The following is a 72089-nucleotide window of genomic DNA, read 5'->3' as shown; positions in this document are numbered from 1 at the left end:
TACTCGGTCTAAGTTTATTTTATTTTCTATCTTGTAAGTTATGGATCACGTAATCTTTTATAAACATTTGACTGACTGTTTTAAGATAAACAACCCATTCATCTTTATGACTGATTTTAAAAGGTTTAACGTATTCACCTGTGATTGTCTGTTCTGAATGATGTGGTGATCTTGTTTGAAACCTTTGTGAATGAATGATGATTAGCCTATAATAAAATAGGTTTATATAAATATCTGGATTGTCTCTTGATCCGGCTACAGACCTTTAGTCTAGTTTTGATAGCTTTAAACATTTATTGGTCATTTGTATGAATAAAATATTTATATCTGAAGTCTTTCTCTTGATTTGCCAATCATGTAATGAGTTTCTTCTTCATGAAGAAACATCTATGATAAGTTTCGTCTTCAATAATAAACATTATTTTTCTATAACCTTTGTATATAAAATCATATGTTTCTTAATCATGAAGAAACACTATTTTAACTATATCCTCATGTATATAAAATTCTAAGCTTCTTAATCATAAAGAAACATTATTTTATCTATAATCTTTGTATTTATTAATCTGATCAAGGTCTAGAATATACCCCGAACTATGGTCCAAGCCATGATACAATGATAAAATAATAACTTCGGCAGAACCCCTACCTTACACGGGTATTCGAAGTTTATATGCTTAAGCTTGTAGGAGCAGCAATTCTACTTTATATCGCGCACTAAAGTCTATACCCTTAGAACTTCGGGGCTTGACACGCACTACGATGCTCGGCACGCAAAACGATGCAAAGTGTGTATGAGAGAATGTGTTTTAGGGTCAGATGGAAAGTGCAGTGCACCTTTCTATTTATAGAAAGTTTTGTGCTCCTTCACGCCGCGCGAATGATTACTGATCAAGCCATTCGCGTCGTGCGAACCGCCTCAATATCGTTGAGTCATCGCCAGGTTTGCCACGTGTCCACACGTGTCACGCATGCACGATGGCTGTTTCGCGTAGCACGAAGTAGTCATGTGGTGGTTCTTCGCGTAGCGCGAAGGACCAATATTTCAAATTTTTTCACTTTTAGTCCCTTGTCTTTGGTAACTTGTCTTGGTCTTACTTCCATTTTCCAAATATACTAAGGCGGCTCTCAAGCGGCTCCAAGCGATGCGAGCGTGCGAAGTGCGCCATCAAAGCACCCATCACCCGTGCCCGTGCGTGTCGGGTGCTTTGCACCTCCGCTAGGATCACTGGGTGGATGCTAGGCATAAAAGAATATTACTATGGAAACTCATCTCCTTATAAAAAGCTTTCAAATTTTTCTTACTTCCCATGTGGGATGGACTTTATCTTTCTTATTTATACCCATGTGGAATGCTTCCACTTTCTTCCATCCTTCCATGTGGGATGGATTCTCTTTTCCATTTCCTTAATATGGGATGAACTTCCTTATGGAATATTTTTATTTCCTTATTTTCTTAACATGAATTGATTTTATTTCCTTATCAAAAATTTCCCATTACTTATCTTGAGAATATTTTTGATCCTTCGACTTTTCTAAGTTGACAAACTTGGATCAAAATTTTGGGGATGTTACATCCTCCCCCTGGAATGAATATCGTTCCCGAGATTCTTTGTGAGTGATTTCTTACTTATCGATTTACTATCAGATTCTCTCTAATCTTTTTCTCGAGTTTAACTTTGATTATTGAATGATTGAAATTCCAGAATCATAGTTAACTTACATCTTTAAATGATGAATTCTGTCAATAGTTCAGAATGTCATAAGTAATTATAAATTGCTAAGCACAGTGGCCAGTTGTGTTTAACTATTTATTTTACATTTTGTATTCTAAACATTTACTAATGCTAACTAGAATGCATCTTGGATTCAGTTTATCGAATCCTTTTTAATTTTTTCATCTTGATAACTTTCAAATTATCTATACTTGAGTCATGTAATCCTTTGCTTCATGATCTTGGCGGATTCCTTCCGTTTATGTTCATCAATTATTTCTAAGTTCGGATAACTGATTTTCTTTGAAAAGATATGCTCTTATGTCTAGTTTAATTCATCTTTTTATATTCACCTTTCCATATATGATGGATTGTATTTAAACATACAATCTCTTGTATTTCAAATAATTTTCGAACTTGAACTATCTCTTTTCTTTTGAATATAAGCATTCTTGTGTAATACACGATCTGTATGCTAATATCTTTCTTTATATACATTAGGGATTAAACTACCATTTTTCTATTACAAAACTTCTCGTTTAAAACGAGTTTACAAGCAGTTTACAAGACTTAACTAATACTCCCCCCGTCCTAATATAAGTGTCCATGTTTAAATAACATAAAGTTTAAGGTGGATTGAATGATTACTTTTTTTACCAACTGACAATAATGCCCTTGAAAAGTAGGCCCATCAATATTTTTTATTAATGTTAGTTGTGTGAGTTTAAGGATAAACTTGGAAATTGGCTAATAAATTTTGAAAGTAGACACTTGTAATGGGACAAATAAAAAAGGAAATATGGACACTTATAATGGGACGGAGGGAGTACTATCAGTTATTTCAAATGCCCTCGGATTTTAACATTCATTCGGCATACTCTTGTCTGCTTCTATTCTTGATTATCGGATACATCTTGTATGATTAACATGTTTATTCTAGCATTCCCTTTCTTAGCACCGCTTCCACTTACTTTTCTTGTATTTTTCGAAAATTCTGTGCTGAAGTGTCTGCTTTCTCCACAACTAAAACATACAACTGTTTTCCTCCTGCAGTCGTCTTGTGAATGACCGAGTTTCTTGCAGAAGGTACATGTTACCAATAGTTTGCCTTTGGGAATGTTAGTTGGTCTTAAACACTGCCCATGATTTCTTTTGCCACAGCTCTGGCAGATTGGTCTTGTGAATTTAAACGACCCTTCCTCTTTTTCTTTGTTTTCTTTTCCTTGGGTTCTTCTTTATTTCCATTACCATTCTTATATTCTTCTTGGTTTCTGATAACACCATTCATGAGATAACCGGCTAATTCCATAGCTTAATCAACGATTTGTGGTAAATGATACCTCACCATGTCTCTAATTTCCCAAGGTAAACCCCAAATGTAGCAGGTCACTTTGTTGGATTCGGGTGTTACCAAGTGTGGTACCAATCTACAATACTCATGAAGCTTAGTATTGTAATTCTTGAGACTAGTGCCTTCCACCTTGTGATTTAAGACTTGGTTTGAATAAGATCGGTTTCATGCATGGGATAGAACTTATGTAACACAATTTCTTTGAATGCTTCCCATTTTAATTGATACATGGTTTCTCTACCATTTGACATGATTAGGGTATTCCAACATTTGAAAGCTTCGCCTCTAAAATGTTGCAATGTGTACTGAATCTTTTGAATCTCAGTACATTGGTTGATGATGAAAATGGACTCGATCTCTTCAAGCCATCGTAAAGCTGATATGGCACCTTTATTGCCATAAAATTCTTTTTGTCCATAGGCTTTGAAGTTCTTAAACCTACAGACTTGGATTGATAATCATTTCTCGAAATCACGATTGAACTTGCTATCAACATTGGAACTATGAATCTTTCATCTTGATGTAGAGAATGTTGGTATGCGTGAGTTCTAACGGTCTTGTTTGAATGCTGAGATTTCCTTTTACGTGACTCTCCTTTCATTGCATCGATGAGAGGAGTCATTGCATTATGAATCATTTCTTTCATTTTAACCAGATACTGCTTAGGAATCTCCTGTACAGGTTCTGATATATTCATGTTGCTTCTTTGATTTGAAGCTTCATCATTGTTTGCTTGATTGTTTAAGTTCGACATTCTGAAAGTAGAACTGATTTAGTATGCAAGAATTTTTTTAATTTATATACTAATGATAGAATGTTTGCAATAACTGCATGATACTGATACAAATGATACAAATACAAAAGATTGATTTGTATATGAAACGTTTAACAATTCTGCTGTAATTTGAGAGGATTTATTTCTTATCTTTCTTTTTCTTTTCTCGGACCTCAACTAATTTTTCTTGAGGTTGTTTGTCTCGTGCAAGGCACTCTTTGTTTTGAGAAATGACGTTTAGGATAAAAGTATAAAATGATAATTCCTCGTACCTCATCATTTTCCAAACATCTTAGTGATTATGTCGATGAAGTTCTTGAGAGACATCAATATTTTCGTTTTGTTGTATAATAGTACATATCTTATGTATAAGTAGACCATGAAAATTTCACTAATTCTCTTTCTTAGGTCTATTTTATCTGGCGTTGACTTGAAGTTCATCGTCTTTTAGATTTTGTCCATCTAGACCTTTCCTTAATCTCCTAGCTAGTATTCTCTCACTTCCAAACTTATTAAAAGAATTACTTTCTAAGTTCGTGCGATCTTTTCTTGACATAATTCTTTAAAAGATACATCAATTATTTCGAGGAAATTTAAAATATATCTTGTATTTGTGTCGTTGTTACAAGAGTGCACAACAATTATTACAGCTCCATTGTTTACAACTATTAAAATTCTTATTTCTTCCATCGAACAATCAATTTATTGATCTTGTTATCCTTATGATTTCGTCTTTCTCCCTTTCTTTTTGCTTTTCCGTCGTATCCAATTCTTTTTTAAGCATTGCTTCAGCTAGTTTAGTGACATTGAATTCATAATGAGTAGAATCATCTTCAATGTCATACATTTCTTTATAATCCGCATTGTGACGTTCACCTTAAGTGTGAGCAAAGTAAGGATCTTGGATTGTGGGATAATTATAAAATTACTGTCCTTGAGGATTTTCTTTTGGAGAAGTCATTATTTCTTTTCCTTTGGACATCATTGGTTTCTTGGATCTACTTGATCCTACTCCACACACATTTATAATTATATGAGCTAATGGAATATTATTGTCAAATGAATTTAAATCTTCTTTCGTTGTTGTCTGATATGAATCTTCATCAATAGATACAGGAATCGAGAGTAAAGTTGTTCCCATAAATCCTTTTCCTTTACCAGACAAAGATTGAAATGATCCTTGGCTAGATTGATGATCGGACATTTGTACGAGGTTATATAAGGGATAGAAGTGTATTCTTCTTATCTTATCTATAATTGTTATATCTTATCCTTGACAATTTTAATCATTCAATGATTATTTCTTTGATATCCTCACTTGGATACTAATGATTATCATAAACTTGTTTTGATCAAAGCCAGGGTATGATTAAATACCTAATTTGCTAAGATCAATGGCTCTGATACCAACCTGTCACACCCCAACTTAAGGCCTAGAAATGTGACCAATAATTGGTACATGTTTTGTAAATATATTAGAGTTGCGAGTTATTTAGTGGAAGTCTTGGTTTATAATAAAATAATAATTTATTTGAAAAGCTTCTCGAATAATAAATAACCGAGTGTTTGATTTTTAAACCTTGTTTGATTTTACAAATCATGTTTAACTATTGTTTACAATATTTTAATAACAAAAAAAATTGAGCCATCTTTACCTTGCGAGCATCTAACTCCATGGCTGGTTCTAATTCCTTGCTACATGTGCTAATATTTTTTCCATGAAATGTGGCGGAAAAATACGTCAGCGATATGCTGGTGAATCGTTGACTCTAAAAATATTTATTAAATCTTTGACTGACTGACAAGATAGTTTTCGTGAACAATCTCAGCAGAAACGTCTCTTATCTCTTATTTCTAGGGTCCAAGCCATGATATACTGATAAAATAATAACTTAGACAGAACCCCTACCTTACACGGGTATTCAGAGTGTATATGTTTAAGTGTGTACAAGCAGCACTTCTACTTTATATCGTGTACTAAAGTCAACACCATCAGAACTTCGGGCCTTGACATGGACTACGATGCTCGGGCATGTAAAACGATGCAAATTGTGAGTGAGAGAATGTGTTTTAGGGTCAAATGGGAAGTGCAGTGCACCTTTATGTTTATACAAAGTTTTGTGCTCCTTTACGTTGCGCGGAAGATTACTGATCAAGCGGTTCACGTCGTGCGAACCGCCTCAATATCGCTGAGTCATCACCAGGTTTGCCATGTGGCGCCACGTGTCACGTTTGCATGATGGTTGCTTCGCGTAGCGCGAAGTAGTCATGTGGTAGTTTTTCTCGCGTAGCGCGAAAGACCAATATTTAAGATGTTTCACTTATAGTCCCTTGTCGTTTGTAACTTGTCATGTCTTAGTCTTACTTCCATTTTCCAAAAATATTAAGGCAGCTCTCAAGCGCCCATCAAAGTGCCACATTGCGCCCATTGCCGGTGTAGTGCCCATGCACGTGTGCGTCGGGTGCTTCGCACCCTCCGCTAAGACCACTGGGTGCATGCTAGGCATAAAAGAATATTAGTATAGAAACTCATCTCCTTATAAAGAGTTTCCAATTTTTTTTTACTTCCCATTTGGGATGGACTTTATCTTTCGTATTTATACCCATGTGGAATGCTTCCACTTTCTTCCATCATTTCATGTGGGGTGGATTCTTTTTTCCATTTCCTTAATATGGGATGAACTTACTTATGGAATACTTTTATTTCCTTATTTTCATAACATAAATTAATTTTATTTCCTTATATAAATTTTTCCATTACTTATCTTGAGAATATTTTTGATCCTTCAACTTTTCTAAGTTGTCAAACGTGAATCGAAATTTTGGGGATGTTACATTAACGTTTAATTATCGTGTTGATATCAGCCTCTAGAGTCGTAGCACGTCACGAATACGTATCGCGCCATGCGTTTAGATGCCACCACTAACGCCCAAATCTGAAGCTTAGATCAGGGAATGTTAGTGATCCAGTGTCAAATGACATAGATGATTAAAAGGGAGGCCGCCCCACAACATGGTGAGGAGTACAGATTAGCACCATCACGTTTTGACCACAAGGCGAGCACGTCGAGCGCCAGCGTGACAACGATGACGACCTCACTATTTGATGCTGCCGTTTAGATAGAATTTTCAGTTTTGTTTTATTTGTGCGAACTCGTTGTATGTATTATTTATATATATATATATATATATATATATATATGGGGAATTAGACAGTGATGTGGCCCATCGAGCTCAGGTAGGATGGTGTAGATGGAGAGCAGCCACATGTATATTGTGCGACAAGAGATTCCCAACAAAACTAAAGGGAAATTTTTATAGGGTCGTAGTTAGACCTGCAATGTTATGTGAAACAGGTTGTTGGGCCATCAAGAAGGCACAAGTGCAGAAGATGGAGGCAGCATAGATGAGAATGTTATGCTGGATGTGTGGGCACACAAGGTTATAACGAATAAGAAACTGTGTGTTTCGGGAGAGATTAGGGGTAGCTAACATATCTGACAAGATAAGAGAGTGGAGATTGAGATGGTTTGGACATGTGAAGAGAAGATAGATAACGGATTATGTTAGATCTGTAGAAACATTGCTATAGAGGAGATGAGGGGTAGTGGCCGACCTTAATTGACTTTGGATGAGAGGATTAGACATGATTTGCTCAACCTAAACCTCTCCAAAGACATGGTTGAGGATAAATTCTTGAAGACGTAGAATTAAAGTTAAGGATTTTTAGCGAGAAAGGAATGCCTTAGGGGCTTCTCTTTAACTTATTTTTGGTCACACTCCATTATGTTATTTTCTTTTCATATATTATATATTTTTATCTATTTATGTATTAGTATTATTATTTTTATGACGTGCTATTATTAATTATATTACTGTTAAACTTTGATTTCCTCTTGTATTCTCTCATACATATGTTTTTTAGAGGTTAGTGTCTCTATGTAAGCCACCTCTCTATCCCATTGGATAGAGGTACGGTGTGCCTACTTGCTATTGGTGGGATTCCACTGTGTATGATATATATATATATATATATATATTTATATATATATTGTTTTATTTATATTTGTTTCATTGGAGTGTTTGAATCAAGCCAATGGCTGATAACAACGTTTTTAAAGAATTGGGTAAATAATGTTTTTTTCTAAAAAAAACTAATTAATAATGAAAAAAATACAAAGAAAATGAAACCCCCTTAGGCCGTATGTAGTGGGCGGCATTTCTTGGAGATTTTCGGTGACAAAGGGCGTAAACACCCCCCCTCCCCAGTCGATTTGAGGGGCGATAAGGGAGGGGGGACGGGTTATTGTCGCCGTGTAATATTATTATAGTATTAATAACAAACCGTTGGGCCCAAACGGTCAAATTAAAAAAAAAAATTAATTTAAACAATCCATATGTATACATATACCCCTTCTCTCCAAACTCATATCCATTTCATACGCTGCACATAACCAAATTCTTCAAAAAAAACAACAAAAATGAATCTAGAACAACCCGAATCACCCATTCCAACCTTTCGGTCAATTCAGTTGTTCGCAAAATCAACCGAACGTAAACATGCAATGGAACCCGAACACCCGAAACCAATCAAACCAAAACTATCAGTTTCTTTTTGCCGACCCGAACCTAAACATGTATGCCAACTACCTCATGCCCCAAAACCTCATGTCGGCGTTCGGGTCTACCCAACAGGAGTCAGAACTGGTGCCGGAGACTCAAACGATATGGGCCTCCAGTTTAAGCCTAAAGTCGGCCCGTAGACACAAAAAAAAACAACAACCGGGGGAGCCGATGGGGCAACATGATCCATACAAGAAATTGATCGAGGAGGAGGAAGCAGCCCTCGCAAGGGCTTGGATCGTCGTTTCAGAGGATCCCGACGTTAGTAAGTTTTTTAATATTAACTATTTATATAACTATATTTAGTGTTTACTAAAAATGTATATATATATTGTGACAAATAATTTTAATTTGTATCTAACTTTCAAGCCGTCGGGATATTTTGGATGAAAGTAATTGAAGCTTGGCATGCGCTAACGGGTAAACCCGAAGACTACCTGGGTAAAGAAGCGGTTCAAGCCCAATGGAAGGGCCTTAATTCCGATTGCCAAAAAATTGTCGAGATATACAACCGATTGCGTGGGACCGGTTGGCGTAGCGGGCAAAACGACACCGATATCCAATCTAAAGCGTTAAGAGACTTTCGAACTCAAGGGCAGACCGCAGAGCGGATGTAACATCCCGGAATTTCCAAAAATAATATTATATATTATTATTATTATTATTATTTATGATGGAAAAGTTTACTTGAAGTAGTAGAGAATTAATAAAATAATAAATATGGAAGGTTAAATAGGCTAATTAAATGGAATAAATATGGGCCTTAGGTCCATGGGTTTAAGGGAGTATAAATACCCCTTAAACCCTAATCATTTCCATTTTTATTCATCTCTACACCATAGCCTACACCATCAAAAACACACACAAACCCTCATTCTTATCTTCTAGCCTCCTTACACACTCAAAAACACACACAGACACTCTCTAATATCACGGCTCAAGATCCAAATCCAAGACCGAGCCTAGTTTGTGATAGATCTTGGTTATACAAGCAAGACACGAGTCCATAGTTGCACATCGAAGCTAACCGTAGCCTAAGAACGTAAAAAGGTACGTTCTTTTCGCCTAAAGATTATGTTTTTAAGGACGGTTTGCCCTATAACTTAGCCCTAAGGCAAAATCAATAGTATTATACCATAAAATTATAAACTTGATGTTAAAAGTGGACTTATTGAACCTGTGAGTAAGAACGGTTCATATGAAAAAACCCTAGATCTAGCTTAAACGGGTTCGAAATCAATAAAGTTGTAAACTTTATTGATAAGTAAGCTAGATCTTGGTCTAGAATAGAAAGGAGCAAGTTTAAAATATAAAGAGCACAAAAATATGGATGTGGGTGTTAGATTATAAAGTGAAAATGATAAACATGATATTTAATACCCTATAGTGGGTATAATCGAATAGAATGATCCAGACATAGAAAATAATTCCATTCAAATGGAATACCCATTCGAATAGAATGTCCATTAGAATAGAATACTCCATTCAAATGGAATACCCATTCGAATAGATTGCCCATTCGAATAGAATACTCCATTAGAATAGAATGCTCCATTCAAATGGAATTCCCCATTCGAATAGAGTACTCCAGACTTAGAAATTAATTCCATTCAAATGGAATACCCATTCGAATTGAATGTCCATTAGAATAGAATACTCCATTCAAATGGAATACCCATTCGAATAGAATGCCCATTCGAATAGAATACTCCATTCAAATGGAATTCCCCATTCGAATAGAATACTCCAGACTTAAAAATTAATTCAATTCAAATGGAATACCCATTCGAATAGAGTGTCCAAAAGAATAGAATACTCCATTCAATGGAATACCCATTAGAATAGAATGCCCATTCGAATAGAATACTCCATTAGAATAGAATACTCCATTCAAATGGAATACCCCATTCGAATAGAATACTCCAGACTTAGAAGTTTTAGGAGGAAACTTAAATGATGTGTAAAAGGTTAGTGATTGCTATATGTAATTATCATACAGTTAGCCGTGCTCAATTAAAGAAGGGGATTACTATAAACTCGGAAAGAAGCAGGAGACAGGTGAGTTTCTAGCCCCATTTCTCTGTTATGTTTTCGGGGTTGTGTGCATACTCAATGTGAATGTTATACACTTAACTTAAGTGGTAAGTGTATACTACATATATGATATATGTGATAGAATGTATGAATGTAATGAACGAATGCATGTCGGGACATGAATGATCTTCGGATATTGCACGTATCGTCAAGGAGTATGATTGTTAGATGAATGATGTGAAGAACGATTAGAGTGTTCGTATGCTACGATGTAATTATTTTATATGTGAGGTATGTGTAAGCAGGTACAGGAATGGTATGTGAGATCTACACCCGGTATAGTAAGTTATGAAGGCAAATCCCTCTAAACTACTATTGGACCTAGACTCGATATGTTATAGCGTAAATAAGGATTGTGAACCTTATTAGCGTTCCTTATACGTATATTATGTAATTGAGTATGCGTTCCTTCTATGGAGTACCTTCTATGGACAATATATATGGTTCCTTCTATGGATCAGAGTGGTCCTTCTATGGAAAGTATATAGGGTCCCTTTTATGGGTAATGTTTAAGGATCCTTCTATGGATAGTTTATATAGATCCTTCTATGGATAACACAAGTTGTTAATTCTATGGATAATAGTAATTGTTCTTCTAATAGATATTATTCAATGGTCCTATTACGGATAATTATAAAGTGTCAGGAACGAAGTTCAGTTAAGTATGAATATGTATCTTCGGATACATATATGTGAATGTATGAGGATGTATTGTACGTTTCCTGATTAACTAGAACTCACTCAGCGTAGCTAACTTTTAGTATGCACGCAGGTAAATATGTTTAATGAGCTAGCATGGGGATGGCACATGACATGGATTGAACAGCTGGCATCTAAAGATGGAAGAAATGATGTTTAAAATATGAAGTTTCATGTTATGTTTTAAAGACAAGTTTGAATGTTTTTGTAACGAATGATTTAAGTTTACGTTTCCGCGAAAGGTTTTAATTAACTTTGATTTGTAGAACTGTGTTTATGAGTAAATCCGACGTAAAATGTAGGGCACCGGGATCGGGGCCTTACAAGTTGGTATCAGAGCATAAGTTCGAGAGAATTAAGCATCCTGCATGCTTAGACTCAAACAGAGAATGAGACATGAGTAAGAAAAGAAAGAAGATGACAATTCAAGATAGCCATGTGTCACTCAAGCAAGCTGAGTAAAGGTAAAGTACATGATTATTTTCATGTGTAATGTAAGAATGTGTAAGTAAGATGGCTTAATTACTAGAGATAGGAGTATATGATTATATGAATTGTTTGATTGTCTAACAGTGTAAAAGTAGAACTAGTACAAATGGATTCACGAAGGGAAATGTATAGGACACGGAAAGTAACGTGATCAGCTAATCCCGGCTGGCCACTGTTATTACCTGTTAGCCTTACTATCCTTGTACTAAACGGTTCCTTGACTGATGAAGTTTGTGTTTCCTTATAGAATACGAATGGCTGGAGCAAGGAAAGTTTTTGGCCAGAAAGGTCGCACTGGACATCGTGGTATGCCACGCATTACCCGGGAATCTTCTGTAGAATCAGCTACTAACACAAGGGAAGAAGGAAGTGCAGCTGGACGGAATCTGAGCAACAATGAGGGGTATCAACTTGATTTTGCGGTTCAAGCTGCCATTGCTCAAGATATAGTTACTGCAGTAAAGAACCTGCAACCTGAAAAGTCTGCTGGAAGCCATGTGAGGACCGTTGAGAGGGAAGGAGATGATGGTAAGAGAGCTGATGATGAGGAATGCGATTCAAGTGAAGTCCGATCTGTGAAGGCTGATGAGAGAAAGCAAGGACGTGGTGGTGTAACTATAAGTCATTCAAAGGTTGCGACCCACAAAAGTTAACTGGCTTGGAGGACGCGACAGCTACTCTTCAGTGGATAACCGCAATGGACAAGGTTATTCGAATTAGTGAGTGCCGACCCGATCAAGCGATGGGTTATGCCACCCAGTCATTTGGCAATGAGGCTATGTTCTGGTGGGAAACTGTGGAACAGAGAAAGACCCGAGGAGAGATCAAGGCCATGAAGTGGGATGACTTGAAGGAGATGGTCCTGAAACACTTTTGTTCCGATATTGAAGTTAAGAGGGCTGAGATGAGGTTTTTGAATCTGAAGGGGGGAAAAATGACACACCGTAAATACACCACTGAATTCAACCGCATGTCTAGGTTGGTTACCGACATGGTTAATACTGAAGCGAAGAGGATCAAGTGCTACATCAGAGGACTACCACAAAGTGTCCGAAAACTGGTTAGGGCTAATAAACCCACAACATTTGACTTAGCTATGAAATTGGCCGAGATGGTTTATGATGACCTTTCCATCAGTGAAGAGGAGATAATTGAAATGAAGAGAAAGAACCCAGCCCCAAAACCCGACGAAGTTAATGAAGAAGATTCCCTTAAGAATAAGGCAAGGAAGGATGAGTTCCCGATCTGTGGAAATTGTGGGAAGAAACACTCGGGAGAGTGCAGAATGGGTTTAGGCGTGTGCTTCAGGTGTGGAAAAGAAGGGCATTCCTCCTGGGAGTGTAAGGATTACCATAGGTGTGACAACTATGGAGGACGTAGACATCTAGCAAGGGACTGCAAGAAGCCGAAAGAAGGACGTGAAGCAGAGAAGAATGTTTGAAGTTTAACAGTTTCCTCTGTATGCTTAGAAAAAACCGTTCAAGAAGGCTAGTTACTAGCCATAAGTTGTATTCTAATGACTTGACACGTGTTATTTTATATTAAAGTTTAGACTGGTGACTGTTTAAATTAATTATGATATGAATTATCTTGAATGCATGTTGGTTATGATGAATATTTGTGTTGTGATAAAGCGTCGTCTTAGGCGTTAGCATTAATATAATATAAAACAAAGTCCCTTGGGAATACGAGACGAGACTTGGTACAGAGAGGGCCTCATGGACAAGCTACCTTAATAGCTAAAACACATGAACACCACTCGGTGACTGCAAAGTCAGGAGTAAGAAGGATGACCCAGAAAGCAATAAACTACCCGAAACCTCTTTTAAGGGGGGGATAGACTTGTAACATCCTAGAATTTCCAAGAATAATATTTTATATATTATTATTTATGATGGAAAAGTTTAATTGAAGTAGTAGAGAATTAATAAAATAATAAAGATGAACGGTTAAGTAGGCTAATTAAATGGAATAAATATGGACCAAAAAGGAAATATGAGACATAGGTTCATGGGCTTAAAGGAGTATAAATACCCCTTAAACCCTAATCATTTCCAATTTTATTCATCTCTACACCATAGCCTACACCATCAAAAACACACACAAACCATCATTCTTATCTTCTAGCCTCCCTACACACTCAAAAACACACACAGACACTCTCTAATATCACAGCTCAAGATCCAAAGCCAAAACTGAGCCTAGTTCGTGATAGATCTTGATTATACAAGCAAGACACGAGTCCATAGTTGCACATAGAAGCTAACCGTAGCCTAATGATGTGAGAATATATATATATAAATAAAACACGAATCGCAACTAAGCTTTAAAAACCAAACAATCTATCCTAGTTCACACAAACGGCAAGTGTACTGGTCGCGTATAGCAAAGATCAGGAAAGTCTGGATATCGAACTCGAAGACACGTGAGAACGGCTCAGATTATAAACCCTAATCCAAGTCCTACCTTAAAATATTTCTATTTGATTTTATTATTTTTTTTATTTCTTTTATACTTATTTAACTAAGTTACTTAACTTAACGAAACTAACAAGAAAACTTAACGGCACTAACGGAGCTCTCGAATATGATAAAGGGGAAACACCTAGGTAAGGTATCTTAACGACTATCAACGACGCTCGGGTGACAACGAACACATAAAACCGGATTCTAAAGATGATCTCACTAGACAATAGTTAGGGAAAATAGGCCCCCACGGTCAGTTTTACTAAAGACCCCTAAAATGTCTAGAAAAGAGGATAAAGCACGGTTGATTTTCTAAGTACCCAATAGATTTATTACTTGGTCTGTATCAAAATCACAAATTCCACTAAGGATCGTAATCCTAACAAACCTAGGGAAAAAAAGGTAATTCAATATTAAAGATTAAATAACTTGACTTGCAAATTAACCTAATCAACGGCTAGGAAACCACATGTGGTCTGGCAACGGCTAACTAAATCGACTAGACCAAAAAGATAAACCAACTCCTAATGTCTTGGTCCAACTAAAAGGAGATGAACTAAAGAGTTTTGCGAGGACAAAAAACACTCGAAAGAGGAACTCAAGATAATACACGAAGAAAGAAAAACGATGCATGCGGAATACAAAGCCATGCACGAAGAAAGTAAGAAGGCTAAATCGGAGCGGCAACGAGAGAAGGACTTCAAGCTCCTCGCAAAGGATCTCTCGCATCTAGATCCGGCCACGCGGGCGTTTTTGGAGAAAAAAAGCAAGGATAATGGCAAAATACGCAAACGACGACTCGGACGCCGAATAGTAGTTTAATTAAGTTTCAAATTTTATTTTATTTGTATGTTTTTTTTTATGTTTCCAATTTTATTTTTTTCTATCTGTATGTTTTTTATGTTTTTTAGTTAATTAAGTTTGTATTTTATTATTAAAATTTGTTAGTTTATTAAATTAAAAAAAAATTAAGGGGCTTCGAAGCCCCCGCACCATAGAGGGGCGCATCTTTGGGGTGGGGCTTTGAAGCCCCCAGTGCCCACGTGGCGCTGACGTGACACTGGGAAGGGCTTTGAAGCCCCTCACCATAAAGGATGACCTTACACCCCAAAAACAAATTAATATCCTTTGCTGACTGGGCGCCACGTGTCGCAATTTGCCCAATTTGTAACCCCTTTTATCCATAAAAATGCGTGAATTAAAAAATTTATTAAAATATAATAGAGTTTTTTTACCAAAATGGGGTGGATGAAAAAACTATTTACCAAAATAGGTGATTTGAAAAGTATTTATCAAAATAGGTATTTTTAAAAAACTTATTTCTCTCTTACCAAATCTCATTGGACAAAATACAATTAAAAACAAGATAAAAAAGGTACAAATGTATATCCATACAAAATCTATCGAAATTGATAAAATGGAACTGCATAGACCATTTCTTTATATTTTCACTTTTTTGTTTGAAATTAAAACTTCTTTATGTTCCTTTATTTTAATTACTAAAACCTATATATAACATATTCTTAAACCTTATTTCCTAACCAAACATCATTGTAATAAATACAATAAAAAGGAATTGTGAATTCAACATAAGAACACAAGAACTGTATAAACATATTGGTTAGGTCAAACTCGAACCCTTCAAGTCGATTCATTACCGATCTCAATATCAAAATGATGACTTTATACGTAGTATTCATGAATATTTTGTTGCGATGATAACAAATGATTGACTTTATTAGTTAAATAAATACGGATTTTCGAGACCTAAAAATTCTTATTTTTTACTCCTTTTTATATTTTCCTTACGGAAGCCAATAGTCCATGAAGCTAATAAATTGATAATTTTTTTATAAAAAATAGTAATTAGTTTATAAATTCTCATTTGTCTCGTGTGCGTAGGAGATTTTAAAATTTTATTTAACATATAAATTTGTTTGTCTTATAAAATTAAGATTTATTGTAAATCATCATAATAGTGCTGTTTATTTTTTTATATTAAATAGAAAAAATAATAAAATTATAATAAAAAAGATTGTTTAAAAAAATAAATAAAAGGTATATCTTAAACAAAAGATTAACAAACTAAAATTTAGCTTCTAAAATTGAAAACTCTATAAACCTGACATCTTAGTTTAATAAGATAGACAATAATTAATTAGTTATTAAAAAAATAACAGATAATAACAATGGCTTAATTAAATAAAAATAATAAAAAGAAAGAATTATAATAAATTAGTTAAATAAGGATGTAATGGAGAAAATACCTATTTTAGTAAATACTTTTTAAATCACCTATTTTGGTAAATAGTTTTTCCACCCACCCCATTTTGGTAAAAAACCCGGCTTAATTAAATAAAAATAATAAAAAGAAAGAATTATAATAAATTAGTTAAATAAGGATGTAAAGGAGAAAAAACCTATTTTAGTAAATACTTTTCAAATCACCTATTTTGGTAAATAGTTTTTCCACCCACCCCATTTTGGTAAAAAACTCTAAAATGTGTTTGGATCTGTGATGAGATCGGGGCTCTTTGGCCTGAGGAATAGCACCGGTGTTATCACAGAACACCTCGATTGGTTTGCGAATACTGGAACCACATCGAGATCAGCTATGAACTTCTTCATCAAAGCAGCTTCCTTAGCGGGATCTGATGCAGCTATGTATTCATACTCAGTGGTGGAATCCGCCACCCCACTTTGCTTGGAGTTTTTCCAGTAAATGGCTCCTCCATTGAGAGTGAATAAAAATACTGATTGTGAGTGAGAATCATCTCGGTCAGTCTGGAAGCTAGCATTAGTGTAACCCCTTACAGTGTGCTCTTCTTCCACTCATCCAAACACTAAGAACATATCCTTGGTCCTTTTCAAGTACCTTAGAATGTCCTTCACTGCAGTCTAATGGGCAACGCCAGGACTTTGCTGAAAACGGTTATTCATTCTTAAAGCATACGAGACGTCAGGTCTAGTTCACAATATAGCTTACATGATAGAGCCAATCGCTGAAGCATATGGAATTGCTTGCATGTGCTTTGTCTCAATGTCCATTGCCGGAGATTGCGATTTGCTTAACATGGTTCCTTTATGTAACGATTCCGGCAAATTCAGGTATACCCTAGCCGGAATATACCATTTATGTGTTATTTAATACTGAATATATGAATTATAATGTGTTTATACGAGTATATAAGATTCACAGTACGAATTATACTCGAATGTACAACTAGTCGTATTGGAATTACGATTAACCGATGAACGGTTATTGAAACCCGAACGAATCGGGGATTACATTATAGACGAAATATATGATGTTTAGTAAGGTTTACGAAGTATTAAAGCTTCGGGATAAGTGAATTATAGCACAGAAAAAGGATTTCGATTTAATGGTACGTCGGTACGTTAAACGAAACCTTTAATATCAAACCAAGCAAGAGACGATCGATCAAGCCGAAAAAGATGCACAATTACCGACAATATGATGTGTTAAGTCAATAAATGTCATGGTTTAAGTTTTTAAAGTTTTTAAATCGGTTTTATATAAATTTTATTTTTAAGCCGAAAAACGACCGTTTTGGCCTCGTTTTAAGCGGAATTAAACATTTAACCGAAAAACGAACTGAACCAGATTATCCACAACATTATCCGGATTACGCAATCCGAATGTGTGGCCAAGATTTGAGATGTGGGCCCCACCCCACACCATAACATGGACCGATCGGTCCACTTGATACACTTTAACATATCATTTTCTTTTTTTAACATCTCAACTCTCCAAATCCTCTCAACCCTACATACATTCAACCAAAAACCTTTGATTTCTAACAAGATTCACAAGGTATAAACATGGTTTTAATGGTTGATTCATAGTTTTAACTCCATAATCTTGAGAAAATGAGGTTTCAAGTGGAAAATGGGTGAAAACCCGAGATGAAACCGATTCTTGCATGATCAAGTGATGTATACAAGTTATACAAGGGATCTTGGTCCAAGAAAGGAGTTAAAAGAGTCAAAAACGAATTTTTACGGTTAAAATCTTTGTTTTGATGTCTTAACCGAAACCATGAAAGAAATGGCTTGATTGTGGGTGTAACTTGCTTGGTGTTGTGTTATTGTGCTTGTAGGTGTTATATCTAGTTGCTAGCAAAGGCTAGAAAGCAAGATCTTGGCGATCTAAAGCTAGAAACACAAGGTAGTTCGGTTTTTCGTATGATTTATATGATTTGGACAGATTATGATAGACTTAGAGTTGGGTCATGAAATTTCACAGAGATGATCTACACATGAAAATATGAGATCTGTGAAAATTTGGTAATTTTTGGATAAAGGACGAATATTTGGTGAATTTAATGCTCGGTTTTGGCTAAAAATGGTGAAAAATAGCTAAACATCATGAAAAATTCTGGAAAAATTCAGATAAGTTTCTTATAACATATAAAAGTCACACACAAAATTTCAGATCCATTGGAGGAGTTTAAATAGGATTTTCGGTAAAACAAGTTCTAGGGTTTTCTAGCTCGGTTTGGTGAAAATTGCATGAAAAATGAGATTTTGGTTCTGGAAAAATTACAGGGAACTATGTGGATGGCAGGGGGTCATCCCAGAAAAATTTGGGATTTTTCTAAGGTCGTTTGGTATTTTCGACATATTTGGTGTTTCAATGACGTTTAAAAATAGATAAATAAATGTTAAATATAAAAATTAATTCTGGAAATATTTTTATAAAATTCCTTACTATCAAAAAGTGATTTGTTCAAAATTTCAAGATCCGAGACTAAGCGAATATTTATTTGTGCTAAAAAGAACATAAAAACAAACTTTTAAAGCTTAAAACGCGTAAACCGGCAAAGTTCGCCTAAGCGAGCTGACCGGTGTATAAAAACTTTAAAAATGAACTATTTTCATGAAACTAAGTTAATCAAGTAAAAATAAATCATCCGAAAATAATTTGGATGATTTGGGTAATTTTACCCGATTTAGCAGTTTCCGGTATATTAAAGACGGAAACGGGCCCCGCGGCCAAACGGGGTGTCTAAACCGAGCTCTAATTTCACCACTTTAATTAAAATATCAGTAACAACTATTTTCGGGTCGTATGTGACCAAACTCATTTTTGAAAACATAAAGACGGATAACCGTGCTAGGCACGCAAAACGAGAAAACAAACTAATGGTAGTTTTGACTAAAGAACTCTAAGTGATATCACAATCTAAGTCCTGAGGAGTGTTTCGGGGTTAACATTGTCCCCGGATCGTGTACGGTACTTGGTTAACAGTGTCCCCAGATGTACCGGTTGACACGGATTTAATTTATGGAAATTGTATAGTAACGACTTAGGTATCATATTACAGATTCAGGCTCATAGCTGTTCACTGTACTACATACTGACTCACGAGAAGGTGAGTTTCACGAGCCCCTTTTTTTTACTGAACTGTTTTAAATATTTTCCCGGGGCGGAAAGCATGTTTTTATCAAAGTGTTTAAGTACATGCCGATCGCATGGAAATGAATGTATTTATATAATGTTTATTGTACGGGAATCGTACGGTAATGTATTAAGATGGTAATTGTCTGAGTTGCTAATATTGTAAGGCCCGAAACAGTGTTCTGGGTTAACAGTGTCCCCAGAGGTTATTAAATGTATTTCTGGGTTAACAGTGTCCACAGAGGTTATTAAATGTGTTTCTGGGTTAACAGTGTCCCCAGAGGTTATTAAATGTGTTTCTGGTTTAACAGTGTCCCCAGAGGTTATTAAATGTGTTTCTGGGTTAACAGTGTCCCCAGAGGTTATTAGATGTGTTTCTGGGTTAACAGAGGTTTCACTTGTAGGCTCAGCATAATTACATCGCTAATTTATGATTATTATAATGATTTGTCATGGTTTATTTAAATTAGTGAAACTCACCAACTATTCGTAGTTGACCCGTTTTCTTTACATGCTTTCTAGGTACACCCAAATTGGAATGAGTGATACGTGCTTGATGATGTGTGCTATTTTGTGGAAGCTTAAGGGTCTATATTTTGTATTAAACATGTTAACATACAATCGGTAAAACTTATGTGATAACGCCTAGACGGTAACGAAACTCGGAACAATGTAATACGTTTAAATTAATGTAGTGGTGTTTTCTTTATAAGTAATGCTGTTGATATCAGATGTGTCTGTTGCATCCCGTTTACGTTTCCGCTGCGGTTACGGGGTGTTACAGAACTTGGTATCAGAGCCATTGGTTATAAAGAATTACGATGTCTTTAAAAAGATACCTAAAATATAACCAGTAGCTCAAGTATTATAGGATCTGAATATCAACTAATAATTTATAGTGACGAGATCTGGATGAACTTGGATGGACAAGTGAGTTATTATGGTCCGGAACATAATAACAGACTTGTCCGCACGAAGGAATTCAGGGGAAGTCACGGGGGACTTTAATAGGTAAAATTGGCAACATATGTGCAAATATATGATAATATTGTTATGTGGTCAAGTTGTATAAGTAAGTGCATATTAATTTGATTATGATTTACACTATGGAAAGAACTATATGTTTGTTAACTTGTGTGCAGGTAAGAATGTCGAGAACTCCTAGTTTGTCGCTGGAGGAGGACCCGGAGGAAGTCAGCTCCGGGAACTCTGGGAGCCTACGCGTATCATCCAGCTCTGAGCCTAGCGAGGCTAGTCGTAGGAGCTCTGGCCAGTCCTCCCCAGTCAGGATTGTCAGATCCCCTACCCCACCCGCACCACAGGCCATCCCTGTCCCTCCCGGATTCGGACCCCGCCTCACGGCGCGGATCAGTGTCCCTCATGTCCCACCTACCTCGCCTCCACCCAGACCTGCTACCCGCAGGGGCGAGTCCTCCCGCTCCCAGCCCGAGCCTGTGACTCCACCTGTGTGGGGTCTCCCTAGGCAGGAAAGGGACGCGGCGGCATGGCTTCGAGTGCTCACCGAGCAGGTGAATGAGCACTCCGCCGCCTTGACAGTGGGAGTGCAGAGGCGGATGTATCTGGGGGACTGCATACTGGACCACCAGTATGCGATTGCGCAGCTGAAGAGGGAGTGCTCATACTCCCAGTAGATGATCGGCCGGATGGAGACGCGGATCCGGGTTATGCTGGCTGTGATGGTGGTGTTGGTGGCTGTGTTGGTGGGGTTGGTATACCACCGTGTTTAGTGATGTTAGGATGGTAGAAGTCATGAACCGATTTTTGATACTCTGTGTAAGCAGTTAAGTGGTGATGCTAACAAAGAGTGAATCTTGGGTAGTTATAATACAACCACTGGCCCTTAGGGGGTCTCTTTTGGGGTATATCATTATAGATACTTTTGGGTATCATTCAAGCACTGACCCATTGTGGGTTATTGTAACGATTCCGGCAAATCCAGGTATACCCTAGCCGGTATATACTATTTACGTGTCATTTAATATTGATTATATGAGTTATAGTACGTTTATACGAGTATATATGATTCATAGTACGAATCATACTCGATTATATAGTGAATCGTATTGGAATTACAATTAACCAATGAACGATTATTGAAACCCGAACGAATCGGGAATTACATTATAGACGAAGAATATGATGTTTAGTGATGTTTACGAAGTATTAATGCTTCGGGATAAGTGAATTATAGCACAGAAAAAGGATTTCGATTTATTAGTACGTCGGTACGATAAACGAAACCTTTAACATCAAACCAAGCAAGAGACGATCGATCAAGCCGAAAAAGATGCGTAATTATTAATAATATGATGTTTTAAGTCAATAAACGTCATGGGTTAAGTTTTTTTTAAAGTTTTTAAGTCGGTTTTATGTAAATTTTGTTTTAACCTGAAAAACGACCATTTTGGGCTCGTTTTAAGCCGAATTACGCGTTTAAACGAGAAACGAACTGAACCAGATTATCCACAACATTATCCGGATTGCGTAATCCAAATGAGTGGCCATGGTTTGAGATGTGGGCCCCCCCACACCACCATTAGAACCGGCCCTATGCACACACATTTACACATTTCATTTTCTTTTTTTTCTAACTCTCCAACTCCAAATCCTCTCAACCTCTTCATCATCCATCCAAAACCCAAGCTTTTTAGGCAAGAACTCAAGGTATAACACATGTTTTAATGCTTGAATCTCGTTTCCAACTTCATGATCTTGAGAAAAGGAGGTTTCAAATGTAAAAATGGGTGAAAACCCGAGTTGAAACCGATTCTCGCATGATCAAGTGATGTATACAAGTTATACAATGATCCAAGTGATGAGTTAAAAGAGTTTAGAACGAAATTTTACGGTTGAAATCTTGTAAAATGAGTTTCCATGTGAAAGACGGGTGAAAACCCGAGATGAAACCGACTCTTGCATGATCAAGAGATGTATACAAGTTATACAAGGGATCTTGGTCCCAGAAATGAGTAAAAAGAGTCGAGAACGGATTTTTACGGTTAAAACCTTTGTTTTTATATCAAAACCGACACTATGAAAGAAATGGTTTGATTGTTGGTGTAACTTGCTTGGTATGGTGTTATTGTGCTTGTAAGTGTTGTATCTAGTGGCTAGCAAAGGCTAGAAACCAAGATCTTTGCGATCTAACGCTAGAAAACACAAGATAGTTCGGTTTTCGTTTGGATCTATGATTTTGGACAGATTGTAGTGTGCTTAGAGTCGGGTCATGAAATTTCACAGAGATGATCTACACATGAAAATATGAGATCTGTGAATTTTTGGTAATTGTTCGATAAAAGATGAATATTTGGTGAATTTAATGCTCGGTTTTGGCCAAAAATGGTGAAAAATATCTAAACTTGATGAAAAATTCTGAAAATTTAGGATAAGTTTTTTATAACATATAAAAGTCACACACAAAATTTGAGCTCAGTTGGAGAAGTCTAAGGGGGCTTTTCGGTAAAACGAGTTCTAGGGCTTTCTAGCTCGGTTTTTGTGAAAATGGCTTGAAAAATGAGTTTTGGGTTCTGGAAAAATTCCAGAGAGTTATGAGGATGGCAGGGATCATCCCGGAAAAATTTGGGATTTTTCTAAAGTCTTTTGGTATTTTTGACATATTTAGTGTTTTAATGATGATTAAAAATAGATAAATAAATGTAAATATAAAAATTAAATCTGGAAAATTTTTGTAAAATTTCTTACTGTCAAAATAAGTTTTGTGCAAAATTTCAAGACCCGAGACTAAACGGGTAATTATTTGTGTTAAAAAGAACATAAAAACAAATTTTTAAAGCTTAAAACGTGTAAACCGGCAAAACTCGCATAAGCGAGCTGACTGGTATATAAAAACCTAAAAATGGACCATTTTCATAATACTAAGTAAATTAAATAAAAGTAAATCATCCGAAAATAATTCGGATGATTTGGGTAATTTTACCCGATTTTACTGTTTCCGGCACCTAAAGGACGGAAACGGGCCCCGCGGCCAAACGGGGTGTCCAAACCGAGCTCTAATTTCATCACTTTAACTAAAATAACAGTCAAACACCATTTTTGGGTCGGTTGTGAGCAAACTCATTTTTTTGAAACTAAAAACGGATAACCGTGCTAGGCACGCAAATCAAGGAAAACATAAAAAATGATAATTTTGACCGTCAGACTCTAAGTAATGTCACAATCTGGGTCCTTAGAAGTGTCACGGGGTTAACATTGTCCCCGGATCGAGTACAGTAATGGGTTAACAATGTCCCCAGATGTACCGATTGACACGTATTTAATTTATGGGAATTATATAGTAACGACTAGATATTATATTACAGATCCAGGCTTATAGCAGTTCATTGTATCATGTCCCGACTCACAGAAAGGTGAGTTTTCACGAGCCCCTTTTTATTGAACTGTTTTAAATATTTTCCCGGGGCGGAAAGCATGTCTTTATTAAAGTATTTAAGTACATACCGATCGTATGGAAACACTTGTATATTTATATATATATGATTTGATGCACAGAATATATAAATTGTTTATCGTGTGGAATTGTTCTGGGGTAACATAGTTCCCAGAGGTTATTATTGTTCTGGGGTAACATAGTTCCCAGAGGTTATTATTGTTCTGGGGTAACATAGTTCCCAGAGGTTATTATTGTTCTGGGGTACATAGTTCCCAGAGGTTATTATTGTTCTGGGGTAACATAGTTCCCAGAGGTTATTATTGTTCTGGGGTAACATAGTTCCCAGAGGTTATTATTCTTCTGGGGTAACGTAGTTCCCAGAAGATTAATGGAAATGTTCTGGGGTAACATAGTTCCCAGCATAATTATATTACTAATAAATGATTATTAAAATGATCTGTCAGTGTTTATTTAAATTAGTGAAACTCACCAACTATTCGTAGTTGACCCGTTTTCTTTACATGCTTTTTAGGTATGCCCAAGTTGGAATGATTGATATGTGCTTAATGATCTGTGCTACTTGTTGGAAGCTTGCTGATCTATATTTTGTAATGAATATATTAATGTCTTATCGGTAAAATTCGTGTGTAACACCTAGACAGTAACGAAACTAGCAACAATGTAATATGATATAAATTAATGTAGTGGTATTTTCTTTATAAGCAATGCTGTTGATATCAGATGTGTCTGTTGCATCCCGTGTACGTTTCCGCTGCGGTTACGGGGTGTTACAGAACTTGGTATCAGAGCCATCGGTTATAAAGAATTAGGATGTCTTTAAAAGATACCTAAAATATAACCAGTAGCTCAAGTATTATAGGATCTGAATATCAACTAAATATATATTGTGACGAGATCGGGATGAACTTGGATGGACAAGTGGGTTATTATGGTCCGAAACATAATAACAGACTTGTCTACACGAGGGAATTCAGGGGAAGTCACGGAGGACTTTAATAGGTAAAATTGGCAACATATGTGCAAATATGTGATAATGTTGTTATGTGGTCAAGTTGTATAAGTAAGTGCATATTAATTTGATTATGATTTGCACTATGGAAAGAACTATATGTTTGTTAACTTGTGTGCAGGTAATATGTCAAGAACCCCCAGTGTGTCGTTCGAGGAGGACCCGGAGGAGGTCAGGTCCGGGGACTCCGGGAGCCCTCTTGTAGCATCCAGCACCGAGCCTTCCGAGGCTAGCTTGAGGAATTCCGGCCAGTCCTCCTCAGCTAGGATGGCCAGATTCCCGACCCCACCCGCACCACAGGTCGCTCCTGCACCCCCTGGATTCGGACCACGCCTCACGGCGCGGATCAGTATTCCACCGGTCCGACCTATCTCGCCCCCACCCAGACCTGCTACTCGCAGGGGCGAGTCCTCCAGCTCTCGTCCCGAGCCTGCGACTCTACCGGTGTGGGGTCTCCCGAGACAGGAACGGGATGCTGCGGACTGGCTCCGAACACTCACCGAACAGGTGAACGAGCACTCCGCCGCCTTGACGGTGGGAGTCCAAAGGAGAATGTACTTGGGTGATTGCATACTGGATCATCAGTATGCAATTGCCCAACTGAAGAGGGAGTGCTCATACTCCCAATGGATGCTTGACCGGATGGAGAGTCGGGTTCGGGTTATGATGGCGGTGTTAGTGGTGTTGGTGGCGATGTTGGTGGGGTTGGTTTACCACCATGTTTAGTTGTTTTGGGTTTAGGGATAGACAGGGACCATTTTTTTGATACTCTGTGTAAGTAGTTAGTGGTGATACTAACATGGAGTGAATCTTGTTTAGTTATTATACAACCACTGGCCCCTAGGGTGGGTCTCTTTTGGGGCATATCATTATAGATACTTTTGGGTATCATTAAAGCACTGACCCCTTTACGGGTTATGTCGAGATGATGCCGACATAGGGCCCTTGTATTAAAACTTAGTTATGTAATGTTGACTGGAAAGTATGTAAACTGATGTTTGTGTAATATGTATCAATGTTTACTAATGAATGAAATATGTATTGTGTTTTATGATTTGAGATGGTATTGATTATATGTATTTTCTTGATGTTGTGTAGAATGGCACCGAAACGATCAACGAAAATATCGGAAGTAGATGTGAGCCGTTTGATTGCTCAACAGTTGGAGGCGGCGATACCGGATATAGCATCGCGCATCGCCGCCAGTATTAACAACTCGACCAATCCAACCCCTCCGAGCAATCAAACGCCCATAAATAATGACGGGGAACAAAATGCTAATCCCCCAAGGAATGATAACACGATTCCGAGTAATGACGCACCGCCTAGGGTGGTCGTTACAGACAGTAATGGCCCTATACCTACGGTAGAGACGAACCGTACTGAACCGATTCGTGCATCCAGGGGATGTTCGATCAAGGACTTTATGTTGTGCAAGCCATTAGAGTTTAGCGGGTCTGAAGGACCGAATGGGTTAGTTAAATGGATAGAGAAAATAGAATCAGTGGTGAATATCAGCAACTGTCCCGAGGATTGTATCGTTAAGTACGCCACCTGTACATTCACAGACCATGCCTTGACATGGTGGAACACCATAGTACAGACTCGAGGTCAGGCGGCGACAAACCACATGACCTGGACGGAGCTTAAGGCTCTTGTGTTGGAACATTTCTGCCCAAAGAATGAATTGCAGAAACTGGAAAATGAGTTGTGGAATCTGGAGATGAAGGGGGCGGACCACTTGGGTTATACCAACCGGTTTAATGAATGTCACGATTAGTACCGTGGTTGGTCACCCCAGAGACGAAGAGGGTGGAACGTTATATTTGGGGACTTACTCCAGTAGTGAGGAGTATAGTTAACGCGGGGGGACACCAGACGTATGAAAGTGCAGTGACACAGGCTGGCATTGTCACGTATGATTTCTTACGGAGCGGATCACTAAAGGTGACAGGAGAATCCGCTGGGGGAAAACGGGGTACACATGACCATAGGATTCAGGAAAAGCAGCAAAGCAAACGAGCTAGGCCCGCTGCCCAGAGCTATGCCATGACTAGTTCGAGCGGAAGGCAAGAACCGCAGAAGGGAACGTTTCCTAAGTGCGGGAAATGTGGTTACCACTATGGTGGCGTGTGCAAAGAGGTGGTGTGCCACCGGTGTGGCAGGATTGGACACTACGCACCAAATTGTAAGACAAATCTGAACAACCTGAACCGACAGCCGCAACCTATTCGTGCGCAACCATTTAGGACTCAACCAGCCCGACAGCAGAACCCGCAAGGAAACCAGATGGTGACCACTAGCCATGCTTGCTACGAATGTGACAGCACGGATCACTTCAAAAGGAACTGCCCGAAACTGAACCAGGGAGGAAACGGGAGACAACTCACGGGTCAGGCATCGTCGTCCAATCCGGCGCGAGGCCGAGCATTCGTGATGGGGGCGAACGAGGCACGCCAGGACCCCAGCGTAGTGACAGGTACCTTCCTCGTCTCTGATCATTACGCTTCTGTATTATTTGATACAGGCGCCGATAGAAGTTTTGTCTCCGTTAGATTCCTTTCGATAGCAAACCTTCCTATTGGTGAAACCATAGAACCTTACACCGTAGAAGTCGCTAACGGTAAAACCATGATAGTTAATCGGATAGTTCGGAATTGCCCTTTTATTCTGAACGAACAATCCTTTCTGATTGACTTGTTACCGGTAGAATTGGGTAGTTTTGACGTGATAGTGGGAATGGATTGGTTAGCACGTAACAGGGTAGAAATAAACTGTGAAAAGAAAATCGTCAAGATCCGGGGGTCGGATGACGAGGAGGTATTAGTGCATGGAGAAAAATCCGGCACCATGATACCATTTATATCCCACCTCAAGGTGTTAAAATATATACGTCAGGGATGTGTGGCGTATCTAGCGAGCCTGACGGCCGCTGATTCTGAGGAAAAACGGGTGGACGATATTCACGTGGTACGCGAATTTCCACAAGTTTTCCCAGAGAAACTTCCTGGATTACCGCCAACCCGATAGGTCGAATTCAGAATCGATTTGTTACCTCAAGCTGGCCCTGTTGCTAAGGCGCCCTACCGACTTGCACCATCCGAGATGCAAGAATTATCCAACCAGTTGCAGGAATTGTTGGATAAAGGATTTATACGTCCCAGTTATTCCCCGTGGGGTGCACCTGTTCTATTCGTGAAAAAGAAGGATGGGAGCCTTAGAATGTGCATTGATTACAGGGAATTGAACAAGTTGACAATCAAAAATAGGTATCCTCTCCCCCGAATCGATGATCTGTTAGACCAACTACTAGGTGCGAGCTACTTTTCAAAAATAGATCTTAGATCGGGATACCATCAGGTTAGAATCCAGGAGGAGGATATCCCAAAAACCGCATTCCGGACTCGCTACGGCCATTACGAGTTCTTAGTTATGCCTTTTGGGCTAACAAATGCGCCAGCAGTATTCATGGATCTCATGAATCGAGTCTGTAAACCCTATCTCGACAAATTCGTCATTGTATTTATTGACGATATTTTGATATACTCGAAGAGTAAAGAAGAGCACGAGCAACACTTGAAGTTAGTTTTAGAGCTCCTGGATCAGGAGAAGTTATATGCAAAATTCTCCAAGTGTAACTTCTGGTTACAAGAGGTGCAATTCCTCGGTCACGTTATAAACCACCAAGGAATACACGTTGATCCGAGTAAGGTTGAAGCAATTAAGAATTGGCAAGCGCCTAAATCTCCAAAGGAAATCCGCCAATTCTTAGGCTTAGCTGGATACTATCGTCGATTTATAGAGAACTTTTCCAGCATCGCCCAACCTTTAACCCTCCTGACTCAAAAGGATCGGAAGTATGAATGGGGTGAAGAGCAGGAAACGGCGTTTCAAACGCTAAAACAAAGACTGTGCCAAGCGCCAATCTTAAGTCTCCCCGACGGAGACGATGGTTTTGTCGTGTATTGTGACGCATCCCAAAGAGGGTTAGGATGCGTATTGATGCAAAATAGTAAGGTTATAGCCTATGCTTCTCGACAATTAAAAGTTCACGAGAAAAATTACACTACTCATGACCTAGAACTGGGAGCAGTCATCTTCGCACTTAAAATCTGGAGGCACTATCTCTACGGTACAAAGTGCACCATCTTCACTGATCATAAAAGTTTGCAACACATATTCGATCAGAAAGAACTGAATATGAGACAACGAAGGTGGGTCGAGTTACTGAGTGACTATGACTGTGACATCCGATATCACCCCGGCAAGGCTAACGTCGTAGCCGATGCCTTGAGTAGGAAGGATCGGGTTAAGCCATTGCGAGTACGAGCGCTGGGGATGATAGTCCAGTCGAACATCTCGGATTTGATTCGAGTCGCTCAACGTGAGGCGTTGAAAGAGGAACAATTGGAAAAAGAGGGACTTTACGGTAACGAGAAGAATTTCGAACAGCGCGTGGACGAAATTCTCTATTTCAAAAATCGGATTTGGATCCCGACCCTCCATGACCTTCGTGAATTAATCATGGACGAAGCACATAAGTCGAAATATTCCATACATCCGGGATCAGATAAAATGTACAAGGATGTGAAAGAATTTTACTGCTGGCCAGGTATGAAAAAGGATATAGCCACATACGTCGGCAAGTGTACGACGTGTGCGAGAGTTAAGGCGGAGCACCAGAAACCCTCAGGAATGTTACAACAACCGGAAATTCCCGAATGGAAATGGGAGCAAATCACGATGGATTTCGTGACACACCTCCCTAAGACACCCCGGGGACATGATGCAATTTGGGTAGTCGTGGATCGATTAACCAAATCGGCACATTTTATCCCGATTAGAAATAATTATAACACTGAGAGACTTGCGCAGATTTATATAAATGAAATAGTGTCTCGTCATGGCATCCCCATCTCGATCATCTCCGATAGGGATAGCCATTTCACCTCCAAACTTTGGCAAGCTGTCCAAGAAGCATTGGGAACACGTATTGACCTAAGCACAGCTTACCACCCTCAGACCGATGGTCAGTCTGAGAGGACCATTCAAACTTTGGAGGATTTGCTTCGTGCCTGCGTACTGGACTTTAAGGGAAACTGGGATCAACATCTCCCACTCGTTGAATTTTCCTATAATAACAGTTACCATAGCAGTATAAAGGCAACACCTTATGAAGCATTGTATGGACGAAAGTGCCAATCACCACTTTGCTGGTCTGAAGTGGGTGACTCGCAGGTCATTAGATCGGATATGGTCCAGGAGACGACCAGCAAGATTCTTGAAATTAAGAACAACCTGAAAGCCGCGCGGGATCGGCAGAAGAGTTATGCCAATACCCGTCGAAAACCGTTGTCATTTGAGAAGGGGGAAAAGGTATATTTGAAAGTATCACCCTGGAAAGGAGTGGTCAGATTTGGAAAGGCGGGGAAGTTGGCCCCTAGATACATTGGACCATTCAGCATCACTGCAAAAATCGGTCCGGTAGCTTACCGATTAGAACTGCCTGAGGAACTAAGTGCAGTTCATAACGTGTTTCATGTGTCAAATTTGAAAAGATGTCTGGGGATGAGACACCGGTGTTACCCTTAGAGGGTGTTAAAATAAATGATAAGCTCAACTTCGTAGAGGAGCCCATTGAAATAGTGGACGGTAAGACCAAGCAACTTAGACACAATAAGATCTCGTTGGTCAAAGTTAGATGGAATTCGCAACGAGGCCCAGAATTTACTTGGGAACGAAAGGATGAATTTCGGAAGAAATACCCCCACCTATTTCCTCGAAAGGAAGTAGTTGACGTGTAAAATTTCGAGGACGAAATTTTAATAACGGGGGGAGAATGTAACGATTCCGGCAAATCCAGGTATACCCTAGCCGGTATATACTATTTACGTGTCATTTAATATTGATTATATGAGTTATAGTACGTTTATACGAGTATATATGATTCATAGTACGAATCATACTCGATTATATAATGAATCGTATTGGAATTACAATTAACCAATGAACGATTATTGAAACCCGAACGAATCGGGAATTACATTATAGACGAAGAATATGATGTTTAGTGATGTTTACGAAGTATTAATGCTTCGGGATAAGTAACTTATAGCACAGAAAAAGGATTTCGATTTATTAGTACGTCGGTACGATAAACGAAACCTTTAACATCAAACCAAGCAAGAGACGATCGATCAAGCCGAAAAAGATGCGTAATTATTAATAATATGATGTTTTAAGTCAATAAACGTCATGGGTTAAGTTTTTTTTTAAAGTTTTTAAGTCGGTTTTATGTAAATTTTGTTTTAACCCGAAAAACGACCATTTTAGGCTCGTTTTAAGCCGAATTACGCGTTCAAACGAGAAACGAACTGAACCAGATTATCCACAACATTATCCGGATTGCGTAATCCAAATGAGTGGCCATGGTTTGAGATGTGGGCCCCCCCCACACCACCATTAGAACCGGCCCTATGCACACACATTTACACATTTCATTTTCTTTTTTTTCTAACTCTCCAACTCCAAATCCTCTCAACCTCTTCATCATCCATCCAAAACCCAAGCTTTTTAGGCAAGAACTCAAGGTATAACACATGTTTTAATGCTTGAATCTCGTTTCCAACTTCATGATCTTGAGAAAAGGAGGTTTCAAATGTAAAAATGGGTGAAAACCCGAGTTGAAACCGATTCTCACATGATCAAGTGATGTATACAAGTTATACAATGATCCAAGTGATGAGTTAAAAGAGTTTAGAACGAAATTTTACGGTTGAAATCTTGTAAAATGAGTTTCCATGTGAAAGACGGGTGAAAACCCGAGATGAAACCGACTCTTGCATGATCAAGAGATGTATACAAGTTATACAAGGGATCTTGGTCCCAGAAATGAGTAAAAAGAGTCGAGAACGGATTTTTACGGTTAAAACCTTTGTTTTTATATCAAAACCGACACTATGAAAGAAATGGTTTGATTGTTGGTGTAACTTGCTTGGTATGGTGTTATTGTGCTTGTAAGTGTTGTATCTAGTGGCTAGCAAAGGCTAGAAACCAAGATCTTTGCGATCTAACGCTAGAAAACACAAGATAGTTCGGTTTTCGTGTGGATCTATGATTTTGGACAGATTGTAGTGTGCTTAGAGTCGGGTCATGAAATTTCACAGAGATGATCTACACATGAAAATATGAGATCTGTGAATTTTTGGTAATTTTTGGATAAAAGATGAATATTTGGTGAATTTAATGCTCGGTTTTGGCCAAAAATGGTGAAAAATAGCTAAACTTGATGAAAAATTCTGAAAAATTTAGGATAAGCTTTTTATAACATTTAAAAGCCACACACAAAATTTGAGCTCAGTTGGAGAAGTCTAAGGGGGCTTTCCGGTAAAACGAGTTCTAGGGCTTTCTAGTTCGGTTTTTGTGAAAATGGCTTGAAAATGAGTTTTGGGTTCTGGAAAAATTCCAGGGAGTTATGAGGATGGCAGGGATCATCTCGGAAAAATTTGGGATTTTTCTAAAGTCTTTTGGTATTTTTGACATATTTAGTGTTTTAATGATGATTAAAAATAGATAAATAAATGTAAATATAAAAATTAAATCTGGAAAATTTTTGTAAAATTTCTTACTGTCAAAATAAGTTTTTTGCAAAATTTCAAGACCCGAGACTAAACGGGTAATTATTTGTGTTAAAAAGAACATAAAAACAAATTTTTAAAGCTTAAAACGTGTAAACCGGCAAAACTCGCATAAGCGAGCTGACTGGTATATAAAAACCTAAAAATGGACCATTTTCATAATACTAAGTAAATTAAATAAAAGTAAATCATCCGAAAATAATTCGGATGATTTGGGTAATTTTACCCGATTTTACTGTTTCCGGCACCTAAAGGACGGAAACGGGCCCCGCGGCCAAACGGGGTGTCCAAACCGAGCACTAATTTCATCACTTTAACTAAATTAACAGTCAAACACCATTTTTGGGTCGGTTGTGAGCAAACTCATTTTTTTGAAACTAAAAACGGATAACCGTGCTAGGCACGCAAATCAAGGAAAACATAAAAAATGATAATTTTGACCGTCAGACTCTAAGTAATGTCACAATCTGGGTCCTTAGAAGTGTCACGGGGTTAACATTGTCCCCGGATCGAGTACAGTAATGGGTTAACAATGTCCCCAGATGTACCGATTGACACGTATTTAATTTATGGGAATTATATAGTAACGACTAGATATTATATTACAGATCCAGGCTTATAGCAGTTCATTGTATCACGTCCCGACTCACAGAAAGGTGAGTTTTCACGAGCCCCTTTTTATTGAACTGTTTTAAATATTTTCACGGGGCGGAAAGCATGTCTTTATTAAAGTATTTAAGTACATACCGATCGTATGGAAACACTTGTATATTTATATATATATGATTTGATGCACAGAATATATAAATTGTTTATCGTGTGGAATTGTTCTGGGTAACATAGTTCCCAGAGGTTATTATTGTTCTGGGGTAACATAGTTCCCAGAGGTTATTATTGTTCTGGGGTAACATAGTTCCCAGAGGTTATTATTGTTCTGGGGTAACATAGTTCCCAGAGGTTATTATTCTTCTGGGGTAACGTAGTTCCCAGAAGATTAATGGAAATGTTCTGGGGTAACATAGTTCCCAGCATAATTATATTACTAATAAATGATTATTAAAATGATCTGTCATTGTTTATTTAAATTAGTGAAACTCATCAACTATTCGTAGTTAACCCGTTTTCTTTACATGCTTTTTAGGTATGCCCAAGTTGGAATGATTGATATGTGCTTAATGATCTGTGCTACTTGTTGGAAGCTTGCTGATCTATATTTTGTAATGAATATATTAATGTCTTATCGGTAAAACTCGTGTGTAACACCTAGACAGTAACGAAACTAGCAACAATGTAATATGATATAAATTAATGTAGTGGTATTTTCTTTATAAGCAATGCTGTTGATATCAGATGTGTCTGTTGCATCCCGTGTACGTTTCCGCTGCGGTTACGGGGTGTTACAGTTATGTCGAGATGATGCCGACATAGGCCCTATGTATGAAAACTTAACCTTTGTAATGGTGACAGGGATGTACTAATGTTTATTAATGAATGGAATGTGGGTTATGTTTTATGATTGGAATTTGTATTAATTACATGTATTTTTCTGAATGTTTGTAGAATGGCACCAAAACGATCAGCTCAAATGTCGGAAGTGGATGTGAGCCGTTTGATTGCTCAACAGTTGGAGGCGGCGATACCGGATATAGTATCGCGCATCGCCGCCAGTATTAACAATTCGACCAATCCAACCCCTCCGAGCAATCAAACGACCACCAATAATGACGGGGAACAAAATGCTAATCCTCCACAGAACGATAACACGATTCCGAGTAATGACGCACCGCCTAGGGTGGTCGTTACGGACAGTAATGGCCCTATACCAACTGTAGAAACGAACCGCACTGAACCGATTCCTGCATCTAGGGGATGTTCGATCAAAGACTTTATGTTGTGCAAACCTCTAGAGTTTTGCGGGTCTGAAGGACCAAATGGGTTGGTTAAGTGGATCGAGAAAATAGAATCAGTTGTGAACATCAGCAACTGCCCCGAGGACTGTGTTGTAAAGTACGCCACCTGCACATTCACGGACCATGCCTTGACATGGTGGAACACGATAGTGCAGACCCGGGGTCAGGCGGCGACAAACCGCATGACCTGGATAGAGCTTAAGGCTCTTGTACTGGAACATTTCTGCCCGAAAAACGAATTGCAGAAATTAGAAAATGAATTGTGGAACCTGGAGATGCAGGGGGCAGACCATTTGGGTTATACGAACCGGTTTAATGAGTTGTCGCGATTGGTACCATGGTTGGTCACCCCAGAGCCGAAGAGGGTTGAGCGTTATATTTGGGGGCTAACTCCAGTTGTAAGGAGTATAGTCAATTCTGGGGGACACCAGACGTATGAGGGTGCGGTGACGCAAGCTGGTATCGTTACGCATGATTTCGTAAGGAGCGAGTCACTGAAGGTGGCGGGAGAATCCGCTGGGGGAAAGCGGGGTACACATGACCATAGGATCCAGGAAAAGCAGCACGGTAAACGTGCTAGGCCTGCTGCCCAGAACTACGCCATGACTAGTTCGGGCGAAAGGCAGGAACCGCAGACAAGGACGTTTCCCAGGTGTGGGAAATGCGGTTACCAACATGGAGGCGAGTGCAGGGTGGTAGTGTGCCATCGGTGTGGCAGGGAAAGGCACTCCGCACCGAGATATAGGACAAACCTGAACAACCTGAACCGACAACCGCAACCTATCCGTGCGCAGCCATTTAGGACCCAACCAGCCCGACAACAAAACCCACAAGGAAATCAAGTGATGACCACCAGCCGTGCTTGCTTTGAATGCGGCAGCACAGAGCACTTCAAGAGAAACTGTCCGAAACTGAACCAGGGAGGAAATGGGCGGCAAACCGCGGGTCAGGAATCGTCGTCCAACCCGGCAAGAGGCCGAGCATTCGTGATGGGGGCGAACGAGGCACGCCAAGACCCCAGCGTAGTGACAGGTACCTTCCTCGTCTCTGATCATTACGCTTCTGTATTATTTGATACGGGAGCCGATAGAAGTTTTGTCTCCGTTAAGTTCCTATCGATAGCAAACCTTCCAATTGGTGAAACCATAGAACCTTATACCGTAGAAGTCGCTAACGGTAAAACCATGATAGTTAATCGAATAGTTCGGGATTGCCCTTTTATTCTGAACAATCAATCCCTTCCGATTGACTTGTTACCGGTAGAATTGGGTAGTTTTGACGTGATAGTGGGAATGGATTGGTTAGCACGTAACAAAGTAGAAATAAACTGTGAAAAGAAAATCGTCAAGATCCGGGTGTCGGATGACGAAGAGGTATTAGTGCAAGGAGAAAAGTCAGGCACCATGATACCATTTATATCCCACCTCAAGGTGTTAAAATATATACGCCAGGGATGCGTGGCGTATCTAGCAAGCTTGACGGCCACTGATTCTGAGGAGAAACGGGTGGATGATATACCAGTGGTACGCGAATTTCCACAAGTTTTCCCAGAAGAACTTCCTGGATTACCGCCAACCCGCCAGGTCGAATTCAGAATCGATTTATTACCTCAAGCTGGCCCTGTTGCTAAGGCGCCCTACCGGCTTGCACTGTCTGAAATGCAAGAACTATCCAATCAGTTGCAAGAATTGTTGGATAAAGGGTTTATACGTCCTAGTTATTCCCCGTGGGGTGCACCTGTACTATTCGTGAAAAAGAAGGACGGGAGCCTTAGGATGTGCATTGATTACAGGGAATTGAACAAGTTAACAATCAAAAATAGGTACCCTCTTCCCCGAATTGATGACCTGTTCGACCAACTACAAGGTGCGAGCTACTTCTCAAAAATTGTTCTTAGATCGGGATACCATCAGGTTAGAATTCAGGAGGAGGATATCCCAAAAACCGCATTCCGGACTCGCTACGGCCATTACGAGTTCTTAGTTATGCCTTTCGGGCTAACAAATGCGCCAGCAGTGTTCATGGATCTCATGAATCGAGTCTGTAAACCCTACCTCGACAAATTCGTCATCGTGTTTATTGACGATATTTTGATATACTCGAAGAGTAAAGAAGAGCACGAGCAACACTTAAGATTAATTTTAAAGCTTCTTAATCAGGAGAAGTTGTATGCAAAATTCTCCAAGTGTAACTTCTGGTTACAAGAAGTGCAATTCCTTGGTCACGTTATAAACCATCAAGGAATACACGTTGATCCGAGTAAGGTGGAAGCAATTAAGAATTGGCAAGCACCTAAATCTCCAAAGGAAATCCGCCAATTCTTAGGCTTAGCTGGATACTATCGTCGATTTATAGAGAACTTTTCCAGCATCGCGCAACCTTTAACCTTCCTGACCCAAAAGGATCGAAAGTATGAATGGGGTGAAGAGCAGGAAGCGGCATTTCAAACGCTAAAACAAAGATTGTGCAAGCGCTGATCTTAAGTCTCCCCGATGGAGACGATGGTTTTGTCATGTATTGTGACGCATCCCGTAGAGGGTTAGGATGCGTGTTGATGCAGAATAATAAGGTCATAGCCTATGCTTCCCGACAGTTAAAAGTACAAGAGAAAAATTACACTACTCATGACTTAGAACTGGGAGCAGTTATCTTCGCACTTAAAATCTGGAGACATTATCTCTACGGTACAAAGTGCACCATCTTCATCGATCATAAAAGTTTGCAACACATATTCGATCAGAAAGAACTGAATATGAGGCAACGAAGATGGGTCGAGTTGTTAAGCGACTATGACTGTGACATCCGTTATCACCCCGGCAAGGATAACGTCGTAGCCGATGCCTTGAGTAGGAAAGATCGAGTCAAACCATTGTGTGTGCGAGCGCTGGGGATGATTGTCCAGTCGAACCTTTCGGATTTGATTCGAGTCGCTCAACGTGAGGCGTTAAAGTGGAACAAATGGAAAACGAGGGACTTTATGGCAATGAGAGGAATTTCGAACAACGCGAGGACGAAATTCTCTATTTCAAAAATCGGATTTGGATCCTGTGACAATCGTCAATTTCAGGTTAACCTCGTTAACTCAACTCCGTTAATTCAAACTTTAAGATCGTTGAATCTATAACGCATACTTCATTACATTTAAACTAGGGTTTAAATGACGCTTAACATTTACTACATGTGTAGTCTTTCGGGATTTGCACCGAAACGCAAACGAGTTGACGCGAGCGATTGATAAATAAACGACAAACGTCAAAACACTAATTATGTGATTATTATGTGTTAGGTATATGTGTGTTACTTGATTGTTATGTGGAATGTTAAACAAGAAACAAGAACCAACTAGTTTAGGCTAGAGATGTAGCACTTGAAAGTTTAGGGACTAGAATGTAACTTGTATTATTATAAATATAACCTTAACACTAAAACCCTAACCTATTTCTTTTCCCCCACACCACAACCCGATCGGCCTCTCTCCCTCCATCTCCCTCACGGCTGCCGTCCACCAACTCACACATATACACATCAAATCAAGAGATTAATCCAAGAACTAGGTGCTAGGAAGGTATACTTGATCATCTCTTACCTCTTTGTTGTTTAATTTTGATGTTTGATGGGTTGTGTGAAAACCCTAAATCGGCCGATCTTGTATGTATGTGATTGTTATGATTCTTGTTAGTTGGATAATAGATTGATAACTAGATTGATATTGATACATGATTGATTGTTGTTCTTGATTTGAATTAAAACACAAACCCTAATCTTGTATGTATGGTGTGATTGATATGCATGGATAGTAGTTATAGTATCTAGAGGGTTATATGGATGCATGATAGTTCATAGATTGTTATTATGATGAGTTTTGATGTGAACAGATTCTGGACAGAACGTATATACGATGTTTAACTGACTGTAACGAAGTGTAAACGTGAAAATTGATTGAGATTGTGGGTACTGCAGTAAACTAGGTTGAGTCTAGTTTCTATGAAGTATAAATTCGTAATTTTTGGATAAGTGGAAGTATACTTTTATGATTTTACAAAAACGTGATGCAAAGCTGAGCTGTTAGACCTGCTGTTAGGTTATGTTGTAAATGTTATATCTCATGAACTACGAGACCAATTGGGTTGGTTCCACTTCTGGAGGTTGACTCACTGAGTTAGGAACCAAACCCAAGTGGTCTTGCATTTATTGTATTTTTCGTTTAACGGGAATTGCAAATAACATTCTGATGTGCATGAATCTGACTGATATAAGTTAGCTGTAATGTTTTGATCATTATGAACAATCTATATGGAATAAAAATAAGATAAAAGATGTTCTGGAAACCTAAGATATGTATGCTCCTGTGGTAATTTTTGGTAAATTAATTGAGACGTTATAATCGGTAAACTAGTGCAATCTTTCAAGTAGAAATTCTGTCATAACGAAACTAGCTGCTGAGTTGTATAGGAATGCATGAAATATGATAGTTTTTATATAATTGTTGTATTTTGACCAAAATACCCTTGCGGGGAATAGTTGCTAGTTGATTGCCATGAATTGACCAAATTGCCCTTATGGGGAATAATGGTTAGTTAGTCTTTGTTTGTTGACCAAAATGCCCCTACGGGAATAATTGCTAATAAGTATGTTATTAATACGTGACACGAAAGTAATTGCTTACTCATGTATCGTATCACAATTTTACTTGTTTAAGTCACACACGATTCACAAACGAAACACGAAACATGTTACGTGCATAGGTATTATGTGCCGAGTCTAGAGACTCGTTAAACATTCCGATACTTAGAAAATCTCTTTGTTATTTTAGAACGCTAGAGAGTTTTCTACGACGCGCATCACTCGGTGATCTAGATCGGATATTCTTCGCAAACAGTGAGTTCACTTACCCCACTCTTAAACTGTTTTCAAACGTTTTTCACTTGGGGGAGATAACATACTCCGATAAACATATTTTCTGAGATAAACGCATATGAAAGATTTTGTTATAAATTATATATCACTTGTAAAGGCTAAGCGGCATACGTAACATTTGAAGTCCCACAGATCGGACCGGTTAATATTTGGAATAGCGAGTCACTTTTGGGTAGTACTACTGGGTTTGACAAACCCCACCCGACGCTAAGCTCAACTGGAGGTTGAGTGGGTTTAAATTTTGGCTAACACTTACCATGGTCTGGAGGACCTGGTGACGGGCACTTGATAAACAGTCAGCTTCGGTCGCGAACCACTTAGCGATACTTGTTGTATAGATTAGCTACCTATCGATATATAATTTGACATAACACTATCTGGTAATGCAAAACACTTAAACGCTGTAACGTGGTTACACACTTAAACGCTGTAACGTGGTTACACACTTAAACGCTGTAACGTGGTTACACACTTAAACGCTGTAACGTGGTTACACACTTAAACGCTGTAAGGTAGTTACACACTCAAACGCTGTAACGTGGTAACACACTTAAACGTCGTAACGGGGTTACGCAACACTTAAACGTCGTAACGAGGTTACGCAACACTTAAACGTCGTAACGAGGTTACGCAACACTGAAACGCCGTAACGAGGTTACGCAAAACGCTAAACGATTTATCTTATTTAACTTGTGAACTCACCAACCTTGTGTTGACACTTTTAGTATGTTATTCTCAGGTAGCCGAGGCGGGCGCGCGGTTTAGGAGCATGCATTAATGAAAACACTTTTATTCTGCAAACTTAATTTTAACAGTTACATTTGGTTTTAAGTCGTCCTGCGTGACGCAACTTTTGAATTAAGGTTTTACGCTTCCGCACTTACTTTCATTTAAACGTTTTTCTTTGGTTTGGTTATAACTAATGATTCCGATCCTGCCAGTTCACACCCTCTGACGGTAAAACTCCGTTAGTGGATTTTGAGGGTGTGACAGATCCCGACCCTCCATGACCTTCGTGAATTAATCATGGACGAAGCGCATAAATCGAAATATTCCATACATCCGGGATCGGATAAGATGTACAAGGATGTGATGGAGTTCTACTGGTGGCCGGGTATGAAAAAGGATATAGGCACATACGTCGGCAAGTGTACGACGTGTGCGAGGGTTAAGGCGGAGCACCAGAAACCCTCGGGGATGTTACAACAACCGGAAATTCCCGAATGGAAATGGGAGCAAATCACGATGGATTTTGTGACACATCTCCCTAAGACGTCCCGTGGACACGATGCAATTTGGGTAATCGTGGATCGACTAACCAAGTCGGCACATTTTATTCCGATTAGAAATAATTATAACATCGAAAGACTTACGAAGATTTATATAAATGAAATTGTGTCTCGTCATGGGATACCCATCTCAATCATCTCCGATCGAGATAGCCATTTCACCTCCAATCTTTGGCAAGCTGTACAAGAAGTGCTGGGAACGCGTATTGATCTAAGCACAGCTTACCACCCTCAGACCGACGGTCAGTCTGAGAGGACCATCCAAACAATGGAGGATTTGCTTCGTGCATGCGTACTGGATTTTAAGGGAAATTGGGATCGACATCTCCCACTCGTTGAATTTTCCTATAAAAACAGTTACCATAGCAGTATAAAGGCAGCACCTTACGAAGCATTGTATGGACGGAAGTGCCGATCACCACTCTGCTGGACTGAAGTGGGCGATACACAGGTTATTAGATCAGATCTGGTCCAGGAAACGACCAGCAAAATCCTTGAAATTAAGAACAATCTGAAGGCCGCACGGGATCGGCAGAAGAGTTATGCCGATACCCGTAGAAAACCGTTATCATTTGAGAAAGGTGATAAAGTGTATTTGAAAGTATCACCTTGGAAAGGAGTAGTCAGATTTGGAAAGGCGGGGAAGTTAGCCCCTAGATACATTGGACCATTCGACATTACTGCAAAAATCGGTCCTGTAGCATACCGATTAGAACTGCCTGATGAATTAAGTGCAGTTCACAACGTGTTTCACGTGTCGAACTTGAAAAGGTGTCTGTCGAATGAGACATCGGTGTTACCACTAGAGGGTGTCCAATTAAACGATAAGCTTAATTTCGTAGAGGAACCCATAGAAATAGTGGACGTGAAAATCAAGCAACTTAGACACAATAAGATCTCGTTGGTCAAAGTTAGATGGAACTCGCAACGAGGCCCAGAATATACATGGGAACGAAAGGACGAATTTCGGAAGAAATACCCCCACCTATTTCCTCAAAAGGAAGTAGTTGACGCGTAAAATTTCGAGGACGAAATTTTTGTAACGGGGGGAGAATGTAACGATTCCGGCAAATTCAGGTATACCCTAGCCGGAATATACCATTTATGTGTTATTTAATACTGAATATATGAATTATAATGTGTTTATACGAGTATATAAGATTCACAGTACGAATTATACTCGAATGTACAGCTAGTCGTATTGGAATTACGATTAACCGATGAACGGTTATTGAAACCCGAACGAATCAGGGATTACATTATAGACGAAATATATGATGTTTAGTAAGGTTTACGAAGTATTAAAGCTTCGGGATAAGTGAATTATAGCACAGAAAAAGGATTTCGATTTAATGGTACGTCGGTACGTTAAACGAAACCTTTAATATCAAACCAAGCAAGAGACGATCGATCAAGCCGAAAAAGATGCACAATTACCGACAATATGATGTGTTAAGTCAATAAATGTCATGGTTTAACTTTTTAAAGTTTTTAAATCGGTTTTATATAAATTTTATTTTTAAGCCGAAAAAACGACCGTTTTGGCCTCGTTTTGAGCGGAATTAAACATTTAACCGAAAAACGAACTGAACCAGATTATCCACAACATTATCCGGATTACGCAATCCGAATGTGTGGCCAAGATTTGAGATGTGGGCCCCACCCCACACCATAACATGGACCGATCGGTCCACTTGATACACTTTAACATATCATTTTCTTTTTTTAACATCTCAACTCTCCAAATCCTCTCAACCCTACATACATTCAACCAAAAACCTTTGATTTCTAACAAGATTCACAAGGTATAAACATGGTTTTAATGGTTGATTCATAGTTTTAACTCCATAATCTTGAGAAAATGAGGTTTCAAGTGGAAAATGGGTGAAAACCCGAGATGAAACCGATTCTTGCATGATCAAGTGATGTATACAAGTTATACAAGGGATCTTGGTCCAAGAAAGGAGTTAAAAGAGTCAAAAACGAATTTTTACGGTTAAAATCTTTGTTTTGATGTCTTAACCGAAACCATGAAAGAAATGGCTTGATTGTGGGTGTAACTTGCTTGGTGTTGTGTTATTGTGCTTGTAGGTGTTATATCTAGTTGCTAGCAAAGGCTAGAAAGCAAGATCTTGGCGATCTAAAGCTAGAAACACAAGGTAGTTCGGTTTTTCGTATGATTTATATGATTTGGACAGATTATGATAGACTTAGAGTTGGGTCATGAAATTTCACAGAGATGATCTACACATGAAAATATGAGATCTGTGAAAATTTGGTAATTTTTGGATAAAGGACGAATATTTGGTGAATTTAATGCTCGGTTTTGGCTAAAAATGGTGAAAAATAGCTAAACATCATGAAAAATTCTGGAAAAATTAAGATAAGTTTCTTATAACATATAAAAGTCACACACAAAATTTCAGGTCCATTGGAGGAGTCTAAGTAGGATTTTCGGTAAAACGAGTTCTAAGGTTTTCTAGCTCGGTTTTGGTGAAAATTGCATGAAAAATTAGATTTTGGTTCTGGAAAAATTACAGGGAACTATGTGAATGGCAGGGGGTCATCCCAGAAAAATTTGGGATTTTTCTAAGATCGTTTGGTATTTTCGACATATTTGGTGTTTCAATGACGTTTAAAAATAGATAAATAAATGTTAAATATAAAAATTAATTCTGGAAATATTTTTATAAAATTCCTTACTGTCAAAAAGTGATTTTGTTCAAAATTTCAAGATCCGAGACTAAGCGGATATTTATTTGTGCTAAAAAGAACATAAAAACAAACTTTTAAAGCTTAAAACGCGGTAAACCGGCAAAGTTCGCCTAAGCGAGCTGACCGATGTATAAAAACTTTAAAAATGAACTATTTTCATGAAACTAAGTTAATCAAGTAAAAATAAATCATCCGAAAATAATTTGGATGATTTGGGTAATTTTACCCGATTTAGCAGTTTCCGGTATATTAAGGACGGAAACGGGCCCCGCGGCCAAACGGGGTGTCTAAACCGAGCTCTAATTTCACCACTTTAATTAAAATACCAGTAACAACTATTTTCGGGTCGTATATGACCAAACTCATTTTTGAAAACATAAAGACGGATAACCGTGCTAGGCACGCAAAACGAGAAAACAAACTAACGGTAGTTTTGACTAAAGAACTCTAAGTGATATCACAATCTAAGTCCTGAGGAGTGTTTCGGGGTTAACATTGTCCCCGGATCGTGTACGGTACTGGGTTAACAGTGTCCCCAAATGTACCGGTTGACACGGATTTAATTTATGGAAATTGTATAGTAACGACTTAGGTATCATATTACAGATTCAGGCTCATAGCTGTTCACTGTACTACATACTGACTCACGAGAAGGTGAGTTTCACGAGCCCCTTTTTTTTTGCTGAACTGTTTTAAATATTTTCCCGGGGCGGAAAGCATGTTTTTATCAAAGTGTTTAAGTACATGCCGATCGTATGGAAATGAATGTATTTATATAATGTTTATTGTACGGGAATCGTAAGGTAATGTATTAAGATGGTAATTGTCTGAGTTGCTAATATTGTAAGGCCCGAAACAGTGTTCTGGGTTAACAGTGTCCCCAGAGGTTATTAAATGTATTTCTGGGTTAACAGTGTCCCCAGAGGTTATTAAATGTGTTTCTGGGTTAACAGTGTTCCCAGAGGTTATTAAATGTGTTTCTGGGTTAACAGTGTCCCCAGAGGTTATTAAATGTGTTTCTGGGTTAACAGTGTCTCCAGAGGTTATTAAATGTGTTTCTGGGTTAACAGTGTCCCCAGAGGTTATTAAATGTGTTTCTGGGTTAACAGTGTCCCCAGAGGTTATTAGATGTGTTTCTGGGTTAACAGAGGTTTCACTTGTAGGCTCAGCATAATTACATCGCTAATTTATGATTATTATAATGATTTGTCATGGTTTATTTAAATTAGTGAAACTCACCAACTATTCGTAGTTGACCCGTTTTCTTTACATGCTTTCTAGGTACACCCAAATTGGAATGAGTGATACGTGCTTGATGATGTGTGCTATTTTGTGGAAGCTTAAGGGTCTATATTTTGTATTAAACATGTTAACGTACTATCGGTAAAACTTATGTGATAACGCCTAGACGGTAACGAAACTCGGAACAATGTAATACGTTTAAATTAATGTAGTGGTGTTTTCTTTATAAGCAATGCTGTTGATATCAGATGTATCTGTTGCATCCCGTTTACGTTTCCGCTGCGGTTACGGGGTGTTACACTTTAGCAATGGGAACAACTCCTTTCTTGGAGTTGTCCATTGAGAAGCGTGACATGACCTTGTGTATGTTTGTACTTTGACTTAGCCCTAGAAGTCGCTTAGACCTATCTCGGTAGATATTGATTCCTAGAATATAAGCAACTTCACCAAGATCTTTCATTGCGAAACAAGATCCCAACCAGTGCTTAACTTCCTTAAGCATAGGAATGCTGTTTCTAGTTATCAGTATATCGTCCACATACAATATGAGGAATGATATAGTGCTCCCACTAGCCTTTTTGTAAACACAAGGCTCATCAAAATGTAGATTCTAGCAGCGAGATGCTTGTTTTAGTCCATAAATGGACTTATTCAGTTTTCACACCCTATTAGGATATTTAGGATCGACAAAACCTTCAGGCTAAACCATATAGACATCTATAAAAGGTGTCCATTACGAAAAGCGATTTTCACATCCATCTGCCATATCTCGTAGTCATAATACGCGGATATGGCAACAGGCGAGAAGGTTTCATCATAGTCAATACCCTGAGTTTGAGTAAAACCTTTCGCGACTAGCCGTGCTTTATAGGTTTGTACATTTCCATGCATGTCGGTTTTTTATTTTGAAAAGCCATTTGCTCCCTACTGCCCGACCTTCGAGGGATAGCTCAACCAAGTTCCAGACTTGATTGTCATGCATAGATTGTATCTCGGCGTTCGTGGCTTCTTGCCATATATCATATTCCGGATCTAAGACAGTAGACTTGTAGTTAGTAGGTTCGTCATTTAACTCGGCTACTAATAGAACTTCGAGACCATCTAGATGCCATAGGTATTTAGAATTTGGTACGCGAGTCCTACTCCTTATGCGAACGCTCATGTTTATGTATGATATATCAGCAATAACATCTTGGTGATCAGACGCTCCAACTTCCTCAGAGGTTGTTTGTGGTTCTTGAATTTCTTCAAGATTGACAATATTATTTCCATTTCTTCGATCGAGAATTTATTTCTCGAGAAAGTGGCCCTTCCTTGTGAAAGAAATCAAATTTGTATTAGGGTGGAAGAAATAATATCTGCTTTGGTTATAATACCCGACGAAAACAATTTTTACACCCCGGGGTTGGAGTTTGTCATCAGAATCATTAGTGACATTTGCATCACATCCCTATACTCTCATGAAAGAAAAATTGGGTTTCCGTCCATGCCATATCTCATTTGGGCTTTTGCTTACCTTTTTAGTTGGAGCTAGATTTACAATGCAGACGACGGTCATAAGGGCAAAGCTCCAAAAGGAGTGAGGCAAGTTAGTTCTACACATCATCGATCGGACCGTGTTTAGCAATGTTCGATTTCTCCTCTCGCTCACGCCATTATGTTGGGGTATGCCGAATAGTGAGCTGTGAAACAATTCCACGCTCTTTTAGATGATTTATGAACTCTGAGCTGAGATACTCTCCACCTCGATCTAATCGAAGCATTTTAATAGTTTTTCCGAGTTGGTTTTCCACTTCTTTTTGAAACTCTTTGAACTTTTCAAAATTTCGTGTTTGTGTTTCATAAGATACACATAAGCATGTCGACTATAATCGTCAATAAAAGAAATGAAGTATCTTTCATGATTTCTAGACATAGTTCTGAAAGGGCCGCACACATTAGTATGTATAAGTCCTAGCAGATCCCCTGCTCGTTCACTTTTATGAGTAAAGGAGTCCTTGGCGAGTTTTCCAGCTAAACATGACTCACCGTCGTCAATAGAGTCTGGTCATGTGGATTCAATAATCCCTTCGGATTTGAGTCTTTTAACTCGTGCCTTGCTTATGTGACCAAGCCGGCAATGCCATAGAAACGTATCATTGATGCCAGATCTGATACATTTAGAAAGATTAATACGTTATTGTTAATTTGAACATCAATCTCATAAATACCATTTCGAGGTTTAGCCTCTAAATAAAAGACATCATTCAAGTAGGCAGAAATAGCAATACCATTAAAAGTGTACTTAAATCCTTGTTCAAAAAGTAAGGAAACTGAAATAATGTTTCTGGTTAAACCAGGTGCAAACATACAGTTATTCAAAGTAACTACAAGGCCAGACGGACAATCAAAACGATATGTGCCAGTTGCAAGAACTGGGGCTCTCTTCCCATCACCGACGATGAGTTCCATGCTGTCTTATTTTAGTTTCTTCCAGTTTTCAGGTTCCTGCAAGACATTACGATGTGGTAACCACATCCGATATCAAATACCCATGTGTTGCTAGAAACAGTGAAAAGTTCAATAACGTATTTGGAAATACCTTTAAAGGAGCCTTCACCATTGGCCCTCTTCTTTGCTATCTAAGCTAGATGCTCGGGGAAGTTACGGATCCAGTGCCCCATCTTATTGCACTTGTAGCACTGGTGCTCCTCAGGAGGCGGCGGTGGTGCCTTTGCAAGATTCTTGTTAGTGTTGGTGGCATGCTTAGCAGCAACATTAACCTTCTTCTTTCCTTTACCATTATAACCCCGGTTCTTGAGTTTAGGCTTCTTGACACCAGCAGATCGAACCATAAGAACTTGATTGGTTTTAGTAGGAATATTCATCCCAGCCGTCTTGAGCATACCATGAAGCTCTGGCACTGTCTTCACCAAGGCATTCATATTGAAATTCATTATGAATTGGTCGTAAGAGCTGGGGAGAGAGTTCAAGATGAAGTCCGCTGCCATTTCATCTGACAGGGGATAATCAAGTTTCTTCAGTTGGTCGGTGTACCCTTTCATCTTGATGACATGCGCACTAACAGGGACCCCTGTTCCATTTTGCAGCTGATAAGTTGTTTCATGGTGTCATAGCGTTCTTGACGGACTTGTTTTTGGAACATACCCTTGAGTTTCTCAAGCATCTAATAGGCACCAAAATCTTCCAAGCCTTTAGCAAGATCGTAAGATATGGTAGCTAGCATAATGCATGAGGCTTCAGCAGAGTCGTCATTATGCTTCTCAAGAACCTTTCTGGCAGCAGCTGTATTGTTTTCAGGCTCTAATGGAACCGGTCCATCGAGAACATAGAGCTTCTTTGCCATTTTGAGAACAAGTCTCAAATTGCGGTGCCATTCAAGAAAATTAGTGCCATTTAGCTTTTCTTTCTCAAGAATAGTCTTGAGGTTGAAAAAGGAGTTATTATCAGTTGACATCTGTTAAATAAGGAAAAGTAACTTAATTAGTATTTTCGATGTTTTAATCCTATCATTAATGACCCAATTAACATTAATATAATAGGGATTTGAGAATCTGGCTTCCAGTTAGTAATGGCAGCTGTAGTACACAACATTAGTAAGTGGTTAGGCAGACTGACAACGATTGCCATTTGTGAATAAAGCATAACTCTCGGTTATGAGGCATATTAAGACAACAAATGCCTAAGTAGATACGTTTAGCCTCATCTATGCCCACTTTACTCTTCAGACAATTGTAGCACGTAACTGAAGAGTAAAGTAATATTCACCCTAGTACGGTCACGTTTGAAAGGGTCGGATGTGTCAACGAAACCCTTTCACCTTGAAGGGATAGGCTAGAAAACAAGTATGGTGTTGTAGCTCCAAACACTTGAAATTTCGCAGTATGCCTCAAGTATGGCTTATAATAGGATGACATAGACTATTGATTTTAAAATTGGGATTAATTTTTATGATTTACGTAGAGTAAAAGTCCAGTTTTACTGTGTTAATTGGGACAACTTGATAAACCCTTTCATCTCTCAGAACACATAGTTTTAAATAACCTATTAAAACTAAGTTTTTCGCGATATCTCTAACCAATTTAAGTTAATAGATAAACTATTAAGTTATAAGTTTTGGAAAATCAAATTTAGTTTAATTTTGCAAAAACAAAATTGGTTAATTAAATTTTATTTTAATATACTTGGTATTAGATTGGTGGTATTATAACCTATTATAATAAAGCAAGCAACCACAATAGCGAACAAGAATATGTAAATCTTAAATGGCCAATAATGGTGATTGGTCTTGCTATAGCATATTAGCAAGACCAATCAGGTCAATGGGTCACAATACAAAAAAACCACAAGGATGGACTCTTGGTGCATCCCGTCATCTTTGTTAAGTCCCACTGACTTCTAGAACTCCTTGAGCTCGTCCTCGATTTTCCTTCGGGTGTTCTTTATTACAGTATTATAAAATACATATAATGAAAAACCAAACCCTACCTATTATAATTTTGAACCATCAAAGTGGCCAAAAATCATAAAATAAAACCAAAAAATTAAATACAACTTTGAACCATCCATATGACCAAAATCAAAACCAAACAACCAAACACACAATGGTTGGGCCAGATTTACATATTCAATAAAAATAAAATCGGGCAGAATTTTTGTCAAATAAAATAAACAAAAACTTTGACCAAACCAAGATTGCCCTGGGAAATTATCTAGAACAAAAACTTCAACTATCTTGAAGTTTATGATGTAGATCCAGTGAAAAGACCGGATCCGACTCGTATGTTGTAATCAAGGCTCTGATACCACTGTCGGGTTCTAGTCATGATCAGTCAACGGTTTAACTTTTAAACCCGGTTTAATAAAATTGGTCTTATAATTATTAATCATATTAATAAATGAATACGCAGCGGAATACAAAAACGAGTAATCATCACTTTTAGGAACCGTACAGGATCCGGTTAGAAACAATACGAGTATGAGACGAAACAACCAAAGAAACACAAATATTAATTGACAATATTTAAGTTTACCTCGGTTAATAAATAACCGGTTGAGACACCGAGGGCTAACGGACAACGCTAGGCAACTAAACGAGATTTATGACCAACGGTGGCGGTGCACGAATGGACCGGAAACAAAGGTGGCACATGCCGTCGACGGCTTGGCTGCGGCTGGCTACGATGGATGTGGCTGGCTGCGGTGGCTGGGCGGCGACGGCTGTGCGACGGCAGCAGGTAGGACCCGAGAGGGAGAGAGAACAAGGATGGCTAGGGTTTATTCTTACTAGCTTGCATAAAGACCTAATGACATATTAACTAGTTAATCATGCCAGGCCACCAAGCCCATCTCAAGCCCAATCCTTTTAAAGGTCCATACTCGTTCATTAGTCATTATCGGTTAATTAGTGTAAGCAGTCTATGTTCGTTACCCACGGTGTAACTCTTACGGGTCACAACCGGTTAGCCACGTTGACTTAAGCGAACCGGTGCATATTTCCAACAAGGACATCATACAGTCAACTACACATAGAAATTTCAAATATTATTTAACATAACTCTAATCAACTATGATCATTCTCTTAGATTATTACTTACGCGGTTCGACCCGAAAATAGATCATACTTGAATTTAGCATATAAACCCAATTTCAACAAGAATCATCAATATTTAAGGTATAATATATCCTCAAATTAGCAACAGACTTAGTTCTAAATTTGCATCAAAAATATATTTAACAAAGAAACTCATATTGCAATTAAACCCTAAACTTCAATTTCTCAACAATGCTCATAGGGTTTTACTCCTTACGTTAGCTGGATAACTACAAACTTCTGGTTCTTAGAACATACCCTTTCCATTTCTTTCTTTCTTTCTCGTTGCTGTAATCAATTGTATTCAACGCTAGAGAAAAAAACATCTTTTTTGTATCTTTTAATTAAAATATCTAGATAACCATTCACACTATAAACGTTTTTGTTTATTTTATGTTTATGAATATGCAATACGCAGAATGTTCAAAAATTCTAAATAAAAAATATTAAATGTTGTACCAATTATTATGTTATGAGATCATTTTTAATTTTTAACAACCATTTTATTAAAGAAACATCAATGACTTGACTAACAAGTGACTAGACTAGAATACGACTTAACACCCAATTACATACATCAAATACAAAAATTTCAAAACGAAAAGAACACCAATTTTCCCAACCAATCCTACTTTTTTCCCCTATTCTTTACCCAAAGATAGCATAGTCTTTTGATGTCCTCCTCAATTCTATTAACCGAAGCCCGTTTATTCTCGAATATATCCTCATTTCTTGTTTTCCATATACACAAACACGGCATGAAGATTACCACTTGTATTGCTTTACTTCTTGTCTTTTCTTGACCGCTACTGTGATGAATCTTAAGTACATCCTGGACGTCAAAGGCGTACACCGGGTTAATACCACACAAACCACTTATCAATTGCCAAATTATAGAGGCAATGCAACAAGAAATGAGTAGATGTTTTGCCAATTCTTTTTAACCTTCACACAATAGACACTATGTTAATATTTCATCAACCGAATTTCTCTTGAATAATGCATCCATGGTTGCAGTTCTCCCCTTTTCTGCCCTCCAGTTAAAGAGATTTACCTTTGAGGGTACCAATTTATTCCAATCCGATATGAAATTCTCCACTTTGATCTTTTTTAATGATATATTATTGTAAATAAAATTAAAAAAATAAATAAAACTTTGAAATATAACTATAAAATTCAAACAAATTGATCATGAATCTACTGCTCGCTTTTATAAGTACTATAACACACATAAAATATATAAAATCTAAACAAAAAAGATCATACAACCGATCTTATTTAGGAACTAATAACTTAAGACCCTCAACTCTTGACGCAACAATCTTCCAACGACTTCTTCCAACTGCTAGTTTGTATTGTCTTCCAACATCGCCTACCCTCGTCGATTGGCTCGAACAACCTCTTGGATTCATTGAATTGTCAGTGACAAAAGTTGTCTCATCGTGATGATGTGTTCCGTTGTGATCTCTGTTTGACCTGGTATCAACATCTGGGACCCTACAGTCACCATGGATCCACATTCAACATTAGGTTCGCGACCTTCACCGTAGTAAGGGACAATGCTTAAGCCTATTGGCAAGAAAGGCACATAAGGAATTATGTCTTCGTTCAACACCATAGATATTGTCTTGGAATCAACAGTTGCAGATACAATGAGTGATACTGTCGTATCACTCACAGAATCCTGCAGCACCATAATCTGGTTCTCCCCCGTTGTCATTTCATGCTACAAACCAATAAAGTTTAGAAAATGATTATTTGATTATTAAGACTACATAATAATACGTAATTTCATAAACGTACATTGGATTTTAAAACTGAGACACAGTTAGAACTTTCCTCATTCTGGTTAAATGGGTAAGAGACCACTATCCTTTCAGCAAGGCTATGGCATATCGGATCCCATATACCCCTTGAGTCTAACCTTAACAACAGATGAAACAACTGTCGGTGTTTTGCTGGTATCCGAACCGAATAAGCTGCACTCATGGTTAGCCCTAATGGTCGACCTAGACTACTTATGCACTTACGTGCCATTACCCTTGGTCTCCCTGGTGCCTCGAAAACCACATCCCATTGTTGAATATCGGTTAAACAAACACCATAACAGAAGATACTCGTCATACTTTTTGCTAGATCTTTCAAGCATCTTCTTGATTTGTGATACAAGATGCGGTTGAGAATGGGTGAAATGGTGGTTTGTAAGTACTCAGAGTGCCGAAAAAGGGCACTAAGCCATCTTTGGGCGCCGAAGCCCATACCGCAGCGAACTAACCGTCTATATTCATTCGGGACAAAATATTCACTATATTCTGTATGCTCGATCCAAGTAACCTACACATGTTTCATTCAAGTTATATCATAGTTAGACGGGCCGCGTATACAAATGGATATTTATATTGTACCTTTGAGAAACCATTTTGCATATCACGTAGAATACAACCCGAAGGCATCCTTCTGGCTTCGAATCCTTCCATTAAATCATGATCAACTGAAAAGTCAACAACAACCCATGCCCCGTCTGCGTGACACTTGGTGAACCGAATAAACTTTAAGAATCGAGCAGGCACTAAAGGCGAAATAAGTTGGATTTCTGCTTTCATCTGCAACAAGTTTTGATTTTTCAACATCTGCTCATTTCAATAACATTAGCTAAAATAGAATTAGACTAAATAAAGAATCCAAGAATGTTTACAAGTTGTAGAACTCCATTTGTTGAATTTCCTGTTCTAGAAGATATTACTTTCACAGTAGTACAGCTTCCAATAATGCCCACGAACATTTCTCTCCATTGTTTCTGTTATTTTTGAAATCATGTTCTTGTATACTTAACATATATGTTTTTTTTATCAAAGTTTATGAAGACAAATAAATAAGTTACCGCATCCGGTAATGCTTCTACAAGGGCTCCACTACTCATTGATACCACACAACTAGCCCTTGTACCCTCTGACACAAATCCAAGTGGTTTTGAGCCAAAACATGGAGGAAAAGCCCTTTCATATTCATCAAAATTAAGGGTTTCTCCTCCCCTTCATTATTCTTAATCCATAATGGAGCATTAACCTGCCCAAGTTTCCATGGCACTTGATGCCAACTTAATATATCCTTGTTTTTCAATCTCGATTGGGTTTAGGTCATCATCTCTGTAGGTTCTTACTATAATTCAAAGTTAAGTTTCATTAGTAACAACACATCACATTGTGATACTCAAGATTGGCTCATGTACACGCTTAGATGAGCCCAAGCCTAAATTAAATTTTGCTTAATTAACAAGTGTGGGCCCAAGCTTTACTTATGTGACTCGAGACCCTAAACGAGCTTATGTTTATCCCATTTTACTTTACTAGATTTTATATGATTACATAAATATCATAGTATATAATAATCTTATAAAAATTAACTAATATGTGTTATGTTATAGGCAAAAGGTTACAATTACTAATAAATAGAATAAAATAATAATTGCACATGAGTTAAATTTTGCAAACGAGCCGAGCTCAAGGTTTAGAAGGAACTCACGAGATAAGTTCGAGCTCTTCTAAATTAAACGGGATGAACTTGTCTTAAATAGCTAAGCTCATTTACACCCTTATAATAGTAAGAGAACCAGCCAGAAAGTGTATAAAGTTAAAAACTAAAAAAATATATGGCTTATGATACATAATTATAAGAAATTTGTGTTAATTAAGAGTCTCTACCTACTCGATCTCTCTCGGCTGCAAGCTCCACTCCCGATCCGACGTCTAGAGTTGCACATCCAATACATTTGTCGCAAAGTGGGTTCCTAAGAGCTTCTTGTTTGACGATGGTATTTTCATCAAGGTGAGGGTTCGTCCTAAATACACTATCGCAACATAAAAAATGAAACAAATGAAATAAGTTATAATACTAACGCCATCAACTTAGGATTAATATTTAGAAAAAGTAAAAAAAAATAAAAATGAAAAGTTGGTCAATAACACCCAAAGGTCAACGGTTTGTGTCGCGACAAGCAAGAGATATTTGTATTTAAAAAAGAAAAAAAGATAAAGTGAATATTACTTTTCAATTTCTCGAATTGAATATGGTGTATGGCGTTTATCCTGACCCCTTTGTGAACTCGATGAATCTTCTCCCCTTTGTGAACTCGATGAAGCACCATCGCGATGAATTTCTTGTTCTTCTTCCATGGCCCTTTGATTATCATAATTAAAAAAAACAGTATATATATATATGTGTGTATTTAGCTTTCTTGAAAAGTTAAAAATAAAAAATACAAACTTCAAAACAAGTCATGATTTTGATGATATCAGAATAAGCAGTCCATATTTTATAATTTTTCTTTTAAATTTATGACAGATGAAAAAACACATATCCTTTTAACATACAAAAATCAATAAAATTAGAAAATATGTGAACCTTCATTTGGACTGTAAACCTTTTGGTATATATGCGGTAAAGATCAAACAAGTAAAAAATCAAGGAAAATCCAAATAACTTTGATTTGTATTTAACAATCATTAAAGCCAATTTTTTCATTCATTTTCATTCATGGGTTTTAGTTATGTATAAATACTAGCACGTTAAAGAGAAAAGTATTTTAGCAGAATTATGTGTGCTTATAAAGAAAATAATGTACGGAGAACAGATCGATAACCTAAAATTAAGTTGAGTACTCGATACTGAAATATCACTTCGATTAAAAGAATCCTTGGTTGGAGTCGCCATCGGACTATTAAAGGGCTTTGATTGTATTTTTGTGAGAAGAACAAAAAATTTGCTGATGATTGGAGGCCAAATGAACTTTGTTTATAGGGTAGCAAGACACGTTATCTGATATTTTCTTGCTTGAGAAATTGTATCAATATAAATTGATTTTTCATTGAGGTTATAATCTTCTTTATACACAATGTACTGTATAGTATTAAATGTAAAGATAACACATGATTTTCTTTCGGTATCTTTGAAATATCTAAATAACCTTTCACACTTTAAACGTTTCAAATTTATTTTACATTTATGTATATGCAATATCAAGATAATTCAAAAGTATTAAATGCTAAGTATGAACTTATGTATATAGTTATCATCATCATCATCATCATCATCATCATCATCGTACTCAGTATATCCCACCAATAGCAATGCTATGATAGGGTCTGAGGAGGGTAAGATGTAGAAAGCCTTACCTCTATCCCATAGGGATATAGAGACTGCTTCCGGTGAGACCCCCGGCTCGATAGTAGTTTTGCATCAAGCCTTGGACATAAGGCACATAGCACTCAATCATCGGGACACCGGCTGATTGGTGCATGTGCCCTTGTCTTTCGGCTATCAACGCCACCACATGATGCCTGATTAACCTTCCGCCACTTTTAACGTTATTTTCATGAGATTAGTAAAATAATGTCAAAATTAGTGCAATTTTACTTTTGCCCACCTGAGGGTTCACACATATATACATTATATGCGCGCACCGCAAGCAGGGCGTTATGTATATAGTTAATAACCATTAAATAAATGTCTGAAAATTAATTAAAAATATTAATGGAAAACTTTATAATAATTGATAAATAATTAGTAAAATAAAATTGAATGAAAAGAAACTTAAAATTATTGCAATTCTGAAATATGGTGATTCGAGTCAATTTTCGTATTAGAGGATGTTTACCTTGAATATTATCAATGTCTTTGTTCACACAATCTTGAATTTCATCAACTCCTTTGTTAATCCACCATGTATCAACATCTTCAAACTCTTTTACGATGTTATTATTTAGAAAAAGATCAATTGTTGCAACTCTATAAAAAGACAGATAGTTCAATTTCTTTTACTTTGAACATGTATGATATTATACAAGAACGTATTATCTATTTTTTTACCTGATTATTTTAAATCTACTTCATATTTAGCTTCATATGCTTTTTCTTTCGAACTTTGTTTTTGATTGAATTTGGCTTCCCAAGAACAACACCTGTCAAATAGCCAGACATTTGATCCATGTTTTGTCTTCCGTTTCTTAACCAATTCGTTGATTTCAGCAACAATTTTATCAAATTCCTCTAACTTTTTATCCACTCCTTCATTCCATTACTGAAATAAATATTCATGTCATAATTCATACTTTTTTTTGGTTAATATAAAATGTTTTATGTTACAAATGTTACATGTTCCTCGTTGGTAAACGTTCTTTAGGCATATATGCAGACAACCCAGACAGTTGTGGTGGGGTAGTATAACAGTCTATTATTGTTTGAGTTGTTGTCCCTATAGGCATCTGTAAATGCATTGGTGAATTTTCCTCATAAGTAGGGGTGTTCTTCGTGTTAGTTTTTCGGGTTTCAAGTTTTTCGGGTCGGGTTCTTCGGGTTACAAATTTTTAAATCCAGACCCGAAACCCAACCCAAATCTCTCACGGGTTCTTCGGGTTCGGGTAGTTCGGGTACAGGTTTAATAGGGTTGGGTTAATCAGGTTTCGAGTATCCTAGGAAAAAACTACATTTCTAAATTTAAATGTAACGTATTCTTCTTTACTCGTAATGTAAATAAACCAATAACAAAACAAAAATACACCTATAAACCATCTTAATAAGAGTAAAATTTAACAAAGTTAAACCATAATAAACAAGACCGACATAATCGTCTTCGGCATGTCGCGATTAGGGTGTTGGATTATAGTTGCTTTCAGTCAATAATTGAAACTTTAATAAACAATAAGCAATCAATTCATAATAGGTGTAATGAGAATTGTCATTTGGACAAAATTATGATAATGTCAGTGGCTAAAGTTTAGTCTATAATACCTAAATATATATATGGTTTTAAAACTAAAGTTTCACGGGTTGACCCGAAACCTCAAATTCGGATCCAAGAATCAACCTGAATTACTTCGGTTCTGGTTTGGGTTTGGGTTAGCCTTTTCTCGGGTTCGGGTTTCTCGGGTCAGGTTAGTTCGGGTTCGGGTACGGGTTTTCTCCGGTTGGGTTTCGGGTAAAAGTGACAAGCCTACTCATAAGTATTGTAATCTTCAAAAATATTATCATTTTGTTCACCACTAGTCAATATTGATTTTTCTCTATTTTTCTCATCAGTTCTATCTTTATCCACTTCATCATCTGCAAGTTTTTCCACACTTTTATTTGTTCTTGTTTGTTCTTTATCATTTCCATATTCAGTGTGCAGCATAACATTATCCATTTCAGTTCCATCTTTTCCAACTTCACAATCTGTAGGTGTTAGTGCACTGTTTTGGTCGTCTCCGTCTTTGTAATTAATTATAATTTATTTATATTACTGTAAAGGGCATTTTAGTAATTACACCGGTCCCTTTTGTTATGTTTAAGTGTACTTTCGTTAAGGATGTTTAACGAATGAACCTATACGTTATATTTAATGTCCATTCGTTACGGATGTTTAACAAATGGACCTAATCGTTATTTGTAAGTCACCATTCTTCATGGAATGTTGACGAATGAGGTATAGTGAATGTGTCATTCGCTATACTATTTAAGTTATGTTAGAATAAAGATGAATGAGTCCCGTTCGTTACAGACTGTGTAACGAATGACTTCGTCTTCTATATATATGTTGTTCATGCTTCATAATTTAACAAGTGTTTATAATTATTCTCTGTGAGTCATTACTCTGCCAAAATCACCTCACACACACACACTTCATTCAGTCTAACCTATCTATCACCTATTACATATCAAGAACTAGATCCGTTAACGTATATCAATATGAATTGATTCGTATTAAGCTTAATCAGGCTCTCTCAAGTGGTATCAGAGCTGAGTGTTCGATTGTGTAGGTGAAATTAGTCGTTATAATGCTGAATTGTTGAGAATTTATCATTTAATTGTTATAAATTTAGATTTGAAACTGTTTATATTGATTTTGAATCAATTATCATGATGAGATGTATAATTGAGGCTTAATTGAGTGATAATCAGTTTTAATTAGATTTGTAAGGTTTGATTTGGTTTAATTGTGGTATTGATTGATTAATTGAGTGGAATTAAGTTGATATGAGGTTGATTGAAACAGAGGTTTCTGTTTGGTGATTATTTGGATTTCGGACGAGTTTTGGATCAAAATTGTTAGTTGGAATGTGTTTGGGTTTGTTCGCGGGGATTAGACGATTCGTTTAAGCTATCGATTGTGTAATTTGATTGAGTTTTGGACGACATATCAATTGTTGATTGTTAGTGTGGATTAATGTTTGGATCTGGGATTGAAGATATGGAAAGTTGAGTTTAAAGGTTTGAAGGTCCCATTGTTACATTATAACGATTCATTCGTTATACTGTAGCATCCATTCGTTATATGTCAATAACCATTTATTGACACGTGGCAGTTTGTTACAACTGACCATTCGTGTATTGTAGCTCATTCGTCATCAAATTCCTATACTCATTTTTTACCCCATTCGTTACTTTATTTGTTACCTCATCCATTATGCTATTTGTTACCTTAATCGTTATGCTATCCGTCATGTCATCCGTTATGCTATTCGTTTGATCATTCATGTGCTGATTTGTTACCATTGAATCATCATTTGTTATCATTATTCATTATAGTCATTCGTAAAAACTTTGGTGTCATTCGTTACCTGATTCTTGATACCATTCGTTACCATAACCTTATAACATAATTCGTGTTACTGTTCATCATCCGTTATCATTTTCAACCCATTCGTTACAAGTCTTACCCATTCAATAATAAAAGTTACAGTTTAAACCCTTAAGTTTTATTTCGGACAATTTTAACCTAAACTTGAATTTGTTGATCATTTAACCCCTATTTTTGAAATGGCTGGCTTTTATGCTTTAGTATCTCAAATATGATGATGCAACAGATGCTTCACTTAGACGCTGAAATCGGGTCACATTCCAAATGTCCCTGATTGATGAAATTCAACGACTTTGCTAAGTGGGAACCAAGATTCTGAGCACATTTAGTATCTGTACATCATGATTGTCCGAGATTTCTTGATGATGTGTATATTACTACTCTTATTAGTGATGCAACTACTGGGTTTTTGCCAAAAGCTTTTAATGCTTTTACTCAGGAAGAGAAAAAGACATTTGAAATTGAAATAAAAGCATATTCTACTTTGGCAATGGCTTTTACCAGATAATATTTTCCACCAAGTGGGAAGTATTAAGATATGTGCGTCGTTGTTTCAACACATCAAGATGAGAAGCATGTGGAATACACAAGATAGTAAGAAAGTTATGTTAAAATTCCAATTCAGAAACTTTAACTTGTTAAAGGGATAGATGAGCTACAAGAGGAGATGGTGTGGAGATTGGTCCTTACGAACCAAGGTCGTATGTTCCACAATCTTTACCGGTGAAGTCTCCTACTGTTAGCACCCCGGTTATTACACTTACGATGACGGCATCCACTGATCCAAGATTTGCTTCGATTCCACAATTGTTGTTATCTCCTATGCCGATCTCTCCTATCACGACGATTGCTACATCTTCGGCTCAATCAACGATGCAAATGCAGCCGTCGGCTCTATCCTTTATGAGGTTCAGCCAGTGCCTCCCTCGTTTCATACTTTTTCGGTTCACAGTTAATGGATATGCTGTTAAGTTTAATGCATCTGCAAGAGAATTAAATGGTTGCTGATCGTCACTTGCAAGACCAGATGAGAATGGATCAAAGGCGTATAGTTAGCCATATCTCGCACTGTCAGAAGGAGAATCGAGAACTCCGTGAGCTTGTTACTGCTAAGGGGGAGAAGATTAAGGCTCATGAGGAAGTTATTCTTCAATTGACATGTAAGGATGATGCGTTGAAAAAGTTGAAGAATAAGGATGATGACAAAGATCCAGATGTAGCGGCTTTTGGTGGAAGTGAGCGAAAACAATTTGCAGGTACGTCATCTGTTGGTGCTATTGAGACTGAAGGCAATGATCGACAGTTGGTAGTATAAGAAGATACTACTAACATGAAGCCAATCGAGTCGATCAAAGCCAATACCATCCTATTTATGAACAACAAACGAGGTGTTGTCATGAGTACAGTAAATGCTGATGAGATTGAGGAGGGAGAGTTTGTGGAATTTACCTTGTCTCGTGATCAAATCTCATTGTTATTGGGTTTGGACGACGAGGAACTGGATGTGTTAGAAGCTGAGGAGTATGTTGGGTAATGATGGCGATGAGGTCCGATTTGACTCGATTATTCCATTTTTGATACATTGTTTATTTATGAAGACATCGAGGTCGAAGATGTGACATCAGAGGAATATCCTAATCTATATACACGTTCTAATGTTGATTAGGGTGTTCCACTCTTTATTAACGAACAAGTTCAAGCTGCTGAAGAAAATCTGGAGAAGACAATGAAGAAGAAAGAGAAAGTGTCCGAAAGCGGATCGGGTTCAAATGATCCTGCTTTTGAGGGCATGTTCGGGGTACGCAACAAAGCCCGTCTTTCTTAGATTATTAAAGAATATAGGTACTATGACAAAGAACATGAGATGGAGGTCAAAGCACGTGCAACAGCTCATCAAAAGACAACTTTTAAAGCATCGAAGACTGTCAAAGGTGACATTGTATCGTGGCTATATGGCTCGGAACTTAAAGTATTGATAATTAAGTGGGAGCATGGTGTTTAGTATTATCAATACATAACCGATGTTCTCACATTAGGTGGGATGTGAGGACGCTTGCTAATCGGCCGCTCATGAACCGGGGTGGTGATCAACTAGCAGGATGGTTCCATCAAAATCTGCTTTTCGAAGTTAATCATGGTTATGTTCTAACGAGGAAGCACATTGACGAGATCGACCTGAAGACAGGTTGGAGGAAGCTCGTTTTGAAGGTCAAGCCGCCACGTACTATGAAGAAAGTACCTATAAAGACGTGTCCACAACGTCTTTACAAGTCATTCAACAGGTGGTACTACGACAACCGTACCAGCGAAGCAGTCATTGTTCACGGCAAAGGCCTAAAGACGGAATTCATACGAATCATCGATCCGATGTGGCTCGTTAACTTATCAGAGTCCGATAATGATGCTTTATTTAAGAACGAGATCCGGTTTGCTGAAATCAACCATTATGATCGTGCTATGCAATTTCAACTACGTGTTTGTCACGAGTTTGGAATTCATAGTTGTCGGGATTGGAAGACTAAAAGATTAAGCTAATTAAAGACAAAGAGCAAGAGACGAGGGGGAGTTTGTTAGTGCACCGTATTAGTTATCTCGGTCTTTGTAATTAATTGTAATTTATTTATATTAATGTAAAGGGCATTTTCGTAATTACACCAGTCTCATTCGTTATGTTTAAGTGTTCTTTCGTTAAGGATGTTTAACAAATGAACCTATACGTTAACATGCTTCATAATTTAACAAGTGTTTATAATTATTCTCTGTGAGTCTTTACTCTGCCAAAATCACCTCTCACACACACACTTCGTTCAATCTAACCTATCTATCACCTATTACATATCAAGAACTAGATCCGTTAACATATATCAATATGAATGGATTCATATTAAGCTTAATCAGGCTCTCTCAGTAGGTTTACTCACTCTTTCATTTTTTGTTGCATCTTTAGCTAACTCCTTCATTGTTTCTTACATTTTCATTATCATTGCTAGCTTTAGTGTGCAATATAACATTACCCTTTTCAGTTGTTTCAACAATTGAAGCACCATTTTCCCTTGTTTAGGAGTATCAAAGATACATATATTATAGCATGAATATTAATATATATTTTTTTAAAATATATGTGTTAACACTATAAAGTAATAGCAACTGAGTGGAATCTTCGTTGCCCCCTTGGTATCAGTTAATGGACCACTATTATACAAGTAGATATCCATGTTAATAAGAGTTTTTTTTGTTATGTAGTTAATTACTGGTGTTCTGATGGGGTCCCTAAATGCTCCATGACGTTTTTGATATTCGTGTGTGTATTGTACTGCAAGAAAGGTTTTAGGATCATTGAAGTGTTCTTGTTTACCATTTTCTTTTATACCTCTCCGTTCCTTTTTTTCAATTTATGAATCATGTAGCTGCACTAATTTATTTTTGGTATTTTTAAAAAGTCATCAATTGATGTTATGAACATCTGATTGATTGTTAATAATTTTGTTATCAAGCCAATTCATGTGTTGAACAACACAACGAAATTCAATTTAAACTCTTCACTATCTTGTAAGGCCCCGTTCCCGGTCCCCTACTTTGGCGTTGGATTTACTCATAAACACAGTCTTAAATATCATAGTGAATTAAAACTTTCGAGGAATAATTAAAAGTCAATCATTCCTTACAAACATTCATAACTTGTCTTTTAAAACATAACATAAATTATAGCATTCGAAACATCATGACAAATCTTCAGATGCCAGCCTTTTCAATCCTGCCATGTGTCCCACTCAAACCAGCTGTCTCAGTCTGTTAACCTGCGTGCATGCTAAAAGTCAGCTACGCTGAGTGAGTTCTAGTTAATCAGGCAACATACATTACATTCACATACTTACTTAAATACGTGTCCGAAGATATGTACTTTCATCTTTCATTACATAATTATATACTTTCATTCTTTCTTTCATACATACATACATACTTTCATTCATACATATACGTTTTAAAGAACATTCCGCCCTATAACCTTCACAGATATTATTAGGGTCTGTTCCCTACATTCGCGGATATAATTAGGGTACGTTCCTACATTCGCGGATATTATTAGGGTTCGTCCCCTACATTCACAGATATTATTAGGGTCTGTTCCCTACATTCGCATATATTATTAGGGTATGTTCCCTACATTCGTAGATATTATTAGGGTTTGTTCCCTACCTAAACCATACATTTCATCCATGTTATAACCATACATATCTTTATCTACATATTCATTTCATTACGCACTTTCATACATACATATTTCATACAAAACATACTAAATATTACTTTCCCCGTTGCTACGTGCAATATCTAAGGATCGTTAACGTGCCAACGAGCTTTCATTCATACATACGATCACATAGATCATAATAGCATACACTTACCATTTAAGTAAGTGTATTAACATTCACATTGAATATGCACATAGCTCCGAAAACATAACACGTATCAATTTGACTATCACTACCCATATCACGTTTCTAGTTTAATTAATCCATTCTTTTCTAAGTCTAGGGACCTTTTTGTCATTCTTTCAAACTTAATTCGTTATCCAGTTTGATAACGAATGAGGTTCATTCGTTACTTCTTAACTTATAACGAACTGGTCTTTATAACGAACTGGTCTTTATAACGAACTGGCCTTTATAACGAACTGGCCCATATAACGAATTGGCCTTTATAACGAATGGCCCTTTATAACGAATTGGTCTTTATAACGAATTGACCCTTATAACGTACTGCTGCTAATTCGTTATTTCTTCTTGACGAATGGGCATAACGAATTACTGTTAATTCGTTACTCTTCCGTTAACGAATTAGTGTTAGGTTAATGTCAGAAACATTCTCTGACATCCTTAACCTCGTACGCCGTTTTCCTGCACCGTCATCGCCGGAAAAGCGAGATCTCCGTCGTTTTCCACCGTTCTTCGTCCCGTTCGATCCAGATCTGAGCTTGGGTGACCCCTAAGCTCATATTTTGATTGGTTTATACCCGATTCCATATGGATCTCGTGACTTTAACGGTAGTTTCGGCTCGTCGTTTCGCGACTAGATCTAGCGGGTTTGGACCCATACAATATCATACTATCATTACCTCGTGTCAGGAATCGATTCTTCCTCTTGGTTTCGGCTAGAGACAGTGAGAATATGAGAGAGAAAGCTTAAGTGTGTGTTTTTTATGGTGTATGGAATGAGTGGAATGAATGGATTATGGTTAAATAAGGTTTATATATCATGGGTCACGGGCTTAAGCCCATGACCTTTCTCTTTTTTCCTTATTATCCCAAGTCCATTACCCATATTACTTAACCCAACACAAGCCTATCTCATAACATCTAATATTATTATTTCATTAACCGAACGGGAAACAGGATGTTACAAGTCTTTCCTCCTTAAAGAGGTTTCTTCCCCAAAACCTAACTATTACTGAAACAATCCTGGATAAAACTTGCGCATCTCTTCTACAATTTCCCAAGTGGTCAACGATCGAAGCTGCTTTTCCTTGCGGTCAACGATCTCTACAAGCTGCTCGATATAGTTTAATTTTTCTTCAACCTCAATGTCTGCTAATGGCACATGCGACGTGTCATCAGCTAGGCATTTCTCAGGTGAGAAACATGAAAGGTAGAGTGAGTTCTTTTAACTCCTCGGGTAAATCTAGCTTGTAAGCTACTTTATCCACACGATCTTCAATCTTAAACGGCCCAATGTACCTTGGACTTGGCTTTCTTCTCTTCCTAAAACGAATAAATCCCTTCTAGGGGGGAGACCTTGAGCATCACATTGTCACCAATGCCAAACTCAATTGGTCACCGCCGCTTATCAGCATAGGACTTTTGACGATCTTGAGCAGCTTTCATTCTTGCCTTGATCTGATCAAACCTTGATGAGATTTCTTGCACAACTTCTAGGCTTCCAAGTTTCTTCTGACCAATCTCTCCCCAACATACAGGAGTTCTACAACGTCTACCGTATAGCATCTCAAACGGTGGCATACCAATACTTGAATGGTAGCTGTTGTTATAAGAGAATTATGCCAAATGTAGATGATCATCCCAACTTCCTCCAAAGTCTAACCCGCAAACACGTAGCATATCCTCAAGGGTTTGGATAGTCCTTTCAGACTGCCCATCTATTTGAGGATGGTACGCCATACTGATGTTCAGTCTTGTTCCCATAGCTTCATGAAATTTCTTCCAGAATCTTGAAGTAAAACGAGTGTCTCTATAAGACACTATTGACAATGGCACTCCATGATTAGCCACAACTTCCTTTATGAACACATTTGCTAACGTTTCTGACGAGATGGCTTCTCGTATAGGCAGAAAGTGAGAACTTTTCGTCAAATGGTCCACTATCACCCAAATGGTATCATGATGCTTAGCTGTACGCGGTAGCTTAGTTACGAAATCCATGGTGATGTGTTTCCCATTTCCATTCTGGTATCTCTAAAGGCTGCATCTTCCATAAGGCTTTTGGTGTTCAGCTTTGACTTGTAAACAAGTTAAGCACTTACTAACGTAGTCTACTACATCATTCTTCATCCCTGGACACCAATAATCTATCTTAAGGTCTTGATACATCTTGGTGGATCCTAGATGAATCGAGTATCTCGACTTGTGAGCTTCATCTAAGATTCGACCTCTGAGATTCCCATGGCGTGGAATCCATATGCGGTCAAACCTAATCTTAACACCATGAGTGTTTTCCATCAGCTCGTCTTGCTGTCCGACAATTCTTTCTTTCTTCATTTGTCATTCATCTACGAGCAACTTGGACTGTACCTTGATGATTTCTTCAAAGAGATCTGAGTTAACAATCAACTTATACGACTTCACTGTTGCAATGACTTCTTCATTCTTACGTCTTAGCGCGTCGGAGACCACATTAGCCTTACCAGGGTGGTATTTGATATCACAGTCGTAGTCCTTAATCAAATTTAACCATCTTCTTTGTCTCATGTTCAGCTCCTTCTGTTCGAAGAAATACTTTAAGCTCTTATGATCTGTGTAGATAGTACACTATTACCATACTATATAATGACTCCATATCTATAGGGCATCCACTACTACTGCTAGCTCTAAGTCATGCGTCGGATAAGTACTTTCGTGAACTTTCAACCATCTGGACACATAATCTATCACTTTCCCTCGTTGCATTAACACGCAACCTAACCCACGATGCGAGGAATCAGTACAAACAACCAAATCCTCGTCACCATCGGGTAGAGCAAGGATTGGAGCTTGTGTGAGTATTTTCTTCAATTCCTCAAAAGCTTCTTCCTGAAACTTCCCCCAACTGAATACTATGGTCTTTCGGGTCATTCCGGTCAACGGTGCGACTATCTTGGAGAAGCCTTCGATGAATCTCCTATAATAGCCATCCAACCCTAAGAAGCTTCGTATATCAGTCGGGTTTTGGGGAGTCTTCCAATTCGTTATAGCCTCAATCTTAGCTGGGTCCACAGTAATCCCTTCAGGATTGATCACGTGACCAAAAAATTGCACTTCACGCAACCACAATGCACATTTTGAAAGCTTAGCATACAACTTCTCTCCCTTCAAGACCTCCAACACTTCTCTTAGATACTCAGCATGGTCAGATTCGCTCTTTGAATAAATCAATATATCATCAGTTAAAACGATAACTGACTTGTCTAACATTGGCCGACACACCCTATTCATCACGTTCATAAATGTTGTGGGAGCATTTGTTAGACCGAATGACATCACGAGGAACTCATAGTGTCCATACAGCGTTCGAAACGTTGTTTAGGGATGTCTGCCTCTTTCACCTTCAACTGATGATTGCCTGATCTAAGGTCTATTCGTGAGAACTAACTCGAACCTTGTAGTTGATCAAACAAATCATCAATCCGTGGCAACGGATATCTATTCTTCACCATAAGCTTGTTCAACTCACGATAGTCTATGCACATTCTCATACTTCCATCATTCTTCTTCTCAAACAATAGGTGCACCCCACGGGGAAACACTTGGCATAATAAAACCCTTGTCGAGGAGTTCTTGTAGTTGGGACATCAATTCTTTCATCTCAGATGGTGCCAGGCGGTAAGGTGCTTTGGCGGTGGGCTGTGCTCCTGGTACTAAATCTATCTGAAATTCTATCTCACGCACCAGTGGCAACCCCGGAAGGTCCTCAGGGAACACAATTGGACAGTCGCACACAATGGGAACGTCTTTCACTTCCCTTGCCTCGTCCGTAGCTTTGACAACATAGTCAGGTAGGCACCACACCCTCGCCTTATCAATCATTCGGATTTTATCATCGAAATGACATTAAGCCCTGAACTTACTTTATCACCATAAACCGTCACTGTACCACCATCCAAAGACTTTAACCTTATTATTATTCTTACACACTATCTGAGCCTCAAACTCAGATAGCCAATCCATTTCCAGAACTACATCGAACCCTCCTAAGGTCATGACATACAAAGTAACGGGGAACTCATGTCCCTGTAAATCTATCTTACAATCCTTAACCATTCTCAATATTATAACCGAGGTCTCACTCGCGGTTTCTACTTTAAAAGTTTCTGGCATACAGCAACATTTCATCTTTGCTAACTTACTAAATGTCGTAGCTACAAAACTTCTATTCGCACCCGAATCGAACAATACGGAATAAGAAATACCATTCACTAGAAACGTACCTGTCATGACATCAGGAATCTATCTAGCATGTTCTTGAGTCAACATATAGGCCCTAGTCCTTGGCCTCAATTGTTCAGCATCCTTTATCTCGCTTCCTCCAGCTTCACCGCCCGTGCAAGCCCTTGCTAGGTGACCGGTCTGCCCGCACTTATAACACGTGGGCTTTGCATGGCAATCCTGGGCAAAGTGCTCCATCTTTACACATTTGTAACAAGCATTTAACCCTAGTCTGCATTCCCCTCCATGGGACTTTCCGCATTTATGGCACACATCGGAACCAGTACCCCACTTGCACTCTCCAGCATGCATCTTACCACAAATATTGCATGACCTCTTCTCCCACACTTTCTGTCTCTTATCCCTAGGGTTCCATGATTGACTACCGGGTCGTTTAGAAGGAACAACCCATTTCTTCTCTTTCTTCTATTCTATCACCACCTCATCCATAGCCAGATCCTAGTAAACCATCTCTGCGAGTTCAACAGTAGAGTCGAAGGTAGCAGGTTTACTTGTCTTGACCAAGGTGCAGACGTTCTGTGGTAGTCCTCTTACATAACACTTGATCCTTTTGGCCTCAGTATTCACCATGTCAGGAACCAACCTAGACATGCGGTTGAATTCAGTAGTATACTCACGGTGTGTCATCTTTCCCACCTTCATATTCAAAAACCTAATCTCAGCCCTCTCGACCTCAGCATCAGCACAAAAATGTTTCATGACCATCTCCTTCAGGTCATCCCACCTCAAGGCCTTAATCTCTTCTCGAGTCTTCCTCTGTTCCACCGACTCCCACCAGTACATAGCTTCATCTCTGAATGATTGGGAGGCATAACCCACTGCTTGGTCAGGACGATACTCGCTAATTCGGATAACCTTGTCTATGGCGGTTATCCATTGGAGAGTAGCGATTGCGTCCCCTAAACCAGTCAGCTTCGGCGGGTCACAACCTTTGAATGACTTGTACTCACAACCTTAGGTTATAGGTTCTTCACTGCAGCGGCTACAGCTTTAGCAATGGCGGCCTGAACAAAAGGCTCAATGTAGGTTCCTAGCCGGATCTACATGGAAATATCTCGTATTACGTAGGTACGGAATCCCTACGTAAGACGATACGAGTGTTAGACGCGATATACGTTAAACCCAAGTACTAAGACACGTTACAATACTCAATAGACACGTTGTATTGCAACTCCTTTAACACGTGATAGCCAAATCACAATTACACGTACTGAACCACTACAAAATAAGCCGTAGCCTAAACATATATACCCTTCGACAACTTCGCCTAACATGCTAGGCGAAGTTGTCAATAACTTCGCTTGTTCCACAAGTTCGCTTATAAAAGGCGAACTTGTGAAACAACTTAACTAAAACATAACAAAACCAACTAACACGATTACAGACACTAGATACTGAACTACTGGCATCATGTACTAACAGACTCCCCCTTGGCAGTAGCTTCATATCTCTAACTTCAATCACGTGTCTTGTAATCCCAAAACCCGAGTCACCCGTCTTCAAGCATGAACTCCTTCTCTGACACAAACGGAAACTACTCTCTGATATTTCTTGCCTTCTTCTTTCCATGCCGGAATATAGAATATCTTTTTCTCGTTCAGCACCTGCAAGTCAGCTTGAGACAAATTCACCAAGTGCATTGGATCATACACTCTCAGCAACTCTTATTCATCTTCATCCTCCATCACCGCTTCAGCTATTTCACTATCGACAAACCACCATTTCAGATTCTTTAGGACATCATTGGGCATCTGTTTCATCGGCACTTCTTTTAAACACCGGATCGGCTTATACTTCATTATCATCCAAGGTTTTCCATCAGCTCTCATGCCTCTGTCTTTATCTTCAACGAGCTTTCCTTTCTGCGGCTTTAATAACTCGAACTTTTTCTCTTTTATACTTTCTTTCCAAATGATCTTCCCAATAATCCTAGCCATATTATCATCACTCCTGTTTATCAACCCCAACTTGGCTAAGTCCTTCACCTCACACTCCGGCAAGGTATTAAACGATCTCAACAATCTTTTGAAATACTGTACTCCGTCAAAGCGTTTAATCACAAATAGTTTCAACTGTTCATCATATAACCAGCATATAATCCCCTTCTTCGATTCAGCATATCCTTTAACGTTGTAACTCTTCTTGAACATAGTAAGAACCGCCGGTTTCTTTGTCTTTATGAACCATTGAGCGTAGCCTTCTTTCCATCTCGGCTGCTCTTCCCAATCAGTCTCATCGTTTCCCATATCTTGACCCATATATGATTTATCAACTTCGGGAATTTCATGCTCAATGTTTTCTTCCACAATCTCTCCCTCTTCAATCTCACTATCAATTACAATATCATCCCCTATCTTCTCAATCTCTTCACTCGGTAACACATCGTCATCACCTTCGTCCTCAACATCCAACACCTCCTCAGCATCCACTACCACCACATCATCACCCCCCGATTCACCAGTTGCACCAGTAGACTCCCCCTGAGATGTGGAAGTCCCAAGAGCTTGTTCAGTTCTTGGAAACTCACCACCTGCACCTTTCGATGCATTGGGATCATCGCCTCGATCATTCCTCTTCTTCGTCCTCAACTCGTCACCTTTGCAGCTCGTCTCCCCCTGAGATGCCAAGAACTGTTTCAAGGCATCAAAAAGTTTACCGTGCTCAATCAGGAGGGACGACTGAATCTGATTCTCTGCAACAAGGCGCTGAATAGCATGAGTCTGGATCAGATTTATTCTCGACTGCTCCGCCATGACCCTTTCAAGAGCTGCTATTCTGTCCGAGTCATATAAGGTTGCATCAAAATCAAAACTCATATGAGAGGTGTCTTGAGCATACGGTGAAGGGATTCCCAAAGTAGCCGGAACATCAGAAACAGGCATAAAATAACCGCAGGTGGTATCGAAACAGATAACCCTGCAGTGGCAACCAGCGTCGACTCTACAAATCTTGCAACAACCTCCGATGGAGTAAGTGAAGGAGGTGGCAAGGAAACTATTTCTGGAGTAGAAAGCTGAAATGTGGTAGGTGGAATGCCAAAAGAAGATGATGTTTTCAACACGGGGGCACCTGAGGTGATCGGTCCTGTCACAGGCAACGATGCAGGGACCATAGTCATTCCAGATAAAGCGGGTGGGGAGAAGCGTACCACCCTCGAGCTTTCACCAGCTCCCGATCCTTCACCAGTTCTAACCCTCTTAGATCGACGAATCAAACGACCCAACTCCTCCTCAAAATCGGACTCACTGTCATCTGTATCTTTGTTTCTTTTCCCAAGAATCCTTTCTTGAGCGACCAGTATTTGTCTTGCTTCAGCAACATCATCAGCTGAGGAGTCAGAGTCGGTTCTTTCAGAATCAGCTACCGACGTAGCTACCAACGGCACATCGGCACTAGAAACCTCTGCTACTGAGACCTGAACCTCTGCCTCAGGATCAACTCGTTCCATATCGAAAAATCCTTGGCCACCAAAAGCAGCTTCAAGGTCTACTTGATCCTCCGGCGCCACAACAGGAGCAGCAGGCAACGCTGGCTGGACCACAGGTAGTGGTTGAGAGACAACAGCCTGTTGCGGTGCCGGATCCCGAAACTCGTCTCCACGAGGAGCAACATACGCCGGGTTTATCAAATACCCAAACAGCGGAGTATGTCGTGGACGAAGCTCTGGTTTACTTCAAGCACTCGACGCTCTGCATTGTGCAAATATTCTCTTGCTGACACTCTCCACATAACGAATCGGACGGCGCTGAGGTAGCGTAGGAGCTACATGATTCAAGATCATTTGTAAAAACCGAGGATACATCAAGAATCTTTCACGAGCCACCGCTCGTCTCTGACGGTCTATTTCATAGAACACCATCTGACTGAAGCTGTAACGCTTTTGTAAGTCAGTGCTGTCATTGCCGATTGCATCGTGGCACCCATACCGTCCGTACCAACCTTTCTACCCGACATGCACACGATCATCACGTGCATGAGAAAGCGCCATTGGTCCAACAAAAATCCCTTGCATCTCTGAGTGTCACCCAATAGACCAGAATAGCCCATTCTTAAAAATGCACCGTCTCTGAATGGAGCAACAAATTCTGTAGGATCATCTCTCGTTTCATCCCCAAACTGCAAGGCGACCCTTATCTGCTCAGAAGAGAACTGCACCACCTGGTTGTTAACGGTGGCGCGCATAACTGGGGGCTCGACCCTGCAATCATACTCAACCGTTCGCCAGAAGTCTTCTATGTTTGGCAAAGAAATGGGCAGGGTTGTAGTAATAGCATGGAAGATACGCGAGCGGATAAGAAAGGTGATGATCTCACAATAATCATCAACACCACTAGCATCCGGGTCCAGTGTGATATACATATTGTGCCCCGGAAAGAACTGA

General features: G+C 38.4%; 2 protein-coding genes across 2 annotated transcripts; one reads left to right on the top strand and one right to left on the bottom strand.

Moving 5' to 3' along the window:
* Nucleotides 1–12443: 12443 nt before the first annotated feature.
* On the top strand, nt 12444–13187 carry LOC143574683 (uncharacterized). Its single transcript, XM_077059250.1, has one exon. It carries the CDS (start codon nt 12444–12446, stop codon nt 13185–13187), a length of 744 nt encoding a protein of 247 aa, XP_076915365.1.
* A 38598-nt stretch (nt 13188–51785) lies between these two features.
* On the bottom strand, nt 51786–53297 carry LOC143574682 (homeobox-leucine zipper protein HDG1-like). Its single transcript, XM_077059249.1, has 5 exons — nt 53259–53297; nt 53121–53174; nt 52783–53007; nt 52181–52711; nt 51786–52103 (listed from the first exon to the last, which is right to left on the bottom strand). Exons 1-5 carry the CDS (start codon nt 53295–53297, stop codon nt 51786–51788), a joined length of 1167 nt encoding a protein of 388 aa, XP_076915364.1.
* Between the last annotated feature and the right edge of the window lie 18792 nt (nt 53298–72089).

The sequence above is a fragment of the Bidens hawaiensis genome, unplaced genomic scaffold (genome assembly GCF_021521415.1).
Source record: "Bidens hawaiensis isolate Kalapana, Puna unplaced genomic scaffold, B.hawaiensis_p1.1 tig00027082_1, whole genome shotgun sequence".
NCBI classification, from domain to species: Eukaryota; Viridiplantae; Streptophyta; class Magnoliopsida; order Asterales; family Asteraceae; genus Bidens; species Bidens hawaiensis.
Note: the sequence above shows the minus strand (reverse complement) of the source record. Positions and strands in the feature narration are given on the sequence as shown.

Bases quoted from the DNA above. Each gene is read 5' to 3' on its own strand.
- LOC143574683 (XM_077059250.1), top strand. From the start codon at position 12,444: ATGGACAAGGTTATTCGAATTAGTGAGTGCCGACCCGATCAAGCGATG.
- LOC143574682 (XM_077059249.1), bottom strand. From the start codon at position 53,297: ATGAGTAGTGGAGCCCTTGTAGAAGCATTACCGGATGCG. The intron at 53,175-53,258 runs GTAACTTATTTA...CAAAAATAACAG, and splicing joins TAGAAGCATTACCGGATGCG to AAACAATGGAGAGAAATGTT. The intron at 52,712-52,782 runs GTACAATATAAA...AAACATGTGTAG, and splicing joins TGCAAAATGGTTTCTCAAAG to GTTACTTGGATCGAGCATAC.